Raw genomic sequence first — 60,948 nt, forward strand, 5'->3', positions numbered from 1 at the left:
TCTCATTGTTTTAAAAACATCCACACCAGCATTTCTTTTCCAAAATGAAAGACCAACAGGGATAAATGTTTACTATTTCAAGTGTGGAGGCAGTAGCAAGAATGGACGATAAGCTTTATTAAAGGATAACTTTGCAATCATAAAATGTGACGACAATGCGAATACACGCGACAATGGGCTAAACCATTATCTTGGTTGGATGTCTTGTATGGTACTTCCCCATTAACAAGAAGGTTTTCTTCTTGTTTATCCTGACATAGTTATTATCAAATTAATAGCCAATACTTTGTTCCTCACTTGTGAATAGTACCATTCTCAAGTCAATGATGGCTTGCCATTTATCACCAAGTTAGTTTATCTAAATGCCATCTACTTTAGAATGATCATCTTTTTGCTCTTTTTAGGGCATACATTCACAACAATCACGGTTCACATTGAAATTCGACTCACCAAAACAAGGTCCTCACTAAGCTTCAAATAAAATAGTGTTAAAGCTCATGAGAGATTTAACACTAGTCTCTTCTTGAGAGAACGCTTGTATCTAAGAAACTCCAGGAGTGAGAAAGTCCTTGTAGCTGTTTACATTAAAGGAGGGACCATGAGTCAAAACCACGACTTTTCTATCCGAAAGATCTCAATGGGGTTTGCGCAAAGTAGTGGCAGTGTTACCTTGTATCTTTCTAGATAAGCTCTGGTATTGATTTTGTTAATTTCAACATTTGACATTCCACATGTTGAGACCAATCTCTAGAGGTTCACTGCAAGAATTCACAACCCTCATGATGGCCACATTTCATGGCCGATAGATGGGCCATCTAAAGTTGAGCCACGAGCCTCTAACTAGCAACCTACTAGTTTTTCAAGCTCATACAGTCGGAGATCACATTTAAAGATGAGCCACAAGCCTCGAACTAGCCCCTAACAAGGATTACAACCAACACTTATTCTTCCAACTTGTCATGCATAAACAGAGAAAATGGCACACATCTATTCACCCAACTTGGCATGCATAAACAGAGAAAATAGATGCACATGAGAGAGAGAGAGAGAGAGAGAGAGAGAGAGAGATTAAAACAATCGCAAGAGACCTCAGAGTTCTATATGACAAGTCTTGAACTCAAGACCTATTACTCCCAAGGGAAATGGGATAACCAATCTACCACACAGGTGATAGGAGAAGAGAAGGAGATTCTAGAACCATTGCAAATCGACGTGTAGAAAATCCCAACACATATTGTATAAGGGCTACTGTAGGAGCTCAAATTCCCAATGACTATCCATGTATTTAAAGCTTGTTGTGGACCCAGTTCCCTCTTGAATAAGAGATCTTGAGTTCAGGGCCTGTCAAATAGAACTGAATGTTTTGAGGACATTTTATTTCTTTATAAAACAGAAACTTCTCCCCCTTTCCTTTCACTTTGAGTTTGACACCATGTGTGATGATGACCTATGCACATCAACTATTCCATCTACCATATACAAGCTAATCACACAAAGAATGCAAATACTCTGCATTAAAAGCATTTCTTTTCATGATGTGAAGCTACTTTTATAATACTGGATGCCAGAGCATCCACCTCTATCAACGTTAGAAACAATGCTCTCTCTCACCCTCCCATGCATGCAATTACTTCTCACCCACACTCACACCCCCACATATGGACCTGGACCCGCAACATGCAAAAATACAAGCCGTACCAATACACACGCGTCTTAAAAGGGTACAACGACCTCGGTTTCCACAGCAAGGCATTACAAGAAGTAAGACATGCTGCAAATAGCCTGCCTCATTCACAACAAAGACCCACTCTTTTTCATTTGTGGGTGCAGGTAATAGAGGAAAGTTATAATGCAGCAGCTTTCCCTCCACCTATAATCTGAAATTGTTCATTCTATCTATCTCGATGCTAATTGAAAGCTCCAATTGAATGTGGCAAAATTCCTTTTATCTTCAAAAATGAAGCAAGCTGTACACGAGGATCCAAGAAAGCTGTAAAACCAACAAACATAAAGCTTGATTAGACGATGTTTATAGCATAAAACAAGATTAAATGCTAACTTTCAAAGCTGGTCTTTGCAAGGGATAAATTTTTATATTTTTCTTCGCTCTTTCCAAAATTTGAGGCATTAGCAACAAGGAAACTTAAGACGTGTCACCGATCTCCTTAGTGAGTGCATGAATAATGATTGACAGGCCTTCACATTACTTGCATCCCAATCCTTGTCACTGGTCATACCAGGCTTCTGTCCCGTGGGACAGAATTTTAAAACTGCCAGTGAAACTTGGTCAATGCTTGGAGATATGTTTGATCAAGACTCTATGACACTAGCGGTCACCCTTCTTCATCAGTTATTTTTGTCAAAGTTTAACATTCACCTTCCAGATGCTGACACTTGAGGTTGTTGAGAGATTTAAGTACCTTGGCCTTCAGGTTCCTTCCAATCACAAGTGGGATGAATGTGCTATGCGTCATTTGGAAGCCGGGAAGAGAGCGTACTATGCATTTGAGAGCATATGTAATGCGGAAAATGTCAAATGTTGGGTTCTCAAGAAGTACCTTTTTGACACATTGGTGACACTAGTTCTTTACGGAGTTGTTGGAAGTGTGGGGCAGGAGCATCTCAAAGACTACTTAGAAAGAGTTTGAGAATGCCCAAAAGCATTTTCTTACAAACTTTTTCCAAGTTAAGACACAAACACCATATATGCTCTCACTTCTTGGGCACCCCTTCCTAGAGATTGCCATCACCCAGCCCCGCCCCAAGCCTACCGCTTGCTCCCTCACCTAGATCGCCATCTGCTTGCGCATCATAGCCTTTTCTCATTGTTTTAAAAACATCCACACCAGCGTTTCTTTTCCAAAATGACAGACCAACAGGGCTAAATGTTTACTATTTCAAGTGTGGAGGCAGTAGCAAGAATGGACGATAAGCTTCATTGAAGGATAACTTTGCAATCATAAAATGTGAGGACAATGCGAATACACGCGACAATGGGCTAAACCATTATCTTGGTTGGATGTCTTGTATGGTACTTCCCCATTAACAAGAAGGTTTTCTTCTTGTTTATCCTGACATAGGTATTATCAAATTAATAGCCAATACTTTGTACCTCACTTGTGAATAGTACCACCCTCAAGTCAATGATGGCTTGCCATTTATCACCAAGTTAGTTTATCTAAATGCCATCTACTTTAGAATGATCATCTTTTTGCTCTTTTTAGGGCATACATTCACAACAATCACGGTTCACATTGAAATTCGACTCACCAAAACAAGGTCCTCACTAAGCTTCAAATAGAATAGTGTTAAAGCTCATGAGAGATTTAACATTAGTGTCTTCTTGAGAGAACGCTTGTATCTAAGAAACTCCAGGAGTGAGAAAGTCCTTGTAGCTGTTTACATTAAAGGAGGGACCATGAGTCAAAACCACGACTTTTCTATCCGAAAGATCTTAATGGGGTTTGCACAAAGTAGTGGCAGTGTTACCTTGTTTCTTTCTAGATAAGCTCTGGTATTGATTTTGTTAATTTCAACATTTGACATTCCACATGTTGAGACCAATCTCTAGAGGTTCACTGCAAGAATTCACAACCCTCATGATGGCCACATTTCATGGCCGATAGATGGGCCATCTAAAGTTGAGCCACGAGCCTCTAACTAGCAACCTACTAGTTTTTCAAGCTCATACAGTCGGAGATCACATTTAAAGATGAGCCTCAAGCCTCGAACTAGCCCCTAACAAGGAGTGTAACCAACACTTATTCTTCCAACTTGTCATGCATAAACAGAGAAAATGGCACACATCTATTCACCCAACTTGGCATGCATAAACAGAGAAAATAGATGCACATGAGAGAGAGAGAGAGAGAGAGAGAGAGAGAGAGAGAGAGAGAGAGAGATTAAAACAATCGCAAGAGACCTCAGAGTTCTATCTGATAAGTCTTGAACTCAAGACCTATTACTCCCAAGGGAAATGGGATAACCAATCTACCACACGGGTGATAGGAGAAGAGAAGGAGATTCTAGAACCATTGCAAATCGACGTGTAGAAAATCCCAACACATACTGTATAAGGGCTATTGCAGGAGCTCAAATTCCCGATGACTATCCATGTATTTAAAGCTTGTTGTGGACCTAGTTCCCTCTTGAATAAGAGATCTTGAGTTCAGGGCCTGTCGAATAGAACTGAATGTTTTGAGGACATTTTATTTCTTTATAAAACAGAAACTTCTCCCCCTTTCCTTTCACTTTGAGTTTGACACCATCTGTGATGATGACCTATGCACATCAACTATTCCATCTACCATATACAAGCTAATCACACAAAGAATGCAAATACTCTGCATTAAAAGCATTTCTTTTCATGATGTGAAGCTGCTTTTATAATACTGGATGCCAGAGCATCCACCTCTATCAACGTTAGAAACAATGCTCTCTCTCACCCTCCCATGCATGCAATTACTTCTCACCCACACTCACACCCCCACATATGGACCTGGACCCGCAACATGCAAAAATACAAGCCGTACCAATACACACGCGTCTTAAAAGGGTACAACGACCTCGGTTTCCACAGCAAGGCATTACAAGAAGTAAGACATGCTGCAAATAGCCTGCCTCATTCACAACAAAGACCCACTCTTTTTCATTTGTGGGTGCAGGTAATAGAGGAAAGTTATAATGCAGCAGCTTTCCCTCCACCTATAATCTGAAATTGTTCATTCTATCTATCTCGATGCTAATTGAAAGCTCCAATTGAATGTGGCAAAATTCCTTTTATCTTCAAAAATGAAGCAAGCTGTACACGAGGATCCAAGAAAGCTGTCAAACCAACAAACATAAAGCTTGATTAGACGATGTTTATAGCATAAAACAAGATTAAATGCTAACTTTCAAAGCTGGTCTTTGCAAGGAATAAATTTTTATATTTTTCTTCGCTCTTTCCAAAATTTGAGACATTAGCAACAAGGAAACTTAAGACGTGTCACCGATCTCCTTAGTGAGTGCATGAATAATGATTGACATGGCCTTCACATTACTTGCATCCCAATCCTTGACACTGGTCATACCAGGCTTCTGTCCCGTGGGACAGAATTTTAAAACTGCCAGTGAAACTTGGTCAATGCTTGGAGATATGTTTGATCAAGACTCTATGACACTAGCGGTCACCCTTCTTCATCAGTTTATTTTGTCAAAGTTTAACATTCACCTTCCAGATCTGACACTTGAGGTTGTTGAGAGATTTAAGTACCTTGGCCTTCAGGTTCCTTCCAATCACAAGTGGCATGAATCTGCTATGCGTCATTTGGAAGCCGGGAAGAGAGCGTACTATGCATTTGAGAGCATATGTAATGCGGAAAATGTCAAATGTTGGGTTCTCAAGAAGTACCTTTTTGACACATTGGTGACACTAGTTCTTTACGGAGTTGTTGGAAGTGTGGGGCGGGAGCATCTCAAAGTCTACTTAGAAAGAGTTTGAGAATGCCCAAAAGCATTTTCTTACAAACTTTTTCCAAGTTAAGACACAAACACCATATATGCTCTCACTTCTTGGGCACCCCTTCCTAGAGATTGCCATCACCCAGCCCCACCCCAAGCCTACCGCTTGCTCCCTCACCTAGATCGCCATCTGCTTGCGCATCATAGCCTTTGCTCATTGTTTTAAAAACGTCCACACCAGAGTTTCTTTTGAATGCTAGTAGTGTGCTAGCATTTTCTTTGGAACGGTTGTAGATTGCCATCACCCAGCCAGGCCCTAAGCCCCTCCCTCACCTGGATCGCCATTTGCTTGCGCATCATAGCCTTTGCTAATTGTTTTTAAAACATCCACGTCAACGTTTCTTTTGAACGCCAGTATCATGCTAGCGTTTTTTTTAGAACGCTTGTAGCGTTTTTGAAAATGCTAGACTGGTGTGATTTACTCCTTTGCTGCGACAGCGTTTTTCCAGAGGAGCGCTCCCCTAGTCAAGCTTCTCTTGGGCAGCCCTTGTGATCAAAGGTATTCCCTTGCCAGCTCTTCTCGTGTTGGCCTCGGCTTCAATGTTTGCTCTATTCCGGACTCCCTCTTGTGACTTCAACATCACCCTCATCAGCATCCTTCCGATTGTAGAGTTCAGCCCACTCCTTCATCACCCTCCAGCGTTTATCCTAAACGGATTCCTACTACCACCATGGTCTCCTTGCCCGCCCGCCCCCCGGGCAGTGTTGTTTCGAAACGCGTTTCGTACCGAGGGAAAATAGAGAAGTGTAGTATATTGTATACTCGCTCATAGGGTCCTTGGGAAAGCAGGGAAAAATGCCCTAGGGGTACCGGAGCCTACATGGCCATAAAACCAAGCCAAACCCAAGCTAAACATGGCTGAACACAACCCAACATGAGAAGACAACCTCACACTCGCTGGGAACAGCCACAAAACAGCCCTCACTCCCTAACACCTGTCCTTGGGAGAAACTGCGACCGACTCGACGAATCCAGAGAGATGCTTGAACTCTAACACCCCCTCTAAACTCCTAGAAAGGAAGACAGACCAAGAAGCTAGAGTGAGCAATCTGCAACTGTAAAGAGAGGGTTTCATGGACAAGGATATCTGCTACAAACTCCACAGTAGAAAGGTATCCTACAGTATACAATCCAACTGCTACCCCTGAAAGACGTCCGGGAAGTAAAATGCTGGCTACAGAAAGTAGATCCACCTCTAACAAGAATCTCCTCAGCTCAACTGACTCACAAGTCGCACAACCAGTATTAGCAGAAGGTGCTACTGCTGACCGCTCCAAGAGAATCCATCAAAATTGAGGGTAAAGGCATAAACTACTAGTATCTGGATCATTTCCCAACTCTGAAGTGCTCCACCCTCGAGGAAAGAGTCGGAAACCTGCAACCCTGGTAAGATACCACATGCCAGAATCTCCAAGCTGCTACGGGAAGTCCAAAGAATGGGACAACCAAAGCTACAGGGAAATTAATTTTCCGATGACAAAGAACCAAAGAATTGCACCAACCACCGTATACATTGATGAACTGCAAATTGTATCTGAAGGAACTTCATCAAAACGAGAGTGAAACTGCTATTGATCTTCATCTGTCGAGAGCACATCCCGAGAGAATATCACCCCACTCTCTGAGTGAATCGGGAACAAACATCAAATAGAAAGGAACACACATCAATACTGAGACTGCAGCTAACACAACAGGATCAAGACACCCTGCACCCAAGCTCTGCAAGAGAAGAACAAGGTGCTATAGAAAGGCACCAAATACACTGTCAATCATGTCCACTATACATGGAACCACGAGAATTGCACGGAAGTAGTCTGCGCAAATTGACTCCCAAGCTGGCTCCATATCCCCCTTTGAAGGGAGAACACCCGAACCATGGATAATTGTCATAACTCTCCAACGGTCTCTACCTGTGTAACTAGATCACCCAAGGTAGGTGAATCCGAAAGAAAATATACCTGTGGAACCTGGAACCAAATCTGTGAGAACCAAGAAGACCGTCTCCCCTCTTTGCAGAATTGCGGCTAACTGTAATTGGTTCCTAGCCCAAGAAGGACGACTGGTCACTGTCCACCTGTAAGAAGCAACATGCAAGTCTAAGGATAAGGGAAGTAGGTGTGTCCTGAATGGTACAGTTTCCAAGCATCAATCTGGAAGACAAGGCATCGAAAATACTGCTCAGATGCATTGGAAAAAGGGAAGTAGGTGTGTCCTGAATGGTATAGTTTCCAAGGATCAATCTAGAAGACGAGGCATAGGGAATACTGCTCGGATGCACTAGGAAGAGCAACCGTCACACCACAAATAAATGGCTAAAGAAGAACATCCACCAAGAGATAACACCACAACACACCATCCAAAGCCACAGGAAATGGGTAAGGAAACCAAGAACTAGAAGACACCGTGCATGGTACTCCATTGAATGGAGCACACACAGTCGATTGAAGATAATAACCTAGAAGCCCCCTTGGCAGGAGAAGTATCCTCAAAAGTACGCTTTGAGATAACAACTGACTCAACCCCATTTCGAATAAGAGCAAATACTGTCATTGAAAGCTCCAAAGCTAAAGCCGAGATTCGAGAACCCCCCAAGATAGGAAGCCACCCTTCCCGCTCGATCTTGGGAAAAGAGAATGAGTACCACCAAAAAGAAATATGAGACAACCTGTAGTAAAATTGCTTCCTCTGTAACTGAATAGCAAAACCTAAATCTCAAAGAACTCAAGACTCAAAGAGTTGATGAGCGAGCAGCAGTGTGTGCAAGTGATAGAGCACGCGAAGAAGTGCAGGGCTTGTGCTTTGGAGAGGGGCGAAGGCCTACAGAAGGGGAAGCGCTAGAGAACGAAGAGGGAGAGAGAGAGAGAGAGAGCGCTACACGATTTAGAAAGGGAATGAGTTAGTGAGTAAATTCACTCACATTCTATAACTATGTCAGACTTTGTAAATAATTAATTTATTTACGAGAAAAGAATTATTTAATTAGTTGTGTGCACATCAGAATAGATCTAGCAGTTTCTGGGGCCTCAGGTGCGCCCAAGTTTGGGCCAGAGCACCCTGAAGCCTTAGTGATTGGGAAATTGGGTCTTCAATAAACGGGTAGATAGTAACCTAAGATTTCACGCCCAGAAAATTACGCGCGCTAGTGCAAGCACGGGAATGAGATGGGGTCCTTAGAATAATAACCCTAAGGCATGATTATTTTACGGCCTTAGGATAAATTAGTTAAAAGTATTCTTAAATGATTTGCGCTGGACCAAATGGCCGGACAAGTGCGAACAGGTAATGCCAGAGCATTGTTGGTACGGCAATGCGCTAGGGAGCAGCTAACGTTTTCATTTGTTGCATCTATGTGTGCAGTTGTGCACTTAATTGCACATTTCATTAACTAGCATAGGATTTTTAAAGTCAAAAGTTGAATGGTTTAAAAATTTTAAAGTAAGTGTGCCACTTGGCACACTTTCCCATGCAATCTCACTCTCTCTCCCTCACTCCCTCTCTTCATGCTAGCGCCCCCTCTTCTAGGAGGCTATAAGAGAGCAACCCCTCCCCCTCTTGCGAGGTTGGCAGTGCACTACCCCCCCCCCCCCCCCCCCCCAAGTTGACCATCCTCTACGCAGTGAAGCTCTCCATTGAAGCTTGAGAGCAGCACCTTGTGGTGTATGTGGAGCCTCTGAGCACCCATCACCTAGAACAAGGCCTCTCATGGTTGCATGCAGCTTTGGGAGAAGTTTCATCGCGTAAAGTAGTAGAAAACTCTCTTTCTCCCTTGTCTAGCTGCTGCAAATTCCCTGTTTTCAGCCCCTAATCACTTGTACTAGGGTGAATTTCAGCAAAGTCTTATTAGAATCTCATTCCCCACTACCTACTCTACACATGCACCAACTTTGGAGTATTTCCATCGCGAAAAGGACCTCCATTTTGGCATTGGAACGCGCTCGGGAAACAATTTCTGGTTATGTGCAGAAAATTACAGCAAGCGTGTGTGTGTGTGTGTGTTTTGCATGTTTCTGTGGTTGGTTAATTGCAGGAATGATTACGTCCAAAGTGGCACAGTTAGCAGAAGATAGACCCTCATTCGTGAGAGCTTCCGATGAGTTTTGTGCAAGGTAGACTCTCCCCTACGAGAGCTTCCCAAAATCTCGCAGAAGAGGATAGATCCTCTCAGTAGTCAGAGAGCAGTTCTTCTACTCTCTCAGTCAGAAGCAGAAAAAGGCCAAGAAAGAATAGAGGATGGGCTTTCGCCCCGTTCTTGTGCTTGTAAAGATTCTCCCTTAGTAATAAAGATATTCTCTTTATGGAGGGAGACCAGCCCATCTTCTGGTCCCCAATGAAGTGTCAAGCTTTTTCTCTCTCTCTCAAATTCTCTTGAGTATTTGAAGTACAATTAAAAGTCAGTTTACGCTTCCGTATTTTTGTGACAGTGGTATCAGAGCAAGGTCATCTCTCTCTTCCTTAAGGGATTGACGACTCTTGGCAGACTGCAGAAAATGGGAGGACGCGAGATAGAGTTCTCTCCCCTTCAACAGCAGGTGGAAGAGTTGCAAAAAGCTCTCTCCCATCTAGAAGTCCAAAAGATTCTCCATACTCTTGAGAAAGGGAAGGAGAAAATGCCAATGGGGTCGGGAGAAATCCCGCAGAACCCAAAGGCGCCAGAACCAAGGAAAGATCCTTTGATTGGAACCTCCCGCATGCACGAGAAGTAGAGGAAACCTTCAGAACGTCATGTGCGGTTTAACCCAAAGGTTCAAGAGCAGGATCTCCTTGATTCCCCGCAGTTCTCTTTCATGAAGGATCTGGATGACATCGTCGCTCCAAAGGACATGTTTCTGGACGACCCGCTGCAGCAAGAAGTGCATTCAAGGGAAAGGACTCCTGTCCACAAGGAGTCTAAGCACAGAAAGAAGGAGCACCATAAGAAGAAGCACCACAGGCAGAAAACATTCAAGTCGGCAGACAAAGATGTGAAATTCGACACCTACAATGGACGGCGTGATAATGACAAAGCTTTGGCTTTCATCCGCCAATTCGAAGTTGCATTTTCTGAAGGGAATTTTAAAGAAAGATCCAAGCTTCGCCATGTTAGTATGTACCTGAAAGGCACTGCCAGCAGTTGGTGGTTAACCCTTATCCTGGAAGATCGCAAACCCCAAGATTGGACTGCTTTCAAGAAGGAATTCTACGCAGTTCCTTCCTCCAAACTATGAGGAAGAGGTAAAGAAAGAATGGGATCGACTTTCACAGTCGGAGAACGAAACTGTTCCACTCTATGTGAATAGGTTTTGGGACGTTCTCTTGAAAGTCACTCATTCAAGAAGATTGACGATTCGGAAAAGATGCGCAAGTTTGAAGCAGGATTGCATGAAGCCTTGCAAAAGGCTATGAAGCTTTACCCTCGGGGTAACTTGCAGATACTTATGGAATCAGCCCGCATAGCTGATGGAATACATGACAAAGGTACTCCCAAGAAGATGGAGCAAAGCACTTACCATGCCAAGCAGAAGGCTCTCCATGAACAGCCTACCTCTACTTCTTCTTCTCAAAAGAAGAAAAGAACCGCCTCCGAAGCAAAAGCAAAGCCAAATCAGCCCAAGAAAGGGAGATATCTCTCTCCTGCTGAGTTGCGAACTTACATTAGTGAAGGAAGATGCTTCAAGTGTGGACAAGTTGGTCATATGAAGGGTGACTGTCCTACCAAACCTCCACAACCACCCTCTTCCAATGCAGTCCCGGATGTACAGGGAAATACAACCAAGGATGGAAAAGAAAGAGTTCTTCTTAAAGCATGGGGTAGCATCAACAACCAACGGGCTCTTATTTTGTTTGACCCTGGCAGTACAGACAACTTCATCTCTACCAAGCTAGCTGATGACCTGAACTTGCAGCCCAATCGTTTTGGAGTTTCTATTCAAGCACAATCTGCTTTCAAAGGGCACAACTCAAACTCTACTCAAATCATAGGGAAGTTGAATCTAAAGGTCGACGACTACAAAGATCAAGAGTCTTTCTTACTAGCTTCACTTGAAGGATGCGATGTTATCTTGGGAATGCCTTGGCACTACAAGATGCATCCCATTCCTGACTATGTTCAAAAAACCTTATCCTTTGCTCATAAAGGAAAGGAGTATCTTGTACTTGCAGATGCAGGTGATTGGCGTATCCCTATCGCCAATCACATTGCCATCAAGAAAGAAATGAAAAAGTGTGTTTCAGCGTACTTGATTTTTGCAAGAGAGAGAGATGTGTCTGTTTCACAACTTTCTTCCTCTATAGAGCAAAAAAGACATAAGTTATTAGAAAATTATAAATATAGTTTTGCAGATGAACTTCCAAATGAACTCCCACCTTCGCGACCTGAGGATCATACAATTGATTTGATCCCAGGAAGTTCTCCTCCAAATCAGCCCCCTTATCGAGTTAGTCTAATGCAGCAAGAGGAAATTCTCAAGCAGGTTAACGAACTTTTGGAGAAGGGCTTAATAAGGCCTAGTACTTCTCCATATTGTTCACCTATCTTGCTAGTACAGAAAAAGGATGGCACATTCCGAATGTGCATAGACTATAGATCTCTAAACAAGATCACAATCAAGAATCGATTTCCAATCCCTCGGATTGACGACATTCTTGACAAGTTACAAGGAGCAAGTGTCTTTAGTCGTGTAGACTTGAAGAGCGGTTATCATCAAATCCGCATAGCTCCTCAGGATGTGCATAAGACTTCATTTAGAGCAACCTTCGGGTTGTATGAATTTCTAGTGATGCCTTTTGGACTCACTAATGCACCAGCTACATTCAACAGAATGATGGATAGAATCTTCCACTCATATAGAAGCTTTACAGGCGTTTTCTTTGATAACGTCTTAATCTTCTCAGAGACGGAAGACGAACACTATAAGCATCTTGCATTGGTGTTTGAAGAATTACACAAACACAAATTATTTGTGAATGCTAAGAAGAGTGAGTTCTTTTTAAAAGAAATCCACTATTTGGGCCATATAGTATCTCACAACCAGGTGAGAATGGACCCTGATAAGATTCAAGCAATTGTAGAATGACCTACGCCAACTACAATACATGATGTACGAAGTTTCCTTGGCCTCTGTTCCTATTATCGGCATTTCATTCGCACTTTTGCCGCGATAGCAGGTCCCCTCCATGACCTACAAAGAAGCGGATTCCATTCCATTGGGGGTCTGGACAAAAACAAGCTTTCGAAAAGCTTAAGTATCTACTCAGTCACGGACCTGTTCTCACCGTCCCTGATCTTCGCAAACCTTTCGAGGTATACTGCGATGCATCTGGAGATTGTGTAGGAGCAGTTTTGAACCAAGAGGGTCACGCGATAGCCTATGAAAGTCGGCGCCTTAAAGATGCAGAGTTGCATGTCTCCATATACGAGAAAGAGCTAATGGCAGTAATTCATGCTCTTTCCATTTGGAAACACTATGTATTAGGAGCTGATTTTATTATCAAGACAGATCATCAAAGTCTTCGCTACAGAGAAAGTTATCAGAAAAGTAGATGAGATGGGCAAACTTTCTTTCAATGTTCCATTTTCAAATTTTACACGCTTCTGGAACGAAGAATGCAGTTGCAGATGCTCTCTCCAGGCGTCCAAAGATCAATGCACTAACAACAATGTATCATGAGGAACTAGAATCTCTCAGCGAGATGTATCCTCAAGATCCCGACTTCGCCACAATTTGGGCAGATCTTCAAGATGGTCACTCAAGGCCACCTTATTCCATTAGGGATAATACACTCTATCGTCAACAAGCAATATGCATAGCTCAGCCCTTACGACAGAAGGTGATGGATGAAGCACATAATTCTCCTTATGCCGCGCATCGGGGAATTGCTTCCACCACTAGTGCCCTCGAAAGGTATTTCTTTTGGCCAACACTCCGTGCGGACATTGAAAAACATGTACGTGAGTGTTTAGTCTGCCAAAAAGTAAAATATGACAGACATAAAGTTTATGGCAAGCTTCAACCGCTCCCTGTGCCTAACTCGCCATGGGAAAGTAGCCATGGATTTATTACGGATCTTCCTAGATCCAAGAATGGAAATGATGCAATCTGGACTATAGTAGACAGATTCAGTAAGCAAGCACATTTCCTTCCAGTAAAGAAGACGATCAAAGCTGATCACATGGCTAGAATATTTCTAGCTCAGATTTTTAAACACCATGGATTTCCAAAGACTATTGTCAGCGATAGAGATCCCCGCATGACTAGTCTATTTTGGCAGGCATTGTTTGAAAACTTAGGAACTAAGCTTGATTTTTCATCAGCTTATCATCCTCAAACAGATGGTCAAAGTGAAATCGCTAATGCCACTATTTTAGATCTCCTCAAGTGCTACGTTTCGGAACGACAATCCGAATGAGAACAGTACTTACCAATAGTTGAGTTTGCGTATAATAATACCATACATTCCTCCACTGCTAAAGCTCCCTTCGAAATTATTTATGGGAAGCCACTCTTACTTCCTATTATGGTTACCAAAGAAAACATCTTCGCCGCAGATGAATTTGTGCACAATATTGATATTGCCCATCAACTAGTAAAGCAAGCGATTCTTCGTACTCAAGAGCAACAGAAGAGAAAAGCAGACAAGCACAGAAGGAATCTCAATCTTGAAAAAGAACAATATCTCCTGCTTCGGTTTGAGAAAGCTAGATTGAAAAAGCGGGTCAGAAAAGGGAAAGTTCTCAAACTTTCCCAAAGATTTTACGGCCCTTTCAAAATTACAGATAAAGTCAATGACGTGACTTTCAGATTGGATTTGCCTTCACAGTGGCGCATCCATAATGCTTTTCATGTCAGTCTCCTCCGACCGTATGTTGGACCTCCTCCAGTGGCGCCAGTACAAGAAGATCCTCCAGAAATCGAAGACACTGAGGAAATCCTTCAACCTGAACAGATAATACACCACTCAGAGAGACAACTAAAGTCGGGGAGCCTACATCGAAAGTATTTAGTCAAGTTCAAGAATCACACCCCTTTAGATGCAAAGTGGATGACTACGTCCGATCTTAAGGACTACCCAGACATCTTGCACAGTTATATTGACGCTCTACAATTGAGGTCAACTGTTTAGAACCAAGAGGGATGTAACTATGTCAGACTTTGTAAATAATTAATTTCTTTACGAGTAAAGAATTATTTAATTAGTTGTGTGCACATCACAATAGATCTAGCAGTTTTTGGGGCCTCAGGTGCGCCCAAGTTTGGGCCAGAGCACCTCAGGGAGACCCTGGCAAAAAAATACCCTAAAGCCTTAGTGATTGGGAAATCGGGTCTTCAATAAAGGGGTAGATAGTAGCCTCACATTTCACGCTCAGAAAATTACGCGCGCTAGCGCAAGCACAGGAATGAGATGGGGTCCTTAGAATAATAACCCTAAGGCCTGATTATTTTACGGCCTTAGGATAAGTTAGTTAAAAGTATTCTTAAATGATTTGCGCTGGACCAAATGGCCGGACAAGTGCGAACAGGTAATGCAAGAGCATTGCTGGTACGGCAATGCACTAGGGAGTAGCTAACGTTTTCATTTGTTGCATCTATGTGTCCAGTTGTGCACTTAATTGTACATTTCATTAACTAGCATAGGATTTCTAAAGTCAAAAGTTGAATGGTTCAAAAAATTTAAAGTAAGTGTGCCACTTGGCACACTTTCCCATGCAATCTCTCTCTCTCTCTCCCTCACTCCCTCTCTTCATGCTAGCGCCCCCTCTTCTGGGAGGCTATAAGAGAGCAGCCCCTCCCCCTCTTGCCAGGTTGGCAGGTTTGTGCACTGCCAGGTTGGCAGTGCACTAACCCCCCCAAGTTGACCATCCTCTACACAGTGAAGCTCTCCATTGAAGCTTGAGAGCAACACCTTGTGGTGTATGTGGAGCCTCTGAGCACCCATCACATAGAACAAGGCCTCTCATCGTTGCATGCAGCTTTGGGAGAAGTTTCATCGCGTAAAGTAGTAGAAAACACTCTTTCTCCCTTGTCTTGCTGCTGAAAATTCCCTGTTTTCAGCCCCTAATCACTTGTATTAGGGTGAATTTCAGTAAAGTCTTATTAGAATCTCATTCCCCACTACCTACTCTACACATACACCAAGTTTGGAGCATTTCCATTGCGAAAAGGACCTCCATTTTGGCATTGGAACGCGCTCGGGTAACAATTTCTGGTTATGTGCAGAAAAATTACAGCAAGCGTGTGTGTGTGTGTTTTGCATGTTTCTGTGGTTGGTTAATTGCAGGAATGATTACGTCCAAAGTGGCACAGTTAGCGGAAGATAGACCCTCATTCGTGAGAGCTTCCGATGAGTTTTGTACAAGGTAGACTCTCCCCTACGAGAGCTTCCCAAAATCTCGCAGAAGAGGATAGATCCTCTCACTAGTCAGAGAGCATTTCTTCTACTCTCTCAGTCAGAAGCAGAAAAAGGACAAGAAAGAATAGAGGACAGGCTTTCGCCCCGTTCCTGCGCTTGTAAAGATTCTCCCTTGGTAATAAAGATATTCTCTTTATGGGGGGAGACCAGCCCATCTTCTGGTCCCCAATGAAGTGTCAAGCTTTTTCTCTCTCTCAAATTCTCTAATTTTTTGTGATACACTGAAGTGATAGCGTTCACCCTTGGCCGCCTAAACAATGCGTCCGCGACCACATTCTTACTCCCAGCCGTGTGAAGGATCTGGAAGTGAAACATAGACAAAAAGTTTGCCCATCTCATCTGCTTCTCAAATAGTTTCCTTTGCGTAAGAAAATATCGCAAACTCTGGTGATCAGTCTTGATCACAAACTCCGCTCCTAGAAGATAGTGCTTCCAGTTGGATAAGGCGTGAATCACAGCCGTGAGTTCCTTTTTGTAGATTCATGCATGCAACTCTGCATCCTTAAGCCGTCTGCTTTCGTAGGCCATTGCATGGCCTTCTTGGTTTAACACTGCTCCGATGCAATCGCCTGAAGCATCGCAGTGAACCTCAAATGGTTTTCTTAAGTCAGGCACTATCAAAATAGGTCCATGGCTTAGCAAGTACTTGAGCCGATCAAAAGCTCCTTGTTGTCTCGATCCCCGTCTGAAAGGAATCTTCTTCTTTGTCAATCATGAAGTGGTCCTCCTACATGAGCAAATCCTCGGACAAACCTTCGATTATACGAACATAATCCCAAGAAGCTACGTACATCATGTACCGTAGTGGGAAGAGTCCAATCCTCTACCACTCGGATCTTGGCAGGATCCATACTCACTTGATTGTGAGAGACTACATGGCCGAGATAGTGTATCTCTGAGAGGAAGAACTCGCTCTTCTTTGCATTCACATGCAACTCATGCTTTCGCAATTCTTGAAACACTAAGTCCAAGTGCTTCCGATGTTCCTCTTCTAACTTAGAGAAGATGAGTATGTCGTCAAAGAATACTCCCGTAAAAGCTCGATACGGGCTGAAAATGCGGTCCATCATGCGATTGAACGTCGCAGGAGCATTGGTCAAGCGGAAAGGCATTACCAAGAATTCATATAGTCCAAAGGTTGTGCGGAAAGCAGTCTTATGGACATCCTCAGGGGCGATCCGTATCTGATGATACCCACTCTTTAAGTCTATGCGACTAAAGACACTTGCACCCTGCAACTTATCAAGTATATCATCAATCCGAGGGATCGGAAAGCGATTCTTGCCCGTGATCTTGTTTAAAGACCTATAGTCTATGCACATTCGAAACGTGCCATCTTTCTTCTGCACCAGTAGAACTGGAGAGCAGTAGGGTGAAGCACTTGGCCGTACTAACCCTTTCTCTAGAAGCTCGTTGACTTGCTTCAGAATTTCCTCTTGCCGAGCAAGACTCACCCGATAAGGGGTTGATTGGGAGGCGAGCTACCCGGTATGAGTGATCTTCCGGGCGTACCGGAGGGAGTTCATAAGGAAGTGTTTCCGTGAAACAATCTTTGTACTTTTCAATAAATTGAAGACGCTTAATTTCCAGACTAGAGAGAGAGTCCCTACTAGTTTTATCCTTCTCACGTGCAAAAATCAAGTAAGCAATAACACACTTCTTCATTTCTTTCTTAATGGAGATATGGCTTACAATTGGGAACTGCCAATCTCCTTCATCAGCATGAATCTTTATTTTCTTACCCCCATGATCAAAAGTGAGGGTCTTTTCCACAATCGGGAATACGTGTCATGTGGAAGTGCCATGGCATACCCAAGATGATATCACATCCCTCGATGGGTGCCATCAAAAATGTTTCGCGGTCCTTGTACTCCCCAATCCGAAGATTGAGCTGTCCTTGCACGGGAGTTGCATTGGTTGTCAACCCCTCGAACGCCGATCCGGATGTAACCGGTGTGCCAAGCTGAGCCGGTGTGAGGCACAATCGTTCCGCAGTATCCAGGGAGATGAAGTTATCCGTGGAACTTGGATCATAAAGAATCAATACTCGCTGGTTGTTCAAAGACCCCCAGCCCTTCAGAAGTTGACGCTTCCCTTTCTCCGTTTCTGTGTTTCCTTGAACATCTGGGATTGAGTTCGAGCTTGGTGGTGCGGGTTCCTTCCTTGCTTTCTCTTGCCTCGTAGAAGCTTGTTCTTACCGTTGCTGCTTTAGCGGGCAATCCAGTTTCATATGTCCTTTCTCGCCACAGTAGAAGCATCTTCCTTCCTCTCTGAAAGTTTGAATTTGAGTAGGAGAAAGATACTTAGTTCGCTTGCCATTGCCCTCTGGCTTCTTAGAATGATCATAGTCCCTAGATGGAGAACGTTTTCTTCCTTGGCCCCCTTGGTCATCGTAGACCCCTCTTTGTCTTGCACGGTAAGTGCTATGCTCCATTTTTTTGGGCGTCCCAGTTAAGTGCAAATCCTCAGCAATGATTGCTGACTCCATCATCCTCTGAAGAGTATCATGCGGATACACTTTCATACTCTTTCGAAGCTGCGGTTGAAGACCCGCTTCGAACTTTTGTTTCTTTTCCTCGTCGGCAATCTTCATGAAGGGAGTGACCTTCAGAAGAACCGACCAATACTTGTCCACATAGGTCGTTACTCTTTCATGTTCCTTCTGGGCAAGCCAGTCCCATTCCTTCCGTATGTCCTGCTCGAAGTCAGGTGGAAGAAATTGTTCATACAATTCAGATTTGAAGCTCTCCCATGTTCTGGCCTGAGAACCTTCCAGAATCTTGGCTAACCACCAATTACTTGCCGTTTCCTTGAGGTGCATCCCCACATGGCGTAATTTGGATCTTTCTGTGAAGTGCCCATTGGTAAAGGCGACTTCAAACTCTCGGATGAAGGATAGTGCTTTGGAGATGTCTCTCCGTCCGTTGTAGGTTTCGAACTTGATATCCTTGTCGCCCGATTTGAAGACTCTCATGCGATGTTGAGACTTGCGACCATGCTTCTTGAATCGAGGATTGTCTTTAGGTTGATGTAGGGTAGTCGTAGTAGCGGCTTCCTTCTTCTGACGAGATACTCGAGAAGTAGAAGTATAATCAGGAGAGTAGGATGGAGATGAGATAGAGATGTCCTTGCTCTCGTCTAGCAAAGAGAGCGCTTTTTCCTGGCCTTTCCTTGGAGTAGGCCGTTCATTCCGATCCGAAGATCCTTTGTGCACCTCGGCACGTTCTTCTTCTGTTTCCTCCTGTGGTCTCACGCCAACAGTGTGGTCTGGATGCCTGGCTGCATCGGTTCCATTCGTTTTCTTTATTCCGCCCAAGAGCTTTTGGACATCTGGCAATAGTAAGATTTGTTGCAAATCCGCAAGCTAAGCTTGTACTTGTTGAAGCTCCTCTTCGACGCTTCTCCCTTGGCCCGACATGGTTCTTCCCGTTCTTCCCGGAATCGTCCTTCTTTGTAGAGAAAGAGAGGAGTCTGAGCTCTGATACCACTACCACGAAACGGGAGCGTACACGAGCCGAGGGGCCTAAACCCTAAGAGAACAAGTAACAAAAGAAGAAGTCCTACCAACTTATGGGGACCTCGTCCCGATGGGGCGCCGAGTGACATAAAGGATTTAAATAAAGTTAGACTCTCAAGACTTGCGCAAACTGATGACGTGGCAAATTTCCAAAAATTGCGCTGACATGATGACGTGGTAGGCTATACGGAATTCCATGTTTTGCGCTGCCTGATGACGTGGCACGCTCTACGAATTTCCATAAATTGAGCTGGCAGCTTTTTGGCTTTGCTTTTGGACCAGATACTTTTGAGTTTAAAGGCTTTTTGCTTTAAACTGCTTTTGGAGCCTAGGGGCTTTAAATATGAGGTTAGGGCTCATTCTCTGGCATGCTTCTTGGAGAAGGTGCAGAGTATCGAGTACCGGCTTGTACTGTGTTGATGCAATATAAAGAAATACCGAAAGGGGCGCCAAGGTTAGGGGCCAATACTCTCTGGGGTGGAATTCCGCCACTCCGTGTCGCGTGTTGTCTTTTAACACTTCAATAACAACTAAACTGAAAGAGAGCGACGACGCGCGACACAAAATGACGGAATTCCACCCCAGAGAGTATTGGCCCCAAACCTTGGCGCCCCTTTCGGTATTTCTTTATATTGCATCATCGAAGTACAAGCCGGTACTCCAGACTCTGCACCTTCTCCAAGAAGCATGCCAGAGAATGAGCCCTAGCCTCATATTTAAAGGCCCTTGGCCTAAAAAGCAGTTTACATGAAAAGCTTTCAAACTCAAAAGCTTCTGGTCCAAAAAGCAGTTTACATGAAAAACTTTCAAACTCAAAAGCTTCTGGTCCAAAAAGCAATGCCAAAACCTCTCAGCGTAAATCACGAAAATCCGTACAACCTGCCACATCATCATGCCAACCCAATTTTCAAAAATCAGCCACGCTGTTACAGTTTTAGGGTTAGGGTTTCCAGAATTAGGGTTTGCAGGTTTTAGGGTTAGGGTTTTCAGAATTAGGATTTCAGCAGTTAGGGTTTTTGGAATTAGGGTTCAGCAGTTAGGGTTTCCAGAATTAGGGTTTTTGGTAGAAATTAGGGTTAGGGTTTTCTGCACTCGGACAACCACGTCATCACTCTGCGACACTTCTTCTGTTGCTTGTTCTTCTTAGGATTTAGGCCCCTCGACCGGTAGCTCCGTTCTTCAGAAGGTCAACACGTCAGCAGTTTGTTACATCTCCCCTTCTTAAAAGAGAGTAATCGTCCACGATTACAGCATATCTGCAAAACAACTCAAGTTAGTTCAAAAATTTCCGAGGGTCTTTGCGAGGGACAATCAATTTGCTCTTTTTATTAAGGAGTTAGCTTCTCCTTTCTGCTCTTTTGATCAAAGAGTTAGCTTCTCCTTTCGGCTGTTTTGATCAAGGAGTTAGCTTCTCCTTTCGTCCAGATCGGAACTCTTGATATTCCGGCGTAGTAAAATTAGCCATCACACCCAGACCATACTAATCTTCCACGGGTGTCTTGATGCACTAAAATTACATACCCAGGCAATCTCATCCAATTAGAAATATTCAGTAGTTGGCACATCACAATGCAACACAAATGCTTACATATGCATGTTACAAGACATATAAACATAAAGCCGCCGATGAACACTCCTCCCGCATAACCTAACAAGGTCCGGGCCGGGAGATATTCAACGACTCCCTCATCACTCCTCCCGCATAACCTAAAAAGGTCCGGGCCAAGAGATATTGTCACAAAACGGGAGCGTACACGAGCACTTAGAAATAAAATACTTTGCAAAAGTGAGAGAAGGGAGAAGATCGACACAGTATTGGGGACCAGAAGATGGGCTGGTCCCCCCCCCCCCCCCCGTCAAGAGTATTCTTTATTCACGGAGAATTCTTATACAAGCACGAGAACCCGAGGAAACCCCTCCGTTCTGTAATCTTAGACCCGAAGGTCGTGCTTTCCCGTAAAGGGCTTGGGCACAAGGCCGTTCCTTCCCGTAAGGGACTTAGGCGCAGAGCCGTACTTTCCCGTAAGGGACTTAGGTGTGAAGCCGTACTTCCCGTGAGGGGCTTTCCCGTAAGACGGGAGATTCCTGCAAAACAAACCACACAAAGCAATAATTCTCAATGCGTACCAACACCTTATACATGTCGCTCCTTGCTCGGAAAAGCGACCTCCGTACTCAATCGTCACACAAACACTTGCAATTTCCGTCGCCAACACTTGCTCCAGAATCCCAGCGCTAGCTCCTTTTGCTACTTCCGGCTCGTGTATAAAACTCGAACGCTGGCTGCTACTATATAGGGCCTGGCACCCGGCGGGAATAGAGCCGAAAAGCAAGACACTGGCGCCCCTAGAGAGATGAGAGAGAGAGAGAGAGAGAGAGAGAGAGAGATCGCTGATTTTCAGCCTCCGTAGCTTATTAGCGCTGGATTTTTAGAGAGCCTTGCTTTATTTTATTAATAAAAGGGCTGGTCACTTAAAAGTGACCGGCCACTTTATAAAACAAAGTGTGAACCTGTTCAAACTTTAAAAACTCACTCAGTTAGTGAAAACAATGCTACACGAACACATTCCAGGCGTCCCCGGGTGCAGAACACGGCACAGATGCAATGCAGACACAGACTCCTCGCGGGAAAGCATCTGCCATCCCGCGAATGTTCCTGCTTTTCGTAAAAAGCTTCATTGAACCCATCTTTATTCTTGTGCTTGCGTTCTTACGCGTATTTTCTTACTCATTTCGGATTTCCTCCTTAGCCTACGGAATGCCCCCTTTCTGATGCACCCGTCACCCGTGACGTATCAGAGGCACTCGTAACCCGGCCCTTTCCACCGAACTTACGGAAACTCCTTCGCGATGTTTACCGTCACCCATCAAATGACACATCAGAGTTGTCCGTTCTTGATGGCAGTTCCTGTAGCTACAATCTTTTAACAGTTCTTAGTGCACACAATAAAATATCCTAAAAAAGAGATTAATCATTAAAAATAAGAAAATAGTCCAATTAGCAACATCCCTCTGGCTTCTAAACAGTTGACCTCAACTGTAGTGCTTGGACATATACCTCCAGTATCTCGGGATAAGCTGCTAATTCCTCCTGCGTCATCCATTGAGCATCAAGATTCGAATAGTTCTTAAACTTAACCAAATACTTCCGTGTTATTTTTCCGGACCTGAGAGGCCGTTCCTGATGTCACAAAGTGATGACGTGGCGGACAGCAGAAACCCTAATTTCTGCCAGAAACCCTAAAATTCCTGCAAACCCTAATTTTTGCCAAAAACCCTAATTTCCGGAAATCGCGGAGGCGGATTATTTTTTTTATTTTATTTTTTAAAATTTGGAAAATGATGAGCGACACAAATTTCGCTTTTTCTCTACTTAAATGAGAAAGAGAGAGAGAATGCTTTTGCTTTCATGTTTTGACTCTCTGTGAGAGAGAGAGAGAGAGAGCAATTGCTTTTGATTTGAAGCTTTTGGGGCTCTGCTTTTGGGCATCCCTTGTAACCTTTAAATTAGTGGTGAGGGCCTCACTTCTCAGAGTATCTGGACGCAGTGTCTGAGAGTGAAACCCTAACCGCTCTCTTGTACTTTGATGATTGATTAATATAAAAAGAAATACCGAAAGGGGCGCCAGTCTTTGGGGCCAATATCTCTAGGCACGGAACTCCGTCGGGCCAGTGCAAATCTATTGTGATCTGTGAATTGTTTTGAAGTGGTTATTTGGTGCTGTCGCCGTTGATTCTTGACTTGGAGTGTCCAAGTCTGTTACAGTGGTATCAGAGCACGGCCAATTTCTCTTCTACGGGAAATCCGATCCCCGAATATTTTTTTTTCCGCGGCACCTGTGGCTTCAGGCAATGATCAGTCGACTCCCTCTGCATCTGGAGATGCGGGCTGGGATCACAACGAAGATTCAGGTAGAGAGTATGGCCCGCCTTGGCCTACTTAGGCGGAGCGGCGAGAGATAGAGCGTCGCCAGTTGATCAGCGATGCAACAAAGATGATGCTCAATTTTGCCAAGGACCGTAGATGGCAAAATATATGAACCAGACCTCTTTGGAAGAGGTACAGACGGAGTGGCAGAGAACCACAACACCACTCCCGAAACCCGCTCTCAAGAAACCTTCTGCCTCCAAGAAATATACGGAGAAGGAACTGGAGAACGTGGTTGATGCACGGATTGCTCAGCTTTTTGACACGCAAAAGAAAGCCAAAAAGAACGGCAAAAAGCAGAAGAAAGGCACTGACTTCCCGGGATATTTGGGTCATCGGTCGACATTTGACAAGGCAAAGAAATTGAAGAAGCACGTCAAGTTTGAAGACCTACCCAGTTCTTCTTCTTCTTCTTCTGACAGTTCTTCTAGCTCCTCGGATTCGAGCGAAGAAGACAGAAAAGGTAAAAAGCGAAGCAAGAAGCAACGCTTTGGAAAGGGCAAGAGAAAGGCAAAGAAGGCTAAATCTCGCCCAGAGACTGACAGTTCTACTGAGGACTCGTCTACAGACAGCTCAGATTCCGATGACGGAAAGTTTTATGCGAACAAGAAGAATTTTTACAAAGCCAACCAGTATGACTTTCTCGAAGATACAAGCAAGAAAGTCCGAGAGTTTAAGGAAGGTGGCCACTCGATCAAGTTTGATACTTTTCAGGAGACTCAATTGCTTCGAAGGTTGTGTCTTTGACATCGCTTTCGCGGGAGGACGCTATTCAGAGCACTCCAAGATTCGGAGAGCTGCTCTTACTTTAAGGGAATGCTCGTACTTGGTGGTCCACGCTTCTATTAAGCAAGACTGTGCCAGTTACATGGCTGAAATTCAAGAGGCTTTTTATTTCTTCTTGGTTGACTCAAGAGTTTGAGCGAGATATACGGGCTGCTTGGAACCATCTCCCGATGACCAAGAGCGATACAGTGAATTCTTATTGTGAAAGATTCTGGAGCTCTTTTCTACCCGCCTCTTCATTCAAGAAGATCTCGTTCAGAGAACAGATTGAGCGGTTTACCTTGGGTCTACCTACAGAGATCCGAAATCACTGCTTGGAACAGAAGTCAGCTTCTATTCAGGAGTTGATGAGTCATGCGAAGCGGGGCTTTGCCATTCACTCTGGCAGTCTGACCTACCACACAGATGAGGCCATGACACAACGAGCCGAACAGACTTCTGGGAATGAAAGTAGAATGAAAAAGAGCAACCCAGAGAAAAAAAAGGATGCACGACCCAAGCTTACTCCTGAGGAGAGAGCTCGCTTCATCAGAGAGGGGAAGTGCTTTGGATGCGGGGAACATGGACATATTTCCGCAAAGTGCCCTGATAAGGCACAGAAAGAACAGAATGATAAAGACGACGACAGATCCGAGAGTTCGAGAGCAGCTGAGGAATGTGGCAGAAAAGGCAGATAGAAAAGCAGAACTAGTACCACATGGCGTGGGACCTGCACCGAATCTACTGAATGAAAGTACAAACTTTGCCGCTTTCGGGGCAAAGTGAAGGATCAGGAAGCTCTTTTGAAGGAGCCAAGGCCAACTTCTTTTCACTTGGAATTGGCGGCTCGTTTTGGAACTACGCCCGACAGACTGACGCCACAGGCGGAGGTAGTTCAACTGGCACCCGGATGGGATGTTGCCATTACACTGAGCATTGTCAAACTTCGTTTGCAATGACAGGGGTGTTTAAGGCACGCGAGTGACGTTCTACTCGGGATCCCTTGGTACCACAAGAACTACGCCGTGGTTGACTACCGGGCCGAGAAAGCGACTTTGATAAATGAAGGGCTTAGAGAATGTACTTGATGAACTTCAGTTTTCTTACTCATTCTTTTGGGAGAACTGAACGATGGATAAAAGTTGAAAATGTTTTGACCCGATCATAGGAACGCCAAGATTTTTTTTCTCCACGCTCATGCCGATTGCTTTTGAGAGGGCCTGAAGATCATACCATTGATCTGATATCTGGAAGCACGCCACCGAATCGGCCACCTTATCGTGTGAGCCGAGTACAGAATGAAAAGATTATGAACTCAGTGAAAGACCTCTTGGAAAAGGGTCTTGTCCAGCCTAGTACTTCACCGTATTGCTCTCCAGTGTTGTTGGTTTTGAAGAAAGACGGATCTTGGAGAATGTGCATCGATTATAGCACTCTCAACGAAATCACCATCAAGAACAGATTTCCGATTCCTAGGATCGATGATATACTCGACAGGTTACAGGGATCCTCGTGCTTTAGCAGGATTGACTTGAAGAGTGGATATCATCAGATCAGGATAGCGCCAGGAGATGTCTACAAGACAGCTTTTCGGACGACTTTTGGGTTATTTGAGTTTTTGGTGATGCCTTTTGGCTTAACCAATGCTCCTGCGACATTTAACCGGATGATGGATAGGATTTTTCGAGAGTACAGGCTATTTGTTGGCACTTTCTTTGACGACATCATTGTTTTCTCCAAGAGTGAGGCAGAACACAGAGATCATCTGCTTCAAGTCTTTCAGGCATTACGAGATCACACATTAGTGATTAATGCTAAGAAAAGTGAATTTTTCCTACCAGAGATACACTTTTTGGGACACATTGTGTCAACAGCAGGAGTGCAAATGAACCCGGCCAAGATAGAGACTATCCGTGATTGGCCCGATTTGAGGAATGTCCATAAAGTTGGAAGCTTCTCGGGACTGTGTTCGTACTACAGGCGGTTCATACGAAAGTTTGCAGAGGTTGCTTCCCCTTTGCATACCTTGACACAGAAAGGAGAACCTTTTTCGTGGGGACCCACAGAGGTGACTGCCTTTCAGACATTGAAAGAGAAATTCACTACAGGACCAGATTTGACTTTGTCGGACTTGCAGAAGTCATTTGAAGAATTTTGTGATGCTTGTGGTCGTAGTCTGGGTACGGTCTTGATGCAAGAAGGCCATGTCATAGCTTACGAGAGCCGTTTGTTCTCTAGGCCGAAGATGACAGCACAGATCTATGGGAAAGAGCTTTTGGCGGTTATCCACGCTCTTACTCAGTGGCGGCATTACCTACTCGGAGCGGATTTTACTGTCTTCACAGACCATCAGAGTTTGCGCTACTTCTTGTCACAGAAGCAGCTTTCGGAAAAGCAGATGCGGTGGGTGAACATCTTGTCACAGTTCCACTTCCAGATTGTCCATGTGCAGGGACAGAAGAATGTGGTGGCAGATGCTTTGTCTCGAAAACCGTTGGTTCTGGCTATTTCCGCGATACATCATAGGAGCTTCGAGGATATGGTCGATCAGTGTGCCACAGATACAGATTTTGCAGATATTTTCACACGGATACGGGATGGGAAGACAGTAGCTGGATACTCCCTTCGGGAAGGCTACTTGATGAAAAAGACTATGTTGTGCGTTACACAGCCGTTGAGGGAAAAGGTTATGACTGATTGCCACTGTCCACCTTTTACGGGTCACCGCAGCATTGCTACCACCATGAAAGGGGTAGAGAGAGATTTCTTTTGGCGGAGACTGAAGAAGGATGTGGAAGAGTTTGTGCGCAGTTGCTTGGTATGCCAGAAGGTCAAGTTTGACAGGCATAAGGCACAGGGATTGTTACAGCCTTTACCCATACCCACCCGCCCCTGGGAAAATATTGAAATGGATTTCTTTTTTTTTTATCTCCCGAGAATACAGAATGATCACGATGATTTTCCGATTACATGGCACGCCTGAGACGATTGTCTCCGACAGAGACCCCAGATTTATGAGTTTGTTTTGGAAGGCAATTTGGGAGAACATTGGCACGCGGTTGCAGTTCTCGTCATCGTTCCACTTGCAGATTGACGGGCAATCTGAGATTGCCAATTCAGTGATTTTAGATTTATTGAAGTCTTGTATCTCGCATCAGAAGACTCAATGGGAAAAGAACTTACCTTTGGTGGAATTTGCCTACAATAACACGATACACTCTTCGACGGGGAAGATGCCATGTGAGATTGTTGAAACTGCTGCGAAGGTTCCATCCTTCCTGAGCACGAAAGATTAGAAATTTGAAGCGGATGAATATTCGCGAGATTTGGATACGGCTTTTGCCAAGGTTCGCGAGACTTTGCAGGAGTTTCAAGAACGACAGAAAAAGGAAGCGGATCGCCATCGTCGCGACTGGAAACTGAAGGAGGATGATTGGGTGCTCTTACTTTTGAGAAGGCACGCCTAAGAAAGAAAAAGGGAAAGGAGAGGCTTTTTCCAAAGCTTAGTATGTGATACTACGGACCTTTCCAGATTACTGACAAGATAAATGATGTCTCCTTCCGATTGAAACTGCCAGATACTTGGAGGATTCACAATGCATTGCATGTAAGTCTCTTGAAACCTGTTAAGAAGGGTGATGTGTCTGATGATGGGGAGCCTGATGAGCAACCCAAAGTGAAAGAAAACGAGGAGATCCTTGTTCCTGAACAGATTTTGGCACATAATGATACGAAGAAAGGTAAAGTCCGAAGGCGGTTCTTGGTTAAGTTCAAGAACTTTCCTGCATTTGATGCGAAGTGGATGGAGGAGGAGGACCTAGCAGATACTCCTCGGATTGTGAAACTTTACCTCGATGTTTTGGTTTAGCATAGTCTACTCCAAACGGAACCCAGAAACTCAGCTTGGCCGAAGATCTGGTGCAGTGGGATGCACAAGAGGGGAGTTACTCCGCTCCTTTGTCAACAGATGCCTCGATTTTGATACTAAAGTCACTGATGTCTCTTTGAGCTTCAGGGATACTGAGAGCTGACGGTATTCTGCTGGATGACTTTATGAAATGGAATTCCTGATTATGATACTGATTTGTTCTTGACTTCTTGTGAGAGCAGGAACTGATAGACGAAATGACTGCAGCATTTTGGTATGATTGATCTCGAATAGACATGGTTGCAATAGGGGTTAGTCAATCGGACATCGTTGAGGTCCCGATTGGACCTAGATGTGATTGCTAGCTACATTGCCGATAAATCATGGTCTAAGATCCGAATGAATGTTGAATGTCATGTGATGTCCTGTGATGTCTGGTGATGTCCTGTGATGTCGTGTGATGTGACTGTCGATTTTGTACATGTGCTAGATGTGTGTTCCTAGTACGTAGGTACTAACAGTCAGTGTCTGCTAAGACGGTTTATGGCTTTTGTCGGTTTTGCAGGCGTAATCGCGGTCGATTACAATGCTTTCAAGAGGGGGGTATGTCACAAAGTGATGACGTGGCGGACAACAGAAACCCTAATTTCTGCCAGAAACCCTAAAATTCCTGCAAACCCTAATTTCCGGAAATCGCGGAGGCGGATTATTTTTTTATTTTATTTTTTTAAATTTGGAAAATGATGAGCGACGCAAATTTCGCTTTTTCTCTACTTAAATGAGAAAGAGAGAGAGAATGCTTTTGCTTTCATGTTTTGACTCTCTGTGAGAGAGAGAGAGAGCAATTGCTTTTGATTTGAAGCTTTTGGGGCTCTGCTTTTGGGCATCCCTTGTAACCTTTAAATTAGTGGTGAGGGCCTCACTTCTCAGAGCATCTGGACGCAGAGTCTGAGAGTGAAACCCTAACCGCTCTCTTGTACTTTGATGATTGATTAATATAAAAAGAAATACCGAGAGGGGCGCCAGTCTTTGGGGCCAATATCTCTAGGCACAGAACTCCGCCGGGCCAGTGCAAATCTATTGTGATCTGTGAATTGTTTTAAAGTGGTTATTTGGTGCTGTCGCGGTTGATTCTTGACTTGGAGTGTCCAAGTCTGTTACACCTAATGACTTACCATCTGCTCCGGTTGGAGTATTTCTTCTGTTTCCTCAACCTCAGGAGGTTCCTCAGCACTAGGCTGGCTCGGAGGCGGTCCCACATACGGCCGGAGTAAACTGACATGGAAAGCATTATGGATCCTCCAATTAGGCGGTGGCTCTAATCGGAAGGTGACATCATTCACTCACTCAGTGATCTTAAACGGCCCATAATAACAGGTAGAAAGTTTTACCACCTTCCCATATGAGACGCTTGTTTCTTAAGTCTTGCCTTCTCAAACTTGAGTAAGACTAACTGTCCGACTGTTAAGTCTAAATTCCTCATGTGCTTGTCTGCAGCTTTCTTATGCTTTTCCTGAGAGCGTAGAATAGCTCTCCTAACTTGCCCGTAGGCTGTGTCCAAATCCCAGACAAATTCATCTGCTGCAAAGATCTTATCCTTAGTTAAAAGGATCGGTGGAAGCAAAGACTTACCATAGAGAATCTCAAAAGGTGCTTTCCCCGTCGATAAGTGTATGGTATTGTTATACGCATACTCGGCAAGAGGCAAATATTTCTCCCAGTCAGATTGCTGGTCTGACACATAAGCTTTTAACATATCCAATACTGTGGAATTGGCTATCTCACTTTGCCCGTCCGTTTGAGGATGGTAGGCAGATGAAAAATTCAGCTTCGTACCAAGATTATCCATCAAGGCACGCCAAAAATTTCCTGTCATGCGAGGATCTCGATCACTCACAATAGACTTAGGCATTCCATGAAGCTTCAAGATCTGTGCCAGAAAGACCCTAGCCATATGATCTGCTTTGATCGTTTTCTTGACTGGTATAAAGTGTGCTTGCTTGCTAAACCTGTCCACAATGGTCCAGATCGCGTCATTTCCGGCCTGAGTTCTAGGGAGGTCCATGATGAAGTCCATGGAATTACTTTCCCAAGGTTCATTAGGCACAGACAATGGTTGTAGCAACCCAGGCGTCTTATGCCGATCATACTTCACTTTTTGGCAAACAAAGCATTCCCTGACATACTTATCAATGTCTGCTTTAAGGCTAGGCCAAAAGAAATATCTTTCCATTGCTAAGGTCGTAAGAAAATATCGCAAACTCTAGTGATCAGTCTTGATCACAAACTCCGCTCCTAGAAGATAGCGCTTCCAGTTGGATAAGGCGTGAATCACAGCCGTGAGTTCCTTTTCGTAGATTCATGCATGCAACTCTGCATCCTTAAGCCGTCTGCTTTCGTAGGCCATTGCATGGCCTTCCTGGTTTAACACTGCTCCGATGCAATCCCCTGAAGCATCGCAGTGAACCTCAAATGGTTTTCTTAAGCCAGGCACTATCAAAATAGGTCCATGGCTTAGTAAGTACTTGAGCCGATCAAAAGCTCCTTGTTGTCTCGATCCCCATCTGAAAGGAATCTTCTTCTTTGTCAAATCATGAAGTGGTCCTCCTACATGAGCAAATCCTCGGACAAACCTTCGATAATACGAACATAATCCCAAGAAGCTACGTACCTCATGTACCGTAGTGGGAAGAGGCCAATCCTCTACCACTCGGATCTTGGCAGGATCCATACTCACTTGATTGTGAGAGACTACATGGCCGAGATAGTGTATCTCTGAGAGGAAGAACTCGCTCTTCTTTGCATTCACATGCAACTCATGCTTTCGCAATTCTTGAAACGCTAAGTCCAAGTGCTTCCGATGTTCCTCTTCTAACTTAGAGAAGATGAGTATGTCGTCAAAGAATACTCCCGTAAAGCTCGATACGGGCTGAAAATGCGGTCCATCATGCGATTGAACGTCGCAGGAGCATTGGTCAAGCGGAAAGGCATTACCAAGAATTCATATAGTCCAAAGGTTGTGCGGAAAGCAATCTTATGGACATCCTCAGGGGCGATCCGTATCTGATGATACCCACTCTTTAAGTCTATGCGACTAAAGACACTTGCACCCTGCAACTTATCAAGTATATCATCAATCCGAGGGATCGGAAAGCGATTCTTGCCCGTGATCTTGTTTAAAGACCTATAGTCTATGCACATTCGAAACGTGCCATCTTTCTTCTGCACCAGTAGAACTGGAGAGCAGTAGGGTGAAGCACTTGGCCGTACTAACCCTTTCCCTAGAAGCTCGTTGACTTGCTTCAGAATTTCCTCTTGCTGAGCAAGACTCACCCGATAAGGGGGTTGATTGGGAGGCGAGCTACCCGGTATGAGTGATCTTCCGGGCGTACCGGAGGGAGTTCATCAGGAAGTGTTTCCGTGAAACAATCTTTGTACTTTTCAATAAATTGAAGACGCTTAATTTCCAGACTAGAGAGAGAGTCCCTACTAGTTTTATCCTTCTCACGTGCAAAAATCAATTAAGCAGTAACACACTTCTTCATTTCTTTCTTAATGGAGATATGGCTTACAATTGGGAACTGCCAATCTCCTTCATCAGCATGAATCTTTATTTTCTTACCCCCATGATCAAAAGTGAAGGTCTTTTCCACATAATCGGGAATAGGTGTCATGTGGAAGTGCCATGGCATACCCAAGATGATATCACATCCCTCGATGGGTGCCATCAAAAATGTTTCGCGGTCCTTGTACTCCCCAATCCGAAGATTGAGCTGTCCTTGCACGGGAGTTGCATTGGTTGTCAACCCCTCGAATGCCAATCCGGATGTAACCGGTGTGCCAAGCTGAGCCGGTGTGAGGCACAATCGTTCCGCAGTATCCAGGGAGATGAAGGTATCCGTGGATCCTGGATCATAAAGAATCAATACTCGCTGGTTGTTCAAAGACCCCCAGCCCTTCAGAAGTTGATGCTTCCCTTTCTCCGTTTCTGTGTTTCCTTGAACATATAGAATTGAGTTCGAGCTTGGTGGTGCGGGTTCCTTCCTTGCTTTCTCTTGCCTCGTAGAAGCTTGTTCTTACCGTTGCTGCTTTAGCGGGCAATCCGGTTTCATATGTCCTTTCTCGCCACAGTAGAAGCATCTTCCTTCCTCTCTGAAAGTTTGAAGTTGAGTAGGAGAAAGATACTTAGTTCGCTTGCCATTGCCCTCTGGCTTCTTAGAATGATCATAGTCCCTAGATGGAGGACGTTTTCTTCCTTGGCCCCCTTGGTCATCGTAGACCCCTCTTTGTCTTGCACGGTAAGTGCTATGCTCCATTTTTTTGGGCGTCCCAGTTAAGTGCAAATCCTCAGCAATGATTGCTGACTCCATCATCCTCTGAAGAGTATCATGCGGATACACTTTCATACTCTTTCGAAGCTGCGGTTGAAGACCCGCTTCGAACTTTTGTTTCTTTTCCTCGTCGGCAATCTTCATGAAGGGAGTGACCTTCAGAAGAACCGACCAATACTTGTCCACATAGGTCGTTACTCTTTCATGTTCCTTCTGGGCAAGCCAGTCCCATTCCTTCCGTATGTCCTGCTCGAAGTCAGGTGGAAGAAATTGTTCATAAAATTCAGATTTGAAGCTCTCCCATGTTCTGGCCTGAGAACCTTCCAGAATCTTGGCTAACCACCAATTACTTGCCGTTTCCTTGAGGTGCATCCCCACATGGCGTAATTTGGATCTTTCTGTGAAGTGCCCATTGGTAAAGGCGACATCAAACTGTCGGATGAAGGATAGTGCTTTGGAGATGTCTCTCCGTCCGTTGTAGGTTTCGAACTTGATGTCCTTGTCGCCTGATTTGAAGACTCTCATGCGATGTTGAGACTTGCAACCATGCTTCTTGAATCGAGGATTGTCTTTAGGTTGATGTAGGGTAGTCGTAGTAGCGGCTTCCTTCTTCTGACGAGATACTCGAGAAGTAGAAGTATAATCAGGAGAGTAGGATGGAGATGAGATAGAGATGTCCTTGCTCTCGTCTAGCAAAGAGAGCGCTTTTTCCTGGCCTTTTCTTGGAGTAGGCCGTTCATTCTGATCCGAAGATCCTTTGTGCACCTCGGCACGTTCTTCTTCTCTTTCCTCCTGTGGTCTCACGCCAACAGTGTGGTCTGGATGCCTGGCTGCATCGGTTCCATTCGTTTTCTTCATTCCGCCCAAGAGCTTTTGGACATCTGGCAATAGTAAGATTTGTTGCATATCCGCAAGTTGAGCTTGCACTTGTTGAAGCTCCTCTTCAAAGCTTCTCCCTTGGCCCGACATGGTTCTTCCCGTTCTTCCCAGAATCGTCCTTCTTTGCAGAGAAAGAGAGGAGTCCGAGCTCTGATACCACTACCACAAAACGGGAGCGTACACGAGCACTTAGAAATAAAATACTTTGCAAAAGTGAGAGAAGGGAGAAGATCGACACAGTATTGGGGACCAGTAGATGGGCTGGTCCCCCCCCGTCAAGAGTATTCTTTATTCAGGGAGAATTCTTATACAAGCACGAGAACCCGAGGAAACCCCTCCGTTCTGTAATCTTAGACCCGAATGTCGTGCTTTCCCGTAAAGGGCTTGGGCACAAGGCCGTTCCTTCCCGTAAGGGACTTAGGCACGAAGCCGTACTTTCCCGTAAGGGACTTAGGCGTGAAGCCGTACTTCCCGTGAGGGGCTTTCCCGTAAGACAAGAGATTCCTACAAAACAAACCACACAAAGCAATAATTCTCAAGGCGTACCAACACCTTATACCTGTCGCTCCTTGCTCGGAAAAGCGACCTCCGTACTCAATCGTCACACGAACACTTGCAATTTCCGTCGCCAACACTTGCTCCAGAATCCCAGCGCTAGCTCCTTCTGCTGCTTCCGACTCGTGTATAAAACTGGAACGCTGGTTGCTACTATATAGGGCCTGGCACCCGGCGGGAATAGAGCCGAAAAGCAAGACCCTGGCGCGCCTAGAGAGAGGAGAGAGAGAGATCGCTGAATCTGCGTTTTCTAGAGAGAGGAGAGAGAGATCGCTGATTTTCAGCCTCCGTAGCCTATTAGCGCTGGATTTTTAGAGAGCCTTGCTTTATTTTATTAATAAAAGGGCTGGTCACTTAAAAGTGACCGGCCACTTTATAAAACAAAGTGTGAACCTGTTCAAACTTTAAAAACTCACTCAGTTAGTGAAAACAATGCTACACGAAGACATTCCAGGCGTCCCCGGGTGCAGAACACGGCACAGATGCAATGCAGATAGACTCATCGCGGGAAAGCATCTGCCCTCCCGCGAATGTTCCTGCTTTTCGTAAAAAGCTTCATTGAACCCATCTTTATTCTTGTGCTTGCGTTCTTACGCAAATTTTCTTACTCATTTTGGATTTCCTCCTTAGCCTACGGAATGCCCCCTTTCTGATGCACCCGTCACCCATCCTGTGACGTATCAGAGGCACTCGTAACCCGGCCCTTTCCACTGAACTTACGGAAACTCCTTCGCGATGTTTACCGTCACCCATCAAATGACACATCAGAGTTGTCCGTTCTTGATGGCAGTTCCTGTAGCTACAATCTTTTAACAGTTCTTAGTGCACACAATAAAATATCCTAAAAAAGAGATTAATCATTAAAAATAAGAAAAGAGTCCAATTCGCAACAAATATAGAGGCCTTTTACAACCAAACGCCCCCCAGACCACAGCCTGCGTCGTTTGGAGGTGCTGAGAGTAACCACTGCTCAGACTTCTTAATACTCCTCCTGCATAACCATCCAGGTCCGGGCCGAGAGTCACAACAACAATTATTTTACAAGCATACAACCAAACGCTCCCCAGGCATCGGCCTGCGTCGTTCGGAGGTTCAAACAATACCAAAACAGGTTCAAAACAAATACCATCCATTTCAAACAAATTCCAAACAGCAGCACCAAACAAGATCAAACAGAACTCAAACTTAAAAAGCATTCTCGACATCAGTCAAGCTTGAAAAGTTGACTTACTTTCCATCTTGAAACCTGCACCAAAAATTAGGGTTAGGTTCCTTCCATGAGGTCGTATCCGAGCAGAGCATGGTCCATCAGCTCTTGGACAAACATTGTTTCTTTAGCGGCGATGGTAGTCCCAAGAGATAGCAATCACACCGAACCTCCAAGGTCATCTGATCGTGAAGAGACATCTACTGGGAGATGTCGAGAAACTTCAAGTTATAATCTGCTAGGGTTTCCATGGCAAGCATTTCAGGATACCCCACTCTGCCAGAAGTTGCACTCCGAAGGAAGATGTCAGAAACCATATAACTTCGGGCAAAAATTTTCTTGAAAGCTTGCCAAGTACTTGAAGTATACTGCTTGGTAGCTGTAGACATCAACATCTGCATGGTACTGTCTTTGAGAAAAACAGTAGCTCGAAACAAATCTTGGATCCTTCTCTTGCAAGTGATCTTAATGGCTTATGCCCTGTAAGACATGAGCGGTGAAGACGGAAGCGTGCCCAATGCGCGATGAAGTAAGGGTGGGAGTGGCTAATAGGGGCGAAGATACCTCGAATAAAATTCCAAAAGCTATGTCTGCTCTTTTGTAGGACCGGTATGCTTTCAGAAAAGCACACGTCTAATGCTCTGATACCAATGTCACAAAGCGGGCACCACGTGCCAATAGAAAAGAGCAGACTGAACAGACTTTTAGCACTTCAGTAACAACTGAACTGAAAGAGAGAGACGACACGCGACACGGAGTGGCGGAATTCCACCCCAGAGAGGATTGGCCCCAAACCTTGGCGCCCCTTTCGGTATTTCTTTATATTGCATCATCAAAGTACAAGCCGGTACTCCAGACTCTGCACCTTCTCCACGAAGCATACCAAAGAATGAGCCCTAGCCTCATATTTAAAGGCCCTTGGCCTAAAAAGCAATTTACATGAAAAGTTTTCAAACTCAAAAGCTTCTGGTCCAAAAAGCAGTTTACATGAAAAACTTTCAAACTCAAAAGCTTCTGGTCCAAAAAGCAATGCCAAAACCTGCCAACGTAAATCACGGAAATCCGTACAGCCTGCCACGTCATCATGCCAGCCCAATTTTCGGAAATCAGCCACGCTGTTGCAGTTTTAGGGTGAGGGTTTCCAGAATTAGGGTTTGCAGGTTTTAGGGTTAGGGTTTTCAGAATTAGGGTTTCAACAGTTAGGGTTTCTGGAATTAGGGTTCAACAATTAGGGTTTTCAGAATTAGGGTTTCAACAATTAGGGTTTCTGGCAAAAATTAGGGTTAGGGTTTTCTGCACTCGGGCAACCACGTCATCACTCTACGACACTTCTTCTGTTGCTTGTTCTTCTTAGGGTTTAAGCCCCTCGGCCGGTAGCTCCGTTCTTCAGAAGGTCGACACGTCAACAGTTTGTTACATCTTATTCTCGATTTCACCTTCAAAACACGTAAAATTTTATGGGTTCACCTCTTTGCAAAAGAGTCGAGGTCTAGTTCCATGTTTCCAAATGCTTTCATATGCATGTTCCTCGCTCCTACTAGTTATCTGCGCACACACAACAAGATATCAGTTTCCTTTCCAAAATCTGTTCTTGAGCAAATATCTCCTCGCCCTGTAATATCTCCTTTGAGAGGTGTTATCTCTATCATATTCTCCACCAGAACCCATGTGTAATTTGGGATTCTTTATGGTTTAAGCCCTGTAAGACAGAGCGATGAAGACGGGAGCGTGCCTGATGCGCAATGAAGTAAGGGTGGGAGTGGCTAATAAGTCCGAGGTCGGGACACGAAGGTTCTTCAAATAGCAATTTCAAAAGTGCCCAAGTGCTTTGTATGCTCTTTGGTAAGACCGGTATGCTTTGCTTTGAGAAAAGCACATGCATGAATGCTCTGATAACGGTGTCACATACTTGTCACCCCAAGTCGAGAATCCGACACGACACAAGAGAAAATCACTTAAAATACTTCACAACTTTAAAACTTGAGTTGATACGGCCCGATGTAGTTCCGTGCCGAGAGGTATTGGCCCCAAAACCTGGCACCCCTTTCATTTATTATATAAATGCTTGAGCAAAGTACAACACCCGAAGGGGTCCTTTGCTCTCAGACTCTGCGTCCAGATGCTCTGTAGAGTGAGGCCCCCAAGGGTCTACTTATTCTTACAAGGGATGCCTCAAAACCAGAGCCCCAAAAGCAATTTGTCCCAAAGGCAGCTAGTCTCAAAAACAACCAAAAGCAATCAGCGCAAGTTGCGAAAATCCGTACAATCTGCCACTTCATCAGTTGTCAGCACAAATGGCGGAAATCCTTACAGTCAGCATGTCAGCGTGAATTCCAAGTGGTCAGCCACGTCATCTATTTGTGACAGTTTGTGACAAGTTCTTGAACCCCTTGTCCTCCTGCCAGTTGGGCAGACCACATTATCGCTTTGTGAAATACCCCCCTCTTGAAAGAATTGTGATCGCCCTCGATTACACATGCAAAACAGCTTAAGGATGGAAACCTTCTTCAGTAGACACTGACTATATGTACCCATGCACTAGACTTCCACAAATCCAGCATTTTCACACAGAATATCCTTTATTTTCACATTTTAATCAAGCAAACCATGCATATGACCATCCCACAAGACAGTACATCCACATCGCATGCTCCTAGACGACTCTTGCCCTGTTGAGGTGGACACTGGCTTATCCGTAGGATAGGTCAATGAGCTCGCCTGCATGAGTCTTTAGATGGAGTCAGACTTCTATTGCAAACAATCCTGTCAAAACAGTCCTACAGAGGACTCATCATCAGATAGTTCGGACTCTGATGACAGCAGCTTTTAGGCAAAGAAGAAGAATTTTTATAAAGCCAACCAGTATGACTTTCTGGAAGATAAAAGCAAGAAAGTCCGAGAGTTTAAGGAAGGTGGACAGTCAATTAAATTTGACACGTTTTCTGGTTATAGAGATGCTTCGAAGGCTTTGTCTTTTGTACAGCAGTTTGACATAGCTTTCTCAGGAGGGCGTTACTCAGAGCACTCCAAGATTCGGAGGGCTGCCTCTTACTTTAAGGAAAATGCTCGAACTTGGTGGTCCACGCTTCTATTAAATAAGACAATGCCAGTTAAATGGCTGAAATTCAAAAGGCTTTTTATTTCTTCTTAGCTGACTCGAGAGTATGAACACGACATACGAACTGCTTGGAACCATCTACGGATGACCTATCACGAAGTGATGACGTGGCGGACAGCAGAAACCCTAATTTCTGGCTGAAACCCTAATTCTAGGAAACCCTAAAATTGCCGAGGAGATGCCACGTGGCAGCTGGTACAGACTTCCGTGAATTGCGGCGCGTTTTGCGGCAGGGTGCTTTTTCTCCTCCACGCAATGAGAAAGAGAGAGAGAATGCTTTTGCTTTCAGTTAGACTCTGTGAGAGAGAGAGAGAGAGCAGTTGCTTTTGATTTTGAAGCTTTTGGGGCTCTGCTTTTGGGCATCCCTTGTAAACATTTAAATACGTGGTTTGGCCCTTCACTTCTCAGAGCATGTCGACGCAGAGTCTGAGAGTGAATCCCAGCCCACTCTCTTGTACTTTGAACTGATTAATACAGAAAGGGGCGCCAGTCTTTGGGGCCAATATCTCTAGGCACGGAACTCCGTCGGGCCAATGCAAATCTATTGTGATCTGTGAATTGTTTGAAGTGGTTATTGGTGCTGTCGCGATTGATTCTTGACTTGGAGTGTCCAAGTCTGTTACAGTGGTATCAAAGCACGGCCGATTTCTCTTCTATGGGAAATCCGATCCCCAATTTCTTTTTCCGCGGCACCTATGCCTTCACACAAGGATCAGTCGACTCCCTCTGCATCTAAAGATGCGGGCAGGATCACAACGAAGATTCCGACAGAGAGTATGGCCCGCCTCGGCCTACTCAGGCGGAGCAGCGAGAGATGGAGCATTGCCAGTTGATCGGCGATGCAACGAAGATGATGCTCAATTTCGCGAAGGACCCAAAATTTGCAAAATATATGAGCGAGATTTCTTTTCAGGAACTGCATGAGCAGTGGCAGAAAACCACTACACCCACTCTCAAGAAACCTTCTGCTCACAAGAAATATTCAGAGAAGGAATTAGAAGAGGTGCTTGATGCACGGATCGCCAAGCTTTTTGACGCGCAAAAAGCAAGCCAAAAAGCAGAAGAAAAACACTAACTTCCCGGGATATTTGGGTCGTCAGTCAACTTTTGATAAGACAAAGAAACAAAAGAAGCGTGTTCGATTTGAACGAGTACCCAGTTCTTCTGCTTCTTCTTCTGACAGTTCTTCTAGCTCTTCAGATTTGAGCGAAGAAGACAAAAAAGGTAAAAAGCGAAGCAAGAAACAAAGCTTCGGAAAGGGCAAGAAAAAGGCAAAGAAGGCTAAATCTCGCCCAGAGCCTGACAGTTCTACTGAGGACTCGTCTACAGACAGCTCAGATTCTGATGACGGAAACTTCTATGCGAACAAGAAGAACTTTTACAAAGTCAACCAGTATGACTTTCTTGAAGATAAAAGCAAGAAAGTCCGAGAGTTTAAGGAAGGTGGCCACTCCATCAGATTTGATATCTTTTCAGGATACTCACGTGCTTCTAAGGCTTTGTCGTTTATACAGCATTTTGACATTGCTTTCGCGGGAGAACGCTATTCAGAGCACTCCAAGATTCAGAGAGCTACCTTTTACCTTAAGAGGAATGCTCGTACTTGGTGGTCCACGCTTCTTTTAAACAAGACTGCGCCAGTTAAATGGCTGAAATTCAAAAAGCTTTTTATTTCTTCTTGGTTGACGCAAGAATATGAACGAGATATACGAGCTACTTGGAACCATCTTCAAATGACCAAGAAAGATACAATCAATGCTTATTGTGAAAGATTCTGGAGCTCTTTTCTACCCGCCTCTTCATTCAAGAAGATCACGTTCAGAGAACAGATTGAGCGGTTCACCTTGGGTCTAGCTACAGAGATCGAGATCACTGCTTGGAGCAAAAGTAAGCTTCTAGTCAAGAGTTGATGAGTCATACGAAGCGGGGCTTTGCCATTCACTCTGGCAGTCTGACTTACCCCACAGATGAGAACATGACACAACGAGCCAAACAGACTTCCACGAATGAAAAAGAGCAACCCAGAGAAAAAGGATGCATGACCCAAGCTTACTCCTCAGGAGCGAGCTCGATTCATCAAAGAGGGGAAGTGCTTTGGATGCAGGGAACCGGGACACATCTCCGTGAAGTGCCCTAATAAGGCACAGAAAGAACAGAATGATAAGGACGACGACAGGCCTGAGAGTTCGAGAGCAGCTGAGGAACGTGGACGAAAAGGCAAGATGAAAACAGGACTGGTTCCAGATTGTGTGGGTACCGGTCCCAACACCATGGATGAGAGTACAGAACTTTGCCAAGCTTGGGGCAAAGTGAAAGATCAAGAGGCCCTGATTTTCTTTGATGGAGGAGCCAAGACCAACTTCATTTCACCGGAATTGGCGGCGCGGCTCGAGATTACTCCCGATCGGATGGGACCACTTGCAGAGGCAGTTCTAGCGGCACCCGCCAAGGATGTAGCCATTACACCTGTCATTGGCAAACTTCGATTGCATTGTCAGGGGTATTGGGGGCATGAGGACTTCTTCATAATGCCTTTGGAGGGTTGTGATGTTCTCTTAGGGATTCCCTGGTACAACAAGAGCAACGCCGTGGTCGATTATCAGACGAGAAAAGCGACTTTGACTACAAAAAAGGGCAGAACAATTGTACTTGATATTAAATTGAAGGGCGAGTCTGTCCCTATTGTATCGGCTTCGGCCATTTCAAAATTAATGAAATCCAGTCTGTTTGTTTACTCGATCTTTATGAAAGAATTGAGCGATAAGGATAGAACAAATATGTCTAAACTTGATAAAGAACGCCAAGATTTTCTCCACTCTTACGCCGATTGCTTCTCAGAGGGCCAACCAGGAGAGTTACCACCTGCTCGTCCTGAAGATCATACCATTGATCTGATACCTGGAAGCACACCACCGAACCGGCCACCTTACCGTGTGAGCCGAGCACAGAATGAAGAGATTATGAACCAAGTGAAAGACCTCTTGGAAAAGGGTCTTATCCAGCCTAGTACTTCACTGTATTGCTCTCCAGTGTTGTTGGTTTTGAAGAAACACGGATCCTGGAGGATGTGCATCGATTATAGAGCTCTCAATAAAATCACCATCAAGAACAGATTTCCGATTTCTAGGATCGATGATATACTCGACAGGTTACAGGGATCCTCGTGCTTTAGCAGGATTGACTTGAAGAGTGGATATCATCAGATCCGAATCGGGCCACGAGACGTCTACAAGACAGCCTTTCGAACTACTTTTCGGTTATTTGAGTTTTTGGTGATGCCTTTTGGCTTAACCAATGCTCCTGCGACATTTAACCGGATGATGGACAGGATTTTTCGAGAGTACAGACTATTTGTTGGCACTTTCTTTGACGACATCATTGTTTTCTCCAAGAATGAGGCAGAACACAGAGATCATCTGCTTCAGGTCTTTCAGGCATTACGAGATCATAAGTTAGTGATTAATGCAAAGAAAAGTGAATTTTTCCTACCAGAGATACACTTTTTGGGACACATTGTCTCAACAGCTGGAGACCCGGCCAATATAGAGACTATCCGTGATTGGCCCGATTTGAAGAATGTCCATGAAGTTAGAAGCTTCTTGGGACTGTGTTCGTACTACAGGCAGTTCATACTAAAGTTTGCACAGGTTGCTTCCCCTTTGCATATCTTGACATAGAAGGAGTCCCTTTCTCATGCATGTCTTGACACAGAAAGGAGTCCCTTTCTCGTGGGGATCCACAGAGGTGACTACCTTTCGGACCTTGAAAGAGAAATTGACTACGGGACCAGTTTTGACCTTGCCGGACTTGCACAGGTCATTTGAAGTATATTGTGATGCTTGTGGTCGTAGTCTCGATACGGTCTTGATGCAAGAAGGCCATGTCATTGCTTACGAGAGCCGATTGTTCTCTAGGCCGGAGATGACAGCACAGATATATGAGAAAGAGCTTTTGGCGGTTATCCATGCTCTTACTCGGTGGCGGCATTACCTACTCGGAGCGGATTTTTGTTGCTAAATTGGCTTTATCTTACAGAAAAATAATTCTAAATGAATTATTGGATTTATAAGTGAGAGGGTTTTCTCTCTTGGAACACCAAGGAAAAAATAATTCTAAATGAATTATTGGAATTTTAAGTGAGAGGGTTTTTCTCACTGGAGACATCCGAGTACAAAGTATTCCTAGTGCGTCATTTAAAGTAATGACGGGAACACTGAGAACGGGAATATCTGTAAGGCCACCAAGAACGGGTACTTCTGATGCGTCACATCGGATGGGTGACAGGGAGCATCGGAAAGAAGTATCCGACCATCCGGGAACCGACATCTCTGATGCGTCATAGGATGGGTGACATAGAGCATCGTGAAGGAGATTGTACCGTAAGTTCGGTAGGAAAGGACTAGGTGATGGGTATTCCTGATGCGTCACAAGGTGGGTGACGGGTGCATCGGAAAGGGAATATCCATAGTCGGGAGGAAATTCCAAACTGTGTTAGAATTGTGCACAAGGAAAAGCAAGCACTTGAATGAAGATGGGTTCAGAGGAAACTTTGAGGAAAAACAGATGCTTTCTGAGAAAGCGGGATTGCTTTTCAGGAAAGCAGATGCTTTCCCGCGAGGAAGTCTATGTCTGCATTGCAACTGTGCATGTGATTGCATCCAGGGACGCCTGGGAAGTGCTGTGAAAGCATTGTTTTTAACTTATAAGGTTTTATTGAGTTTTTGGGCAGGTTCATACTATTTTTAAAATACGCCGGCCGCCCACTTAATAAGTCGGCAGCCATCTGATAAATAAGGCAACAGATCAGCCAGCGTTTTCTCTCTCTCTTTTTCTGGTAGAACAGAAAAAAAAAAAACGGCCGCGATCTCAACGCGAGCACCTATTCGTGCCCGTGGCTAGGAGCTATAAAAGCATCACATGCCCTCACTCAGAGAGGAGGACCAATCTTTGCAAGGAGGAGATGCTACTGCAGATTTCAGCCATAAAGAAGACGTTGCCAGTGATGCCCATGGCTGCCCCAAGTGTACCAGATGTCGCCAAGACCCAGTGCGCGAGTTCCCTCGCGAAGAAGTGCCTACGAAGCGTGTTTCCATCGCGACAAGTTGCTGTTTTTCTCTGTTTTCAGCCCATAAACGTCGTAGACGGGGCTGATTTACGAGAAGGAACCCGAGAACACACCTCTTTTGTGTGTAGGATTGGAAGAGAGGATTTTCTATGGAGAGATCTCTTCCGGGGAGTTGCTTTTTCGAGAACGGAGTTGCGTTTCGAGCGTCGAGACATTGAAGGTAACGTTTTTCATGTTATGATCTTTGAGTATTTGATTGCAGGTGTACTTCCTCTTCGTGATGGAGTAGGAGCAGAGGAAGGCATGAGCCTCTGCAGGAGAAAAGTGCTCTGAGGAACTAGAGCCAGATCAGCCCAAGGGTTTCGTACCTGAGTTTGGGAAGTAGATCCACGGATCGGAGAGAGGTAGTCTCTCAAGTTGTGATCCAGAAGTTGGGATTCCCAAGTAAGGACTTCGTGTCCGAGAAAGTAGAGTTGTTCTGCGGGAAGAGGACTCTGGAAAGAGAGTAGAAAAGAGTTGCAGGGATGTCACGCCCTGAGTCTGGAAGGTGAGATCCAGAGGCGAGAACCTTGGTTCTCAAGGATTTGGAATAAGGAACGGAAGTTCCTTGGAATAGGGTTTTGCCCTAGGAATCGGAAGCTAAGGCTTCCAGGAACCATCAAGTCTTATTCTAGAACGAACGTGGTAATACGTTCAGTTCAAGTGCTTGTATAGACTTCTCCTCAGTAATAAAGATACTATTACGGGGGGGGACCAGCCCATCTTCTGGTCCCCAGTACTGTGTCGATCTTCTCCCTCTCTATCTCTCTCTCTATATCCTCTGGCTTCAGTAATAAGTGATAAATCCTATTTATCCGAATGTATTTTATATTGTTATGCGCTCCCGTTTGTGACAATTTTACTGTCTTTACAGACCATCAGAGTTTGCGCTAGTTCTTGTCACAGAAGCAGCTTTCGGAAAAGCAGATGCGGTGGGCAAACAACTTGTCACAGTTTCACTTCCAGATTGTCCATGTGCAGGGACAGAAGAATGTGGTGGCAAATGCTTTGTCTTGGAAGCCGTTGGTTCTGGCTATTTCCGCGATACATCATAGGAGCTTCGAGGATATGGTCGATCAGTATGCCACAGATACAGATTTTGCAGATATTTTCACACGGATACGGGATGGGGAGACAATAGCTGGATACTCACTTCAGGAAGGCTACTTGATGAAAAAGACTATGTTGTGCGTTACACAGCCGTTGAGGGAAAAGGTTATATTGAATGCCACTGTCCACCTTTTTAGGGTCACCGCGGCATTGCTACCACCATGAAAGGGGTAGAGAGATACTTCTTTTGGCCGAGACTCAAAAAGGATGTGGAAGAGTTTGTGCGCAATTGTTTAGTATGCCAGAAGGTCAAGTTTGTCAGGCATAAGGCACAGGGATTGTTACAGCCTTTACCCATACCCACCCGCCCCTGGGAAACTATTGCGATGGATTTCATTTTTGATCTCCCAAGGACACAGAGTGGTCACGATGGTATCTGGATTGTTATTGACAGATCTAGCAAACAGGCTCATTTTATTCCAGTGAAGAAAACAGTCAAGCCGGATCACTTAGCGAGACTGTTTGTGGCCCAGATCTTCAGATTACATGGCATGCCTGAGACGATTGTCTCCAACAAAGACCCCAAATTTACGAGTTTGTTTTGCAAGGCAATTTGGGAGAACATTGGCACACGGTTGCAGTTCTCGTCCTCGTTCCACCCGCAGACTGACGGGCAATCCGAGATTGCCAATTCAGTGGTTCTAGATTTATTGAAGTCTTATATTTTAGGTCAGAAGACTCAATGGGAAAGATACTTACCTTTGGTGGAATTTGCCTACAATAACACGATACACTCTTCGACGGGAAAGGCGCCTTTTGAGATTGTTGAAGGAGCTGCGAAGGTTCCACCCTTCCTGAGCACGAAAGATAAGATCTTTGAAGCGGATGACTATACGCGAGATTTGGATACGGCTTTTGCCAAGGTTCGCGAGACTTTGCAGAAGTCTCAAGAACGACAGAAAAAGGCAACGGATCGCTATCGTCGCGACATGAAATTGAAGGAGGATAATTGGGTGCTCTTACGTTTTGAGAAGGCATGTCTACGAAAGAAAAAGGACAAGGAGAGGCTTTTTCCAAAGCTTAGTATGAGATACTACGGACCTTTCCAGATTACTGAAAAGATGAATGATGTCTCCTTCCGATTAAAACTGCCGAATTCACAATGCATTCCATGTGAGTCTCTTGAAACCTTTTAAAGGTGATGTGCCTGATGATGGGGAGCCTTATGAGCAACCCGAAGTGGAAGAAAACAAGGAGATCCTTGTTCCTGAACAGATTTTGGCACATAAAGATACGAACACTAAAGGTAAATTCCAAAGGCGGTTCTTGGTTAAGTTCAAGAATTATCCTGCACTAGATGCGAAGTGGATGGAGGAGAAGGACCTAGCAGATACTCCTCAGATTGTGAAACTTTACCTCGATGCTTTTGGTTTAGCATAGCCTACTCCAAATGGAACCCAGAATTCAGCTTGGCCGGAGATCTGTTGCAGTGGAATGCACAAGAGGGGAGTCACTCCACTCCTTTGTCAACAAATGCCTTGATTTAGATACTAGAGTCACTGATGTCTCTTTGAGCTTCAGGGATACTGAGAGCTGACAGTATTTTGTTGTATGACTTTATGAAATGGAATTCCTAATTATGATACTGATTTGTTCTTGACTTCTCGAGTGCAAGAACTGATAGACAAAATGACTGCAGCATTTTGGTCTGATTGATCTCGAATAGACATGGTTGCAATAGGGGTTAGTCAATCGGACATCGATGAGGTCCCGATTGGACCTAGATGTGATTGCTAGCTACATTGGCGATAAATCAAGCTCTAAGATCCGAATGAATGTTGAATGTCATGTGATGTCCTGTGATGTCGTGTGATGTGACTGTCGTTTTGTACATGTGCTAGATGTGTGTTCCTAGTACGTAGGTACTAACAATCAGTGTCTGCTAAGACGGTTTATGGCTTTTGTCGGTTTTGCAGGCATAATCATGGTCGATTACAATGCTTTCAAGAGGGGGGTATGTCACAAAGTGATGAGGTGGCAGACAGCAGAAACCCTAATTTCTGGCTGAAACCCTAAAATTCCTGCAAACCCTAAAATCTGCCAAAAACCCAAATTGCAGCAAACCCTAATTTTTGGCTGAAACCCTAATTCCAGGAAATCCTAAAATTGCCGAGGAGATGCCACGTGGCAGCTGGTACGACTTCAGTGAATTGCGGCACGTTTTGCGACAGGGTGCTTTTTCTCCTCCATGCAATGAGAAAGAGAGAGAATGCTTTTGCTTTCAGTTAGACTCTGAGAGAGAGAGAGAGAGAGAGAGAGAGAGAGAGAGAGAGAGAGAGAGAGAGAGCAATGCTTTTGATTTTGAAGCTTTTGGGGCTCTACTTTTGAGCATCCCTTGTAAACATTTAAATACGTGGTTTGGGCCTTCACTTCTCAGAGCATCTGGACGCAGAGTCTGAGAGTGAATCCCGACCCACTCTCTTGTACTTTGAAGTGATCAATACAAAAAGAAATACCGAAAGGGGCGCCAGTCTTTGGGGCCAATATCTCTAGGCACGGAACTCCGTCGGGCCAGTGCAAATCTATTGTGATCTGTGAATTGTTTGAAGTGGTTATTTGGTGCTGTCGCGATTGATTCTTGACTTGGAGTGTCCAAGTCTGTTACATGACAAAGAAGGATACAGTGGACGCTTATCGTGAGAGATTCTGGAGCTCTTTTCTACCCGCCTCTTCATTTAAGAAGATCTCGTTCAAAGAACGGATTGAGAGGTTTACCTTGGGTCTTCCTACAGAGATCCGAGATCACTGCTTAGAACAAAAGTCAGCTTCCATTCAGGAGCTGATGAGTCATGCGAAACGGGGTTTTGCCATCCACTCACGCAGTTACCCCACAGATGAAATCATGACGCAAAGGACTGAATAGACTTCGAACAATGAAAGTAGAAAGAGGAAGAGCAACCCAAAAAAGAAAGAAAAGGATGCACGAACCAAACTCACTCCTCGAGAGAGAGCTCTCTACATCAAGGAGGGGAAGTGTTTTGGATGCGGGGAAACTGGGCATATCTCCGCGAAGTGCCCTAAAAAGGCACAGAAAGAACAAAACAACAAGGAAAAAGAAAAGAATGAGAGTTCAAGAGCAGCTGAGGAACATGGAAGAAAAGGCAAGATGAAAACAAGATTGGTTCCAGATTGCGTGGGTACTGACCCCAGCACAATGGACGAGAGTACAGAACTTTGCCCAGCTTGGGGCAAAGTAAAAGACCGAGAAGCCTTGATCTTCTTTGATGGAGGAGCCAAGGCCAACATCATTTCACCTTAATTGGCAGCACGGCTCGAGATCAAACCCGATCGGATGGGACCACTAGCAGAGGCAGTTCTAGCGGCACCCAACAGGGACGTAGCCATTACACTTGTCATTTGGGGCATGAGGACTTCTACATAATGCCTTTGGAAGGTTGTAATGTTCTCTTGGGAATTCCCTCGTACCACAAGAACAACGCCGTGGTCAACTATCGGGCGAGGAAAGCGACTTTGACCACAGAGAAGGACAGACCCATTGTACTCGATGTAAAACTTAAGGGCGAGTCTATCCTTATTTAATCGGCTTCGGCCATTTCAAAATTAATGAAATCCAGTTTGTTTGTTTACTCGATCTTCTTGAAAGATGAATGATGAGAATAGGACAAATATGTCTGAACTTGATAAAGAACGCCAAGATTTCTCCACGCTCATGCCAATTGCTTCTCAGAGGGCCTTCCAGGCGAGTTACCACCCGCTCGTCCTAACGATCATACCATTGATCTGATACCTGGAAGCACACCACTGAACCGGCCACCTTACAGTGTGAGCCGAGCCAAGAACAAAGAAATTATGAACCAAGTGAAAGACCTCTTGGAAAAAGGTCTTATCCAGCCTAGTACTTCACTGTAGTGCTCTCCAGTGTTGTTGGTTTTGAAGAAAGACGGATCTTGGAGAATGTGCATCATTTATAGAGCTCTCAACAAAATCACCATCAAGAACAAAATTTCGATTCCTAGAATCGATGATATACTTGACCGACTTCAGGGATCCTCGTGCTTTAGCAAGATCGACTTGAAAAGTGGATATCATCATCTCTGAATCGCCTCGAGAGATGTCTACAAGACAGCCTTACGGACGACTTTTGGGTTATTTGAGTTTTTGGTGATGTCTTTTGGCCTAACCAATGCTCCTACGACATTTAACCGAATGATTGACAGGATTTTTCGAGAGTACAGACTATTTGTTGGCACTTTCTTTGACGACATCATTGTTTTCTCCAAGGATGAGGCAGAACATAAAGAACATCTGGTTCAGGTCTTTCAGGCATTACGAGATCACAAGTTGGTGATTAATGCGAAGAAAAGTGAATTTTTCTTACCAGATATACACTTTTTGGGACACATTGTCTAAGCAACAGGAGTGCAGATCAACCCGCCGGCCAATATAGAGACTATGTGTGATTGGCCCGATTTGAAGAATGTCCATGAAGTTAGAAGCTTCTTAGGATTATGTTCGTACTATAGGCAGTTCATTAGAAAGTTTGCATAGATTGCTTCCCCTTTGCATATCTTGACACAGAAAGGAGTCCCTTTCTCGTGGGGACCCACAGAGGTGACTGCCTTTTAGACTTTGAAAGAGCAATTGACTACGGGACCAGTTTTGACTTTACCGGACTTGCAGAAGTCATTTGAAGTATATTGTGATGCTTGTGGTCGTAGTCTGGGTGCGGTCTTAATGCAAGAAGGCCATGTCATTGCTTACGAGAGCCGATTGTTATCAAGGCCGGAATTGACAGCGCAGATTTATGAGAAAGAGCTTTTGGTGGTTATCCATGCTCTTACTCAGTGGCGGCATTACCTACTCGGAGCGGATTTTACTGTCTTTACAAACCATCAGGTTTTACGTTGCTTCTTGTCACAAAAGCAGCTATCGGAAAAGCAGATACGGTGGGCAACATCTTGTCACAGTTTCACTTCCAGATTGTCCATGTCCAGGGACAGCTTTGTCTCGAAAGCCGTTGGTTGTGGCTATTTCCGCGATACATCATAGGAGCTTCGAGGATATGGTCGATCAGTATGCCACGGATACAAATTTTGAAGACATTTTCACACGGATACGGGATGGGGAGACAGTAGCGGGATATTCCATTCGGGATAGCTATTTGATGCGGAAAACCATGTTGTGCGTTACACAGCCGTTAGGGAAAAGGTTATGACCGAATGCCACTGTCCACCTTTTACGGGTCACCGCGGCATTGCTACCAACTTGAAAGGAGTAGAAAGATACTTCTTTTGGCCGAGACTCAAGAAGGGTGTGGACGAGTTTGTGCGCAATTGCTTGGTATGCAAGAAGGTCAAAATTTGACAGGCATAAAGCACAGGGATTGTTACAGCCTTTACCCATACCCACTGTTACAGCCTTTACCCATACCCACCCGCCCCTGGGAAAGTATTGCAACAGATTTCATTTTTTATCTCCCGAGAACACAGAGTGGTCACGATGGTATTTGGACTGTTATTGACAGATTTAGCAAACAGGCTCATTTCATTCCAGTGAACAAAACAGTCAAGCCGGATCACTTAGCGAGATTGTTTGTGGCCCAGATCTTCAGATTACATGGCATGCCCAAGACGATTGTCTCCGACAGGGACCCCAGATTTACGAGTTTGTTTTGGAAGGCAATTTGGGAGAACATTGGCACGCGGTTGCAGTTCTCGTCATCTTTCCACCCACAAACTGACGGGCAATCTGAGATTGCTAGTTCACTGGTACTAGATTTTGAAGTCTTACATCTCGGATCAGAAGACTCAATGAGAATAGTAATTACCTTTGGTGGAATTTGCCTACAACAACACGGTACACTCTTCGACGGGGAAGGCGCCATTTGAGATTATTGAAGGTGCTCCGAAGGTTCCACCCTTCCTAAGCACAAAAGATAAGATTTTTGAAGACGATGAGTACACGCGCGACTTGGACACGGCTTTTGCCAAGGTCCGCGAGGCTTTGCAGAAATCTCAAGAAAGACAAAAAAAAGGCATCATCGCGATTTGAAATTGAAGGAGAATGATTGGGTGCTCTTACGTTTTGAGAAGGCACGCCTTACAAAAAAAAAAGGGAAAAAAGAGGCTTTTTCCAAAACTTAGTATGAGATACTACGGACCTTTCCATATCTCCGAAAAGATAAATGATGTCTCCTTCCGACTGAAGCTTGCCCGACACTTGGAGGATTCACAATGCATTTTATGTGAGTCTCTTGAAACATTTTAAAGGTGATGTGCCCGAAGATGAGGAGCCTGATGAGCAACCCGAAGTGGAAGAAAACGAGATCCTTGTTCCAGAAGAGATATTGGCACATAAGGACAGAAAGATTAAGGGTAAAGTGAGAAGGCGGTTCTTAATTAAATTCAAGAACTATCCTGCATTGGATGCGAAGTGGATGGAGGAGGAGTACCTAGCAGATACTCCTCAGATTGTCAAACTTTACCTTGAAGCTTTTGGTTTAGCATAGTCTATTTTAAATGGAGCCCCGAATTCAGCTTGGTCGGATATCTGGTGCAGTGTGTTTGCACAAGAGGGGAGTTACTCCGCTCCTTTGTCAACAGATGCCTCGATCTTTGAATACTAGAGTCATTGATGTCTCTTTGAGCTTCAGGGATACTGAGAGCTGACAGTATTCTACTGTATGACTTTATGAAATGGAATTCCGAAAAATATGAAATTGATTTGTTCTTGACTTGTTTAGGTGCAGGAACTGATAGATGAAATGACTGCAGCATTTTGGTCTGAATGATCTCAATAGACATAGTTGCAATAGGAATTAGTCAATCGGGCATCTATGAGGTCCTGAGTGGATCTAGATGCGATTGCTTATTGCATTGCCGATAAATCATGGTCTGAGATGCGAATGAATGTTGAATGTGATTTGTCATGTGATGTCCTGTGATGTAACTATCGATCGGTACATGTACTAGATGTGCGTCGGTACTAAAAGTCAATGTCTGCTAAGACAGTTTATGGCTTCTGTCTATTTTGCATGCGTAATCGAGGGCGATTACAATGCTTTCAAGAGAAGGTGTCATAAAAAGGTGACGTGGCGTGCAGACACACAACATTCCCTGGCTGGCGGCAGAGCCTGAAACGCGGGAGAAATGTTGATGTGGTTGGCCGTAGGACTCTCCGCAAATTGCGGCGCCAAACGCGCTGTATAGAAAAGCAAATGCGTTGTAAGGTGCAGCGGAAGTGAATGTTGAACTTTGCTCAAGATGAGTGCTCCGAACTGTGCTCAAGGGTTCCTTTTACCGACGGAAGGGAGAGCCTTCCGTTCCTTTAGTGAGAGAGTGCAATGGACACAAACAAAGTGAACATTGTGAATGAAGGTGCATGAGACTGAGAGATAGAGAGAGAGGAATACGACACCAGAATGTTGTCAAAACCCTCCTCCGAAGGCCCCACTCTCTATGGCGAGAGCAGTCTACTATTGATTGCATAAATCTCTACAATGCTTTGGACTTGCCCGACGATGAGGAAGACCACGAGACGGGCTGAAATCTGAAAATGCTAAGGGCCGAAATCTGCAAATCTTTATTTGTTGAATTCTGACTCTATGTGGATGACGACAATACAACGACGACGCGCTGAAAACGCAGATGCTGAAATCTGCGTTTTCTGGGCTGAATCTGCAAACTTTGGTGCATCTAACCGTGCGGCGAGGTGCTGAGGACATCATAAGAAAGACAGTCTCAAAGACGAATCACAGATTTCTTTACACCAGCCAGGGGAGAGCAAGAGGAGCAGTCATTATAGCAGATCTCAGAGCCCACCCATACTAGAGGTACGCTGCTTGACCGAGCCACTGAACTAGGCAGATCAAGACGCCCACGACCTCGGGGGGTCTCCCACCACCGACGAAGGCTGCAACAAAAGATACAGATCACTCTAGCTCGACATGCAAGACGCCCAACCAGAGTACTGACCATGGAGGAGGTTGATGAGATCTGACATCGATCGATGAGAGATTTCATATGAACCCACAACCCCCCCCCTCCCCCCCGGTATCTCATCTCAATCCCGAATCAACTTCATATTTATTTCCTTTCTCCTTAGTGCTTTAGTGTTAGTTCTTTGTAACTTTGTAATTTCCGTACTCAGACATGATATCAGATTCACCAATTGTAACTTTTTTGTCTCATAGGTCAATTTGGCCTTTCGAAGGCATTAATATAACATTTCATTTCATCTCTCTCTCTCTCTCTCTCTCTCTCTCTCTCTCTCTCTCTCTCTCTCTCTCTCTCTCTCTCTCTCTCTCTCTCTCTCTCTCTCTCTCTCTCTCTCTCTCTCCAATTAGCACAAGAAGTGAGAGAAAAAACTTGAATGGGAGATAGGGCAACAAGTATGTGTGCAATCATGTATGAGTGTGAGTGCTTAATGCTAACGTGCAAGCAGATCATTGCGGCGTTACGCATACAGCTAGCTGATGTTTTTGGTTTGAAATTGAACTAAACGCATAGCGCTGAACATGCAATGTTGGAATTGACAGCTGACCAGAAAAAGCATGGCTGACGTGAACATCCCTTCTTGTAAAAGAGTTCCATGTCCACCCAATTCCTCCTCGTCGACCTTCAACACGACTTTGTAATAGCAATAGATTGCGACTGAAGATAAAGCGACAAAACTGAAAAACCAACATGGAGCTGATTAAGCACTCAATAACAGACGTATACGAACAGGAACCGTTATTCTTTAAGCCCAGGCATGAGAACATGTGTGTGTATAACTTACAGCACAATCCAAAAAGAGCCAACCAGCGGGAGGCTTCCCCATAGCAAGCCACAGAACAGACCAATAGCCTGCCTTATCCAGTAAAGTACATCGAGTAGGTCGTCCTGATCAGAATCAAACCTCTGTTAGCATTAGATGTGTATGTCATGTCATGTCACGCACACCCACTGTACACGAAAATCTCAATCTCTCTCTCTCTCTCTCTCTCTCTCTCTCTCTCTCTCTCTGTGTGTGTGTGTGTGTGTGTGTGTGTGTGTGTGCGCGCGCGCGCGCGCGCGTAACTCTACCTTGTCCCAGGGAGCGGCAGAATCGAGCCACTTGGATTTGGAAAGGACGTCCCCATTGGCATCGGCAAGCTGTTTGGAAGTCGCTCTCTCCTTCATTTGCAGAGAGAATCTCTGGCACCTCGATTGGCTTAAGACTTTAGATCTATTTGACTGGCAACTTCAAACTCTAATATACCCGCACAGAACTGGTATCGACCTGTATGATAGAGGGTAAAATTTAAAGGGAAAATTACCCTCTAATTATTACTTGGTGAGCCTAAGGTGCTTTGGTGGTTTCTTAAGCCCACATCCAACCGCTTGGCATGATCTAAGCCATTGCTCTTGTCCAAGATCAACGGTCTCAAAATCAGCAAGCCTAATCAAAAGCAACGTAATGAAAGTGCACGACAGCCAAAAACAGCTTTATCCAGCACCTTGCATAGCCAAAATTGCCTGCTTTATTCGGCTATGTGGTTGTTGAGTGGTTGTTGAAGAGCATTCCCTTCTTTGCGGGCGGTCCTTACGAAGCGGATGCGGATGATCCTGATTGGCATGCAGAGCCCCATGCCGAGCCACATGAGCATCCCGTGCAACACAATCACTTGCAGAGGGTCCATGTCGATTGATATATGGCGAAGATGATGGTGATGGTGTTGATCTTCAGCAGCAACCGCAGCAGCAACAATCAGTGCTGGTTTGGGAAGATGGTTGAGAGCTTGCGCACTTCCTTCATGACTTTGTGAAGCTAAACACCATTTTTTTACGTTTATATAGCTTGCAGGTGAGAAATCCACATGAGCATCCAATGCAACACAATCACTTTGCAGAGGGTCCATGTTGATTAATATATGGCAAAGATGATGGTGATGGTGTTGATCTTCAGTAGCAGTCACAGCAGCAACAATCACCGCTCATTTGGAAAAATGGTTGAGAGCTTGCGCACTGCCTTCACAACTTTGTGGAGTTAAAAACCATTTGTCTATGTTTATACAGCCTGCAGGCGAGAAACCACTCGCTAGCCGTCCTCAAGGCTATGCAAGGCCCCGATTTGTGTATGTAGGTCGACTCTATAAAACAGCGACTTGGCTATCATCACACTACAATTTCATTTAATGCATTGTGGAAAGTCTTGGCAGGTCGCAAAGGTGCCATGGTTTTGGCATTCTTACAAGAGGAAATGGCAACTGATGACTGCCAATCGGACAAGGTCAACCTTTGCACTCTCATCAAAGCTTTTAGTAAAGCATAGCAACCCAATAAGGTTCTAGAGCTTTACAATCAAATGCGAGAGAAGGATTGGGTGCCTGGAGTTGTCACATACAGCCGAATGCGAGAGAAGGATTGGGTGCCTGGAGTTGTCACATGCAGTGGCATCATTGACATACTTGCCAAGCATAGATATACCGACAAAGCCCAATGACAATTCTATTTTGAGATTTGAATGAGTGATTGCTACCTTAGATATAACATTATTATAAACCTCTTTGGCCACATGAAGAATCTGCACATTTTTACCCGACTCTTCAATGATATGTTTGAATGTGATTTAGACCCAGATGGCTACTAGTAAACTGGACACATCTCAAAAATGATAATGTTGTGGATGCTTACAAGATTTTCCAAGAGGCCTTGGATAAGAAGCTGAGTGTGACACTTGCCACATGTATGCCAAATACTTCGGAAAGCTCATGAAAGTTCTTGAAGAGCTTTCTATCCAGAATGTTGTCTCTTGGAATGAGGAAGCTCTGGGCTGTTTTCAACAATGTGAGACAAGGGTATTTCTCCATATGTAATCACATATGCTCTTGATGTAGCGGCCGAGCAAGACCCTCACATAGGTGATAGAATTCACGATGACATCGGGGAATGCTAGAGAAACATGATGTGCTTGGCAATGCTTTTGTCAATATGCATGCTCATTTCTGCAGGAGGTGGGTGTTGCCTGTGCAAAGTCCAAAGGAGGAGTTGTCGGCATTCTCACACTCCTCACCACAATGCTACAATTTTTTGCATCGGTTGCGATGGTGGGTGAATGACCATGTCAGAGTCACGCTCACATTGCCAATACAGTGCTTGGTGGGCAAGCTACCTAGCTTGCACAGCAGGCAGCTAATCCACAACTCCATGTTCGCCTATTGGGGAAGTAGTTGCCGTCGTGCAACGACTGCCAAGTCTGCATGCTTCAATTGAAAGGTTGTGCCTGCTTCCACTCGCTGTGCAACGTCGAGTGCAATGACCTATGCTTGCTTGGCCGGCTGTTGGTGCAGATCTTGGACATTGATGACGATGGGGCGGATCTGAAGGAAAACAGCAATCCCCAACCAATTGGCACTAGTACTCCGCCAGACGGCATCATCGAAAATTTTGTCTCCTGCATCATGAAGTGGGATGGCCATTTTTCAAAAGTTTGCATCCGGTCACTTCAGATGAATGAAACCGAGCTCTACTGTGTTATAGTTACGCCTTCCAAACTGAAGCGGTCCATTTCAAGGAGGGTTCTCGTGCCAAAGTGTGGCCAACGGGCCATATTCTTTGCTCGCTAAACGGTGCCTCTATTGTCAAGCTCAATCGATGGGATGCAAGAGACATGTGATCATTACTTTCATAAATTGATGTAATGCTCCTACCAAGAATGCGCGCAGAAGCAGCAATTTGAGGATAGGTTAGAGATGGACTCAATGAAATTCTATTTTGCAACACTGATGGTTGACATACAATAGGGATGTATAAAAAGTTTTCCACATTCATCGCCACAAAGAGTGAGCCACTTGGAGGGGCAAGTTGAGGCTCGCTATATTTACTTGGTCATCCTAGAATCTTTTTCTGAAAGGAGGGTAGAGGATGCTCTACATAGCGTAATCCAAAAACGCCACTGTAGATTGCTACTGAGAACACACATGTCATGAAGGTAGTGATATTTGTGTTAACTCCTATTTTGTGTGTGACAAAAAGGATATATATTCACAACAATGAGGGGGGGGATCATTATTTTGAACCCACAAAAGGTGGTAATGGTTAGAAAAGGTATCACTCTACCCAATGTTCACTCCAACAATGAGGCTGAGTATGCTGCTCTAACCCTTGGGTTAGAAGAATGCAAAGAATTAGGCATACAAAGACTTATTATAAAAGGTGATTCTTTGCTAGTGGTCAGGCAAATCCAAGGGACTTGGAGGTGCAAGAATCGTACATTGTTTGAGTGGCTTAGTAGTGTAAGAGCTTTGAAGGGTTTTAAAGCAACACAGGTACAACACATTGTGAGAACTCATAACAAGGAAGCAGACTTACTCGCAAATGAAAAACTTCAAATAGCGGTAGGAGGTGTGAAACTATATGAACCCAAATATCAAGGTCAAGAGGAGCTAAAAGACATTATTTTCTTTCTACAAGCAGGTGAGTGCCCCAAACACTTAGACAAGCTGCAAAGACATAGATTAGTTAAGAAGGCCACACCTTACCAGTTGATTGGGGACGATTTATATCACAAAGGGAAAGATTTGGTCTTGAGGAGAGTACCAGGTGTGCAAGAGATAGAGAAAATTCTTCTTTCATGTCATGATGATGTCTGTGGTAGTCACTTTTCTCAAGATATTACAAGTAGGAAGATTTTACAAGCAGGGTTTATTTGGCCGAGCTTACATCGTGATGTCCAACATTGGTGTAAGGCATGTAAGCAATGCCAAATTGCTGGGGATAGACGACTAACATATGAGCCTCGAGTCCCAATAATATCTTATGGCCCTTTTGAAAAGTGGGGTGTGGATGCAATAGGTCCCCTACCTCGTACTTCTACAGGGAAGGTTTTCATCATCATGGGTGTTGACTACATGACACGATGGGCGGAAGCAACAAGCACAACCCGAATCACAGTTGAAGAGGTATCAAAGTTTATTTTTGATCATATTTGTAGTAGGTTTGGAACACCCCTAGAAATCTTATCAGATCGAGGCCCGGGTTTTAGGGCTGACCTTCTGAATGATCTCTTGAGGAAGTTAAAAGTGAAACACCTGCATTCCACACCCTACTATCCTCAATGCAATGGATTGGTGGAAAAAGTGAATGGAATGATATGTAAGATCATTTCTAAGCAGGTTGTGGACCGGCCTAATGATTGGGATCTCCATTTGACGGCTGCTCTTTGGGCGTATAGGACATCTTTCAAGGTATCTACCCAATTCACCCCTTTTCATCTAGTTTATGGACAGGAGGCACTTCTCCCCATTGAGGTAGAGCTCTCAAGCTTGCGCGTTCTTGCAAGAGTGGCAAAAAAACCAATAGAGGTTCTAAATGAAAGGATCTTAGATCTCCAACAACTTGAGCTAGATAGAGAAGAGTCCATTGATCACTACATCACCAAAGCGACAAGCCAAAGGGACAAAATCAACAAGAAGCTCAAGGGGAAAGGATTGAAGGAAGGTATGTTGGTTCTTCGCTATGATAACCGACTTGATACTCGATTTGACAAAAAGTTTTTGCAAAGATGGGAGGGACCTTTCATGATAAAAACAAAGTTTGGGAATGGCAGTTATAGATTAGCAGATTTATCAGGAAAACTCCACAAGACCAGAGTCAATGGATGGAGATTAAAGCCCTACTTTCAACGTATCAATCCGTTGATAGGAAGTCATCTACCTACATCGTCTAAGCTCCAAATTGGCATGGCTCCCTTTGGCTTGGCAACTGCTCCACCTATTTTTAAAGCTTTGATGTGCAAAGAAGAACCAGCCTTGGAATCTGAACATACCCAAGGCAACCCTCCCATCTCCGATTTATGGGATTGAGGTAATGAAAAGCAGGTCTAATGGAGTAAAAGAGTGCATGTCGCTCCTCCTATTATTTAAAAAAAAAAAGGAAAAGAAAAAATAGAGGAAAAAAAAAACAACACCGTCCTCCTAAAGATATGAATATCTCTAGGCTTGGGGGAGGGCTAATATGAATGGCATAAAATGATAACCATCTTTTTGCAACATTTTTTAGCCTACTCAACGTCCTCTTCCTCATATGTGTATATATTTTTCTACGCTATTAAGTTATCTAGAGTAAATCCTCCCTCTTCCTTTAACCTTTGTGGCGACACGTACCTTGTACTCTTCCCAAAAATGTCACCTTAGTCATATATTTATATTACCACCCTTTTCTTTTTTGCTTTGTAAATAAAATTAAGCATACAATAACCAACTATCTACCCCCAAACTTTCTTACCTCTTGTGAATTAGTAGTAGAAAAATAATATATCCATCTTCCATCCCATATAGATAAATTACCATGGAAAATCAACTCTCCACTTGTCTTTACCAAAGATTATGGTCCATCTCTAAAAGTCTTCTATGCCCCCTACATAAGTGGCCCAATATCTCTTACGAATATACATATAGTTTTTCTCCTTTCAAAAAGATTCAAATTGTATATTCTTTTCACAAGAAAATAATATTGGGCCCTCCTCTCTTTGTTTAAGCATCATACCTTTTTGAAAAAGCATGATTCCCCTTGGATGCATACAAGCAAAGGGCCCATACAAGAAGACTTGGAAGCAAAAGGTTCCCTAGCCTAGTGTGGACCTTCCAAACCAAATTCCTTGGTGCATGGGCGTGAATAATAGTCCAAATTCATATCAAACATGTTGAGAAGGTCAAAATTTCCTTTTGAAGCATGTCATTCTGAGCTACAGGTAAAAAGTTATGGTCAAAATAGTGTAAATCTGTCAGATTCGTAGCAAAAGGGAACTGTAAATCAAGTAAATCAAGAGGGTGAGATATTATTTTTCCCCTACTCATCTTCTAGAAGAGCAATGAGTGTTCAAGGTCACTTGCATGTGATGGGACCAACCTAAAGATGCTTTCTAAATGCCAAGACAGACAAGTTGAGATACCCCGCAGGAGCCACTTGTAGGGCCTTATGGTGGGGCCCACCTACATTATGCACCCCTATGGAGCCTTCACGGTCTATGATATTTTTGGTGGATAAATAGTCCCTTTTATGTCCAATATTCAATGAGTGGTCAAAGGACACTTAATTAGGGCTAATCACTCACCCTAATTAAGTGTAGCATAATCCCACTCCTACACAACTATAAATAGCCCCCCTTGGAGAGACTCAAGGACACACGCCTATATTTTCAACTTCATGTTGTTCTTGATCAATAGTAGAGAAACCCCCAACTCTCCCTCTTTCACATCCTCCCTCCTAACCCTTCTCTTTGGAGGAAGTGCAACTCTATCCTCCACTCTTTCTATTCTACAATCTCTTCCTCCATCAACCCAATAAATCATTGTAGCATCTCAATAACTTGTAAATACATCATGATCTCTCTCATGGTTATGTTAATGATCATTAAATCATCTTCAAACAATCAAGTGTCGCAATTCGTGATGGTTAGCCAGCGTCTGTCTACCCCTTAAAAGGTGTGCGAGAAATCAAGTAAGTGTTCTACTCTCAATTTACCATTGGTTTGTTTCTCCACACTTATTCAATTAGTCTAAAGAAAATTCTCACTCCAACTCTCTTTTGCTTCATTACATATGCATGTGGCTACCTCTCATGTTGATTTTATTTGTCATGGCATTGCATAGATGGAGATGAGCTCTCTATGCAAAGTGTGTTAGTTCGATGTAGGTGATTCTCTTGTGTGTTTGAGAGGCAGGTCTTGTGCGCATGATTTTTTTGATGAGTGCTTGAGAGAGGAGGAGTTTGGATGTATCATGGGTATTCTTATGGGGAGAAGGTGAATGCTATTCCACAAATTGCATATTTACATTTGATGCACGGCATTGGGTTGCATAATCGTTGATGGTGTCAAGTGTCCAAAGTGTACATAGAGTAAGGGTTCTCAAAGTGTGTTGCTTGAGTGGGTGAGTGCAAATGTTATTTTGATTGGTTTCCTTCTCCACTCCCAAAAGAAGGTGGTGCCCCAAGTAGTGTGCGTACCTCTTTACGAACATTTTGTGAGGGTAGGCCCATTGGTTTGGGTTTAGAGGCCCCATTTCAAAAAGCTCGCCCTCAATGTGAATCTACGTATGCCCTTGTTTGGTTTGAAAATGCATCTTATATATTGTAGCCCAACGTTCTCCTCTGCATAACAGTTATGTAGCACAAAGACAACCCTTTATCCCAGCATTTTTCTCCTCATATATGTTTGGCACCAAGTTCTATGATTGATAGTCAGGACTCCTTTCTCCCTCCGACTGTCACAAACACATAACTCTCTCTCTCTCTCTCTCTCTCTCTCTCTCTCTCTCTCTCTCTCTCTCTCTCTCTCTCTCTCTCTCTCTCTCTCTACGAGAAATAAAGGAAAACTGACGACGCTTGATTGAGAATATGATGGGTGTCTCAAAGATGGGTCCATATTCTAGAGATTAAATGGTCATTATTACTAGGTTGATTGGCAATCTACCAACAACTATCAAAGTAGGTTAAGGACTAGGTTAAGTTGCTGACTTTTTGCTCGATTCCCTCTTTAGTAGCTCTTTGTTTTATAGGGAGTGCTATGGAAACAACTTGCTTCTTCCCAATGCTCATCAAGTCCCAAGTTGAGCTATTATTGGTGCCTTTCAATTGGTTCTACTCATCTTCTTGTGTTCCACAACAAAACCTGAGGCGACAACAATCGCAACCAACTAGCCAACCAACCAATTGCGCTCCAAAACTTATCAAATTATGTACAACAAAGGCCCTC

General features: G+C 44.3%; 1 protein-coding gene across 2 annotated transcripts; it reads right to left on the reverse strand.

The window, feature by feature from the left end:
- Window positions 1–4,545: 4,545 nt before the first annotated feature.
- Window positions 4,546–53,455, reverse strand: LOC147460862 (uncharacterized). 2 transcript variants are annotated; one of them, XM_086499714.1, is made up of 4 exons: window positions 53,298–53,455; window positions 53,011–53,114; window positions 52,774–52,903; window positions 4,546–4,824 (listed from the first exon to the last, which is right to left on the reverse strand). In XM_086499714.1, the coding sequence occupies exons 1-4, from the start codon at window positions 53,391–53,393 to the stop codon at window positions 4,786–4,788; spliced, it is 369 nt and encodes a 122-aa protein (XP_086355840.1). In that variant the 5' UTR covers window positions 53,394–53,455; the 3' UTR covers window positions 4,546–4,785. The 2 variants fall into 2 exon arrangements, with proteins under 2 accessions (XP_086355840.1, XP_086355831.1); XM_086499705.1 differs by lacking the exon at window positions 4,546–4,824 and having other exon boundaries at window positions 52,684–52,903.
- Window positions 53,456–60,948: the final 7,493 nt, after the last annotated feature.

Source organism: Adiantum capillus-veneris, chromosome 3 (genome assembly GCF_014529385.1).
Source record: "Adiantum capillus-veneris isolate H3 chromosome 3, ASM1452938v2, whole genome shotgun sequence".
Classification (NCBI taxonomy): domain Eukaryota; kingdom Viridiplantae; phylum Streptophyta; class Polypodiopsida; order Polypodiales; family Pteridaceae; genus Adiantum; species Adiantum capillus-veneris.

Bases quoted from the DNA above. Each gene is read 5' to 3' on its own strand.
- LOC147460862 (XM_086499705.1), bottom strand. From the start codon at position 53,393: ATGAAGGAGAGAGCGACTTCCAAACAGCTTGCCGATGCCAATGGGGAC. The intron at 53,115-53,297 runs GTAGAGTTACGC...GATTCTGATCAG, and splicing joins CTGCCGCTCCCTGGGACAAG to GACGACCTACTCGATGTACT. The intron at 52,904-53,010 runs GTAAGTTATACA...TTGGTTTTTCAG, and splicing joins GGCTCTTTTTGGATTGTGCT to TTTTGTCGCTTTATCTTCAG.